A 65,335-nucleotide genomic window follows, 5' to 3' on the forward strand; every position below is an offset into this window, starting at 1 on the left:
GGCATGAAATAGTCGAGTTGAGAGTCGGGTTGGGAGGTTTTTCTCAAGAGCTCCCTATTCCTAAGTCTCACATGCTAGTGAGCTAGGCCACGCCCACTACTGAGACTTTTCAAAAACTTACTGCCACCAACGATCTACTATGTTGGGACAGACATCACCCATCCAGCCTGAGAAGGGGGATACCGAAGAGACAGTACTTTCGTTTTAGGAGGAACTGTTCTTCAACCTCCAGATTTCATCAACATGCTTGGGACCTCAAAAATAGGTTTTTGGATAGCCGATACCCACCGAATTTTCTCAATGAGGCTTTTAAGACATCAAGTGCTAGAGAGAGAACTACTCTGCTCACACCGAAAAATGATGCTGATTCAGAGTCCGAAATGAGAATAATTGGCACTTGATGATCAGGAGGGGGAAGTCAGAAAGATTATCAAAAAATATTGGAATGTACTGAAGACTGATCCAGACATTTGTGACCTGGTCCCCAATTTTCGATCTATAATGTACAGAAGGGACAGATCAATCTGAGACCAATTGGTACATAGCAACTATTCCCTGATAAAACAATTTCCCACATGGCTGGAGAATAGAGAGCATGACACTTTCAGATGTGGGAAATGCAAATTTTGTAAATATATTTGCAAATCAAAAAGTTTTTCTAGTACAACTATTGGAAAAACATACCAGTGTAGACACTTTGCAATCTGTAGAACAACGGGGACGGTGTACCTTTGCCAATGCACTTGCCCCAAGGACTATGTGGGGAAAACGAGGCAGGAGCTGCTTAGGAGGGTGGGAGAACATATAGGTGACATTTTGAATGTCATTGACACCCCAATCTCCAACCATGTGAGGGAGAATCATGGAGGTAATTTAGAAAGTATACATTTCTGGGTAATTCAGGTGATCAAACCAAACAATAGAAGTGGGGTTTGGGATTGAACAATTTTACAAAAAGAGGCCAGATCGATTTACTGTATGAAAAAACAGCAAATCAGATGGCCTAACTGACCAATTATAATTTGTCTGTTTCATTTGGGCTCCTCCTCTGCATCTTCTGCCTCCTCCACACAATGCATCTGTTTAACCTCTTAGCAGCTGTCATAATCTATGATGTATTTCAACTCACTGCATCTCTGAAGTAAACGTCTGTCAAATGGCCCATTGACGCTAAGAGGTTCCGGCTATAATTAAGTTGGACATTTACACGCTATACTATATATTCTCTAATGGCCTTATTATGAGTACATGTTTATTTCTTTATGACTATGGGTGAATATTTTGGTCCCCTTTTTTTCCCTCTCACCAAAAGTGGCCATTTATGATAACACATTAAGATAATTTTCCAGTATGGAATCAGTAATATGCCTTATAAATGTTAAGATAGATAACCAAACCAGGAGGATTGTCAGTCATCTTGTGTTTCTTCCATTTTCCAATAGTTGTGCCATCACTTGTTGCCTTCTCACCAAGCTGTTTGCCTATTATCCTGTAGCCCATCCCAGCCTTGTGCAGGTCTTCAATTTTTTCTTTGTTGCCCTTAGACAGCTCTTTGGTCTTGGCAATGGTGGGGAGGTTGGAGTGTGATTGAGTGTGTGGACAGGTATCTTTTATACAGGTTACAAGTTCAAACAGGAGTAATTAATACAGGTAATGAGTGCAGAGTAGGAGGGATTCTTAAAGGGAAGGTGCCGCAATTTTATATAATTTGCAAAAAAAGAGTAAGTAACAAAACATATTGTTAAAGCAAATGTTGTACAAACCAGGATTTATGGTTTGTTTGTAATAATGTTTTAATGTAGCCACTGGGCACTGGCATCTTGATTTGCAGATCTGTGGAGGACTCATACAGTCTGCAAATATGGCCGTCCCTGGACATAGGAGACTGCGGTCGGCTCCCAACCCCACCATGCAGCCTCATTAGCAGAGAACTGGGCACGCCCCTGTGGGCTGCACCATTCACTGCTGTAGGTGTGGCTGGGCGCCATTTTACTTAGCCCAGTGCTATCTGCTGAGCTCCACTTTCTGCACCGTGCTTCCTGCTCCAGCGCCACTGTCCTCCTGCTCTGTCTCCGCCTCCTCACTCACAGCCCCAGTGATCTCCGGTAATCTGACACCTTTGCTTTTATAGTGACATATACAGCCCATAGTCTAGTGTATGGGGGGGGCAGTTACACCAGTGTGAGCATATCTGTAATACTGTCTTCTGTGATACTGCCTGCTGAGCTGTGTATCTAATCCTCTCCTGTGATACTGCCTGCTGAGCTGTGTATCTAATCCTCTCCTGTGTGATACTGACTGCTGAGCCGTGTATCTAATCCTCTCCTGTGATACTGCCTGCTGAGCTGTGTATCTAATCCTCTCCTGTGATACTGCCGGCTGAGCTGTGTATCTAATCCTCTCCTGTGTGATACTGCCTGCTGAGCTGTGTATCTAATCCTATCCTGTGTGATACTGACTGCTGAGCCGTGTATCTAATCCTCTCCTGTGTGATACTGACTGCTGAGCTGTGTATCTAATCCTATCCTGTATGATACTGACTGCTGAGCCGTGTATCTAATCCTCTCCTGTGTGATACTGACTGCTGAGCCGTGTATCTAATCATATCCTGTGTGATAGTCTGCTGAGCCATGTATCTATTCCTATCCTGTGTGATACAGTCTGCTGAGCCGTGTATCTATTCCTATCCTGTGTGATACAGTCTGCTGAGCCGTGTATCTAATCCTCTCCTGTGTGATACTGACTGCTGAGCCATGTATCTAATCCTCTCCTGTGTGATACTGACTGCTGAGCCGTGTATCTAATCCTCTCCTGTGTGATACTGACTGTTGAACCGTGTATCTAATCCTCTCCTATGTGATACTGACTGCTGAACCGTGTATCTAATCCTCTCCTGTGTGATACTGTCTGCTGAGCCGTGTATCTAATCCTCTCCTGTGTGATACTGTCTGCTGAGGAGTGTATCTAATCCTCTCCTGTGTGATAGTCTGCTGAGCCGTGTATCTAATCCTCTCCTGTGTGATAGTCTGCTGAGCCGTGTATCTCATCCTCTCCTGTGTGATACTGACTGCTGAACTGTGTATCTCATCCTCTCCTGTGTGATACTGTCTGCTGAGCCGTGTATCTATTCCTATCCTGTGTGATACTGTCTGCTGAGCCGTGTATCTAATCCTCTCCTGTGTGATACTGACTGCTGAGCCATGTATCTAATCCTCTCCTGTGTGATACTGACTGCTGAGCAGTGTATCTAATCCTCTCCTGTGTGATACTGACATGTGAACCGTGTATCTAATCCTCTCCTATGTGATACTGACTGCTGAACCGTGTATCTAATCCTCTCCTGTGTGATACTGTCTGCTGAGCCGTGTATCTAATCCTCTCCTGTGTGATACTGTCTGCTGAGGAGTGTATCTAATCCTCTCCTGTGTGATAGTCTGCTGAGCCGTGTATCTAATCCTCTCCTGTGTGATAGTCTGCTGAGCCGTGTATCTCATCCTCTCCTGTGTGATACTGACTGCTGAACCGTGTATCTCATCCTCTCCTGTGTGATACTGTCTGCTGAGCCGTGTATCTATTCCTATCCTGTGTGATACAGTCTGCTGAGCCGTGTATCTAATCCTCTCCTGTGTGATACTGACTGCTGAGCCATGTATCTAATCCTCTCCTGTGTGATACTGACTGCTGAGCCGTGTATCTAATCCTCTCCTGTGTGATACTGACTGTTGAACCGTGTATCTAATCCTCTCCTATGTGATACTGACTGCTGAGCCGTGTATCTAATCCTCTCCTGTGTGATACTGTCTGCTGAGCCGTGTATCTAATCCTCTCCTGTGTGATACTGTCTGCTGAGGAGTGTATCTAATCCTCTCCTGTGTGATAGTCTGCTGAGCCGTGTATCTAATCCTCTCCTGTGTGATAGTCTGCTGAGCCGTGTATCTCATCCTCTCCTGTGTGATACTGACTGCTGAACCGTGTATCTCATCCTCTCCTGTGTGATACTGTCTGCTGAGCCGTGTATCTATTCCTATCCTGTGTGATACTGTCTGCTGAGCCGTGTATATAATCCTCTCCTGTGTGATACTGTCTGCTGAGCCGTGTATCTAATTCTCTGCCGTTTGATACTGCTCTTCTGAAATACTCTGTGCTGCTGTCACCCTGCTGGTTTTATGTGTGATCTACATGGTGGTATTGTGTGTGAAGTATATGGCGGTATTATTTGTGATCTGCTAAAAGGGGACCCATTCTAGGGTGGTTCTGGCTGAGCACCTGCACACGGGTCAGGGGTAATAGGTGCAGTCAGGGGAGGGCTGGGGAGGCAGCTGAAGAGAGGGGTCTCATTTTTATCATTACTGTATGGCTCCATTCCCCCCAGCCTTCTTCCCAGCGTCACCCCGGACTGCGCCTGTCGCCTCGCTTTCACACATCGCCAGGACAGAATCTGAGGAGGGGAATGGGGTCTTTGCATGCAAAGTCTGGATCAGAACAGGCCATCAATCAGCAGAAATGTTTCCTGGATTTCTGTGCTGCTGTCTCCCTGCTCCTCCCCCATATATCTCCCTCTGTGCCCCCCATAGACCAGCACACTGCTCTCCTGAAATACTCTGTGCTGCTGTCACCCTGCTCCCAGAATCCTTGCTGCCTGCCATCCTCGGTGACTGAAGACCCCATTCCTCTCCTCAGATCCTGTCCTGGCGATGTGTGAAAGCGAGGCGACAGGGGCCTGATGTATGGTAGAAGGAGCAGGGTGACAGCAGCACAGAGTATTTCAGGAGAGCAGTGTGCTGGTCTATGGGGGGGCACTCTGTTCGGTGCCAGGGATTGTACATAGAGCGCTGTGTTTTATACACATGGATGGACCGTCTGCTTGTCTGCTCCACAGAAATCCAGGAAACATTTCTGCTGATTGGCGGCCTGTTCTGATCCAGGCTTTGCATGCAAAGACAGTCAGTAACATTGCAGGCCCCATCAAAATGGCTGCTCACTGTGTTCCTAAATGTCATCCTCTCTTTTCCCTTAGCAAGCACCCAGTAGGGGAGGAGAGGAGTGACACCACCCCCATGTCAGCAGATTCCACCCATACAGTGTCCATTTTAGGGCATGATCATATATCAAAATCAAACATCATGGACACTGTACGCTCATAATTACTGCAGGGCAGTAATGCGAGCTAGTTGTACACTAGGTTTTTGTGCCAAACTTCAGTAGCTGCTCCCCCTAGTGTTAACAAGTGGAAATGCCAAACTTTTTAAAATTATTTTTCATATTTCACAAAATTAAAAACAAATGATAATATTTTTTAAGAAAATGTAAACATTAATTCTTTACATTTTTTCAATTGCTGGAAAAAAATTTTTGGGATGGCACCTTCCCTTTAAAGAAAAACTAACAGTTCTGTGAGAGGCAGAATTATTGCTGGTTGGTAGGTAATCAAATACTTATTTCATCCAATAAAATGCAATTTATTAATTTAAAAATCATACAATGTGATTTTCTGGTTTTTATTTTAAGATTCTGTCTCTCACAGTTGAAATGTACCTACAATAAAAATTACAGACCTCTCCATGCTTTGTAGGTGGGAAAACTTGCAAAGTCAACAGTGTATCAAATACTTATTTTCCCCTCTGTAGATATGTCATAATGCCCTGCAAATTATGAATAATAAGAGTAACAAGTGGGTCAGTGAATCTGTGGAAAGAAGACTAAAGGATCCAATCACAGGAAAATTCTCTTTGCACAGGTGACTGGTTGAATTACGGTTGCATTCTGTCACCTTGGATATGATGGTGAATTTCATCCAATATTCCTCATGTATTTGTCATTTCTTTCTTTTACAATTAGAGGTCGCATAACACAACTCTTTTCTCCCAGTGCACACAGTTTGGTTTCTGGGGTCCTGGGTTCGAATCCCACCAAGGACAACATCTGCAAGGGTACTCCAGTTTCCTCCCACATTCCAAAGACATACTGATAGGGAATTTAGAATGTGAGCCCCATCGGGGACAGTGATGGTAATGTGTGTAAACTGTAAAGCGCTGAGGAATATGTTAGCACTATATAAAAATAAAGATTATTATTATCTTTCAGCTGCATTGCGAATGTATAAATATATTAAGCTCTCTTTGTACTGACTCTACCAAGGCCAAAGAAACATATAAAAAAAAGATAAACACAACATAATACAAGGTAAAAAAAAATGTACGGTAATTCCTTTCAGGACAAGTTCTTACTAGTTTACAAGCTTTACATGTATAAACCCCTATAAATTGAGTGATTTTTAAGGTAACCTTTGCACAGTGTATTTTTCATTATCTGTTGCCATCATCTTTTTTTATTTATGTCCTTTGTAAAGTAATTGTTAAATAAAAATCTATACTTTTTAGACACTATTTTGTGTTTGGAGGATCCTTTTTTTTTCCTTATCGGTTCTTAGTCTTTCCCGGTCCTCCGTGTTACTATTTAGGGCAAAATTGGCTCTATCATTATGATTTAACCCCTTTACCCCCAAGAGAGATATGGCACACAAAAAACTTAATAAGTAACATTTCACATATGTTTACTTTACATCAGCACAATTTTGGAACCAAAATTTTTTTTTTGTTAGGAAGTTATAAGGGTTAAAAGTTGAACAGCGATTTCTCATTTTTACAACAACATTTTATTTTTAGGGACCACATCACATTTGAAGCCACTTTGAGGGGTCTATATGATATAAAATACCCCAAAGTGACACCATTCTAAAAACTACACTCCTCAAGGTGCTCAAAACCACATTCAAGAAGGTTATTAACCCTTCAGGCGCTTCACAGGAATTTTTTGAATGTTTAAAAAAAAATGAACACAACTTTTTTTCACAAAAAAATTACTTCAGGCCTAATATTTTTTATTTTACCAAGGGTAACAGGATACATTAGACTGCAAAAGTTATTGTGTTATAATGTTATTGTGATATTGTGATACCTGATATGTGGGGGGGAATCCACTGTTTTGGCGCATGGCAGAGCTCAAAAGGGAAGGAGCGCCATTTGACTTTTTCAATGCAAAATTGGCTGGAATTTAGATCAGACGCCATGTCATGTTTGGAGTGCCCCTGATGTGCCTAAACAGTGGAAACCCCCCACAAGTGATCCCCTTTTTGGAAACTAGACCCCCCCAAGGAACTTATCTAGATATGTGGTGAGAACTTTGAACCCCCAACTCACAGAAGTTTAAAACGTACAGCCATACAATTAAAAAATCATATTTTTTACACAAAAATGATCTTTTCACCCCCAATTTTTATTTTCCCAAAGGTAACAGGACCCCAAAAGTTATTGTGCAATTTGTCCTGATTACGCTGATACCCCATATGTGGGTGTAAACGACTATTTGGGAGCATGGCAGGGCTTGGAAGGGAAGCAGCACCATTTGACTTTTTTGGCTGGAATTGAGATCGGATGCCACGTCGCATTTGGAAAGCCCCTGATGTGCCAAAACAGTGGAAACCCCCCCACAAATGACACCATTTTGGAAACTAGACCCCCCAAGGAACTTATATAGATGTGTGGTGAGAAATGTGAACCAGCCAGGGCTTCACAGAAGTTTATAATGTACAGCCGTACAATTAAAAAATCATATTTTTTCCACAAAAATGATCTTTTCACCCCCAATTTTTATTTTCCCAAAAGTAACAGGACCCCAAAAGTTATCGTGCAATTTGTCCTGAGAACGCTGATACCCCATATGTGGGGGTAAACCACTATTTGGGCACATGTCAGAGCTCAGAAGGGAAGCAGCGCCATTTGACTTTTTTGGCTGGAATTGAGATCGGATGCCACGTCGCATTTGGAAAGCCCCTGATGTGCCTAAACAGTGGAAACCCCCAACAAATGACACCATTTTGGAAACTAGACCCCCCAAGGAAATTATCTAGATGTTTGGTGAGCACTTTGAACCCCCAAGTGCTTCACAGAAGTTTATAATGCCTGGGCATGAAAATAAAAAAATTTTTCCACAAACATGATCTTTTAGTCCCCAACTTTTTTATTTTGCCAAGGGTAAGAGGAGAAATTGGACCCCAAATGTTGTTGTCCATTTTGTCCTAAGTAGGCTGATACCCCATATGTGGTGGTAAAACACTGTTTGGGCGCATGGCAGAGCTTGGAAGGGAAGGAGCACCTTTTGTCTTTTTCAATGCAGAATTGGCTGGAATTGAGATCAGACGCCATGTTGCATTTGGAGAGCACCTGATGTGCCCAAACAGTGGAAACCCCCAATTCTAACTCCAACCCTAACCCCAACATACCCCTAACCCTAATCTCAGCCCTAACCCTAATCTCAGCCCTAACCCTAGCCCTAACTCTAACCCTAGCCCTAACCCTAACCCTAATGGGAAAATGGAAATAAATACATTTTTTTTATTTTATTATTTTTCCCTAACTAAGGGGATGGTAAAGGGGGGTTTGATTTACTATTTATGGCGGTTTTTATGTTTGGCGGCTGTCGCACGCTAAAAGACGCTTTTTATTGTAAAAATAGTTTTTGCATCGCCACATTTTGAGAGCTATAATTTTTCCATATTTTGACCCACTGAGTCATGTGAGGTCTTATTTTTTGCAGGATGAGTTGACTTTTTAATTGGTACCATTTTTGGGCATGTGACTTTCTTGATCGCTTTTTATTCCAATTTTTGGGACGCAGAATAAACAAAAACTAGCATTTCATTAATTTCTTTTGGGGAGTGCGTTTACACCGTTCCGCGTGTGGTAAAATTGATAAAGTGATTTTATTCTTCGGGTCAGTACGATTACACCGATACCTCATTTATGTAGTTTTGGCACTTTTTATGCAAGGAAAACAATCTTATATAAAAAAATAATTATTTTTGCATCACTTTATTCTGCGAGCTAAAACCTTTTTATTTATTCACTGATAATGCTGTATGGCAGCTCGTTTTTTGCGGGACAAGATGACATTTTCAGCATTACCATGGTTATTTATATCAGTCTTTTTGATTGCGCGTTATAGCACTTTTTGTTTGGCGGTATGATGATAAAGCATTGTTTTTTGCTTTGCTTTTTATTTTTAAGTGGTTCGCTAAAGGGGTTAACTAGTAGGACCGTTTTATAGGGCGGGTCGTTATGGACGCGGCGATACTAAATATGTGTACTTTTATTGTTTTTTTATATCCAAAAATTGAATTTATATCTTTTTTTTATTTATTTAGCGAATTTTTTTTTTTTTAACTTTATTACATTGTCCCAGGGGGGATATCACTGTCATCTGTCAGATCGCTGATCTGACACATTACACAGCGCTGTGTCAGATCAGCAATCTGACAGGCGCTGCAGCAGGCTTCCTCATGCCTGCTCTCTGCGGCCATATTGGATCTGGAGACCTGCAGGGAAGGAGGCCCCCAGAGCAGCGCAGTACATCTCGCTGTGCTGGGGGTCTCAGGGAAGCACGGAGGGAGCCCCCTCCCTGCTGATGCTTCTCTAAACCCCCGGTACACTGCGATCATGTTTGATCGCAGTGTGCCGAGGGTTAATGTGCCTGGAGCGGTTTATGACCACCCCTTACACATAGGGCCAGGTGTCAGCTGTGATAGTCAGCTGACACCCGGCCGCGATTAGCGGCGCTCCCCCTTGATCGCTATGACATACTATCCCATCCTTGGGAATTAAGTCCCAGGGCACATGGACAAGATAGTATGTCCAATGCCAGAAAGGGGTTAAAAAGAGAAAACACAGTAGTTTGACAATAAATGGCTTCACCCAACCACTAACCATGAGTGGAGAAAAAGTTTTGGTGTTATCATTCATATTCATTGAAAAAAAAAGCCAAGAAAGCAAAAATTCTGCTGGGGTATGTAAACTTTTGAGCACGACTGTAGTATGTACAATTTTATAGCTATTTGTTATGTAGATGACTTAAATGTGTTTTGATGATATTGTAATGTGGTATTGCATTAAGATAGGGACAGCATAAAGATAGGAAGTTAGGACTTGAGCGTGGCAATAAGATAAAGTGATAGATATAGATAGGAATGTGCAGATGCACTAGATAAGTATAGAAAAGCAATATTAATACAGATAGGAATGGCACCGCTTTGGTAGGGGCATGGGTAAATATAAGGGGAAGCAGTTGCTAGTTTTAGATAGAGTTACATATAGTGTTGATTATATCAGATAACAGGAGTTTGGAGCAGAAGTTCAGGGTCAGAAGGCTGAAGAGCATGTGAGATATGAACTGTGAGAGCAGCGTGAGAACTGCAGCGACAAATTTCGGTGGTCCATCCTGTAACGTCTGAGGTCTACAGCCTGAAATTAGGTATGGAGGACTTACTTTCTTCACCTAAGGGAAAGCTGGACCTGGCAATGCTAACGGAAATTGGGTCAAGATTCTGGGAAGCTGTGGAGCCGGGCGGAACATCCCAGGGGCAAGAAGTGCCAGCAAAGAGAGCTGTATCCGTGACTAAAACTGATCTTGATCTGCTGAGTAAAGCTGAACTGTTTACAAAGGACAAAGTGTCAGCTATTGATTGTGCGGCTGCGTGCATCCGGATCCGGAATCACGGGGCAAGCGGAGTCCTCTGGACAAAAGTGAGTGTTATCCAATTCACACACAGCACATGACAGACGGGACACTATTTACTTGTGGGATGCCAGGGTGTGAGAACACAACAGCCCCTCGCCCATGATTACCACCCTGTGCACCTTACATATTCACAGGGGATTGAAGACAGTAGGTCACCGGATTAATGTTAGTGCAAACTATCCATCAATATTTGAATGAATGAAATTAAATATTGTATCAGGAGACCCAAGAAGACCCCATCTGCTTACACAGAGACATAAAAAATTAAGATTTCCTTCTGGGAAAGCGTCTTGTGGAAAGATGAGACCAAGATAGGCGTTTTTGGAAATGCACATCATTTTACTGTTTATTGAAAACAAAATGAGGCCTACAAAGTAAAGAACACAGTTAGTGAGTGAGTATGCTCATTACTCGAGAATTCCAAGCATGCTCGGGTGTTCTCGGAATAGTTTGGGCGTGCTTGGAGATTTAGTATGTGTTGCTGCAGCTGCATAATTTGCGGCTGCTAGACAGCCTGAATACATGTGGGGATTTCCTAACAAACAGGCAATCCCCACATGTATTCAGGCTGTCTAGCAGCCGCAAATCATGCAGCTGCGGAGACACAAATTAAATCTTAGAGCACATCCAAATACTCGGAGATCATCTGAGCATGCTCGGAATTCTGGAGTAACGAGCATACTCGCTCATCACTAAACGCAGTACGTACAGTAAAAAATGGTGGAGGTTCAAAGATGTATTGGGTTCTTCTGCTGCTTCTGGCACTGGGTGTCTTGACTTTTTGCAAAGCATCATGAAATCTGAAGATTATTAATGGATTTTGGGGCAGCTAGGCTTGCTTCCTAGGTCATGGGTCTCCCAGTAGGACAATGATCCAAAGCATACTTCAAGAAGCACCCAAAAATGAATGGAAACAAAGATTTGGAGAATTCTAAAGTGGCCAGCATTGAGTCCAGATCTAAATCTCATTGAACACCTTGGAGAGATCTTAAAATTGCTGTTGGGCGAAGGCGCCTTCAAATATGAGAGATCTGGAGCAGTTTGCAAAAAAGAGAGTGGACCAAAATTTCAGTTGCGAGGTTCAAGAAGCTTGTTGGCGGATACAGGAAGTGATTGATTGCAGTTATTTATTCCAAAGGGTGAGAAACCAAGCGTGTGCGTTGGGTCTACGGACGTACACCTGGCTAATCCACTACATGGATAAGCTTTGCTCTGCATCAGTTTAATGGTCAGTTACATAAATCCTGACTCTGATGTTTGGCAATACTATGTGAACACTTTTTCTGTACTCTAGTGCCATCTAGTGGCCATTATGTATTATTGCCTAGCACTTCTTTTCTCTGTATCAGATTTTGTTCTATATGTATACGTTTTCTAATAACCATTGTGGATGGAGGTATTGTCAACTATCCATACATGATTTTGCTTGCACATATTACTGTCCATGCTGACGCCCTGCATGTTAGTGTCCTCACCGTTCATCTACTAATTTTTATGTAATGTAGTGTTACTGTTTGTCCTTTGGTATACTTTTTATCTTTTTGAGAAATAGAGTTTATTCATTTTAATAAAATCTACAATGATTGATCTTAGTGCTGCTCATTTATGGGGATTATCACTTCATTGTTATGTAGGATTAATTTATTTGGGAGTTGCCCCTTCACTGTTGGGATTATGGTACATTTATGGTTTTGGTGTTTTTCAATATAATTTACTAATATTACTGTGTATTTTTACAGCTCATTCAAATGAATGGATCATAGAGCATGTGAAAAAACATGGCTCACTAAACTCAATGAGGTCTTTGGTGAGGACCTGAGTGTGGTTTTAAATTGCAGAGATACTGAGGACTATGTTAATAAGATTAAAAAAATGTATTAAATAAGAAAACTCGATTATGGTGGGCTGTCTTTTGCAAGGATGTCTTTTTTAAGGATAACTATAGAAATATGTCAGAAATGAGCCAGAAGTGACCAGAAGGTACGACTAAGCTCTGTTAAAAATATACTAAATGTCTTTCTGTTAGCTCTACACTTAATCTTACCATGCTGAAATATGCTCTAATGGTTTTGCCTCCATTACTCCTGACTCTCTTTCGCTATCCACAGATCCCAGCACCCTCTAACCAAGTAATAATCTCTCCTGCTCTCTTGCCCCCCACCTGACCTCCTCCGCTGACATGCTTCTCAACATCAGATCTCTCCTAATAACACACAAAACAAAGCGCCCACTCTCCTCCTTCCACCTGCTCTGCCTCTCTCTGCTTCTCCTCACTGCTGGTGACATATCTCCCAACCCTGGACCCTCACAGCTCATAGCTCCCATTACTAACCCCTTCTATCATTCCCAAACCAACACAAACACCAGAAATCTTTCCCACGTCAAATCCGTGCCCTGGATCACTCTGGAATGCCCGCTCCATCTGCAATAAACTCCATGTGGTTCACGACCTCTTTACCTCCCGCAATTTTTCCTTCCTTGGCCTCACTGAAACATGGCTGACACCCTCCGACACCACCTCCCCTGCTGCACTATGCTATGGTGGCCTCCACTTCACCCACACTCCTGCCCTGGCAACACACCTGGTGGAGGAGTGGGCCTTCTCCTTTCTTCCAACTGCACCTTCAACCCAATCCCACCTCTTCCCTCCCTTGTCCTCCCCTCTTTTGAAGTCCACTCTGTCCACATCTACTCTCCCTACAACCTCCAAGTGGCTGTCATATACCGACCTCCAGGCCCAACCACTGCCTTCATTGACCAATTCTCTACCTGGCTCCTTCACTTTCTCTCTGCTGACATTCCCACCATCATCATGGGTGACTTCAACATCCCCATTGACACCCACCAGTCAGCAGCCTCAAAACTCCTGTAGCTCACTTCATCTTTTGGACTTACTCAGTGGTCCTCCTCAGCCACCCACACAGACGGACACACATTAGACCTGGTCTTCACCCGTCTCTGCACCCTATCTAACTTCAAAACCTCCCCTCTCCCTCTATCTGACCACCATCTACTCACTTTCTCCTCGCTGTCCTCCTCACCTAACACCCATGTCCAGCAACATGCGCACCCCCGCAGAAACCTTGCACATCTAGACTCTCACATACTCTCTGACTCTATCCTACCACTGTCCTCCATATCTTCACTCCACGACACAGACACTAGTTTCTACAATGCCACTCTTGCATCAGCCATCGACTTGGTCGCCCCTGTCATGCATAACAGAATGCGACAAATCAATAGACAACCCTGGCACAATAACACCACTAAAAAGTTTCGGCAAGCATCCAGAATTGCTGAACGGCGCTGGAAGAAAACGCATTCCCAAGACGACTTTACTGCACTCAAACAAGCAACACTTGCATTCAAATCAGCTCTCACCTCTGCTAAACAGACCTACTTTACATCCCTTGTATCTTCCTTATCCCACAACCCGAAACAGTTGTTCAATACTTTTAACTCCCTCCTCCGCCCACCACTGCCCCCTCCAACTTCCCTAATCTCTGCTGAGGACTTCACCATGCACTTCAAAAACAAGATAGACCAAACACGGCAAGTCTTTATTATTCAACCACCACAACCCCTTTGTATACCAGACCAATGCCCAAACTCCATAGCCACCTTATCCAACATCACTGAAGGGGAGCTTGCTCATCTTCTCTCCAAATCACACCTCACTACTTGTGCACTCGACCCCATCCCATCCCACCTCCTCCCCAACTTCGCCACCACTCTTATCCCATCCCTAACCCACCTCTTCAACCTATCACTTACTTCTGGTACCTTCCCTTCTGCTTTCAAACATGCCACAATCACGCCTATACTTAAAAAGCCAACTCTCGACTCAACAGCCATGTCCAGCTATCGCCCAATATCGCTGCTCCCATTCGCTTTGAAACTCCTGGAAAAGCATGTCCACGCTGACCTTTCCTCCCACCTCTCATCTAACTTGCTCTTTGACAATCTACAATCTGGTTTCCGTCCCCATCATTCCACTGAGACAGCCCTGACCAAAATTATCAACGACCTACTTACAGCCAAAGCTAATGGACAATACTCTATACTCCTCCTTCTAGACCTGTCCTCTGCTTTCGACACAGTTGACCACTGCCTCCTACTACAGATCCTCTCCTCCTTTGGCATAAAAGACCTTGGATCTCCTCATACCTTTCCAACCACACCTTCAGCATCTCCCACTTCCACACTACCTCCTCATCCCATCCTCTCTCTGTTGGAGTCCCCCAAAGGCTCTGTTCTAGGACCCCTACTCTTCTCAATCTATACACTTGGCCTCGTGCAACTCATAAAGTCCCATGGATTCCAGTACCACCTTTATGGCGGTGATACTCAGATCTACCTCTCTGGCCCAGACGTCAACTCTCTGCTGTCCAGAATCCCGAAGTGTCTATCAGCCATATCCTCCTTCTTCTCCTCTCGCTTCCTCAAACTGAATGTAAAGAAATCTGAACTGATCATCTTCCCCCATCTCACAGCTCTTCCTTACCCAACTTATCTATAACAATTGATGATATCACACTTTCGCCCGTACCAGAGGTCCGCTGCCTCGGAGTAACCCTTGACTCTGCCCTGTCCTTCAAACCGCACATCCAAGCTCTCTCCACCTCCTGTCGCCTCCAGCTCAAAAATATTTCCAGAATCCGTCCCTTCCTCAACCCTCATTCTACTAAAATGCTTGTACATGCCCTCATCATCTCCCACCTCGACTATTGCAACATCCTTTTCTGTGGCCTCCCTGCTAACACCCTCGCACCTCTCCAGTCTATCCTTAACTCTGCCGCCCGACTAATTCATCTCTCTCCTCGCTACTCCTCCGCTTCTCCCATCTGCAAATCTCTTCACTGGCTCCCATTCCCTCAGCGTATCCAATTTAAATTACTAATGCTGACCTACAAGGCCATCTTTAACCTGTCTCCCCCATATGTATCTGAACTAATCTCTCGATACCTTCCCTCACGTAATCTCCGGTTCTCTCAAGACCTCCTTCTCTCCTCCGCACTTATTCACTCCTTACCCAACCGCCTCCATGACTTCACCTGAATAGCCCCCATCCTCTGGAATTCTATGCCCCAACATGTCCAACTATCAACCACAATCGGATCCTTCAGACGGAGCCTGAAAACCCATCTCGTCAGGAAAGCTTACAGCCTGCAATGATCCGCGCTGCCTCCTCACCACTACTGGAACTACCGCCTCACCATCACTGGAACTGCTGCAACCCCCCAACCTACTGTCTCCTTCCCCACCATCCTGTAGCATGTAATCCCGAAAGGGCAGGATCCTCTCTCCCCTCTATATCAGTCTGTAATTGTTAGTTTGTTTACTGTAAGTGATATCTGTACTTTGTATGTTACCCCTTCTTATGTACAGCACCATGGAATCAATGGTGCTATAGAAATAAATAATAATAAAAACAGTGTAACAAGCCTTCTTTGGAATGTTATGTGGCAAAAGGATTAATTCCTAGAGGTCTTCGCAATCAGGTTTTTCCCTCCTTCACAATTGATGATATGTTCAAAAAGCAGGGGAGGATCTTTCATCTAGTTATTCAAAGGGTTATATGGAGCTTTTAATTAGAAATGATCGAACCTTTCAAGATTCAGTTGGGTTTGATTCGCCGAACGTTTAGACATTCGCCGAACAGTTCCACGAACGTACCCAAACCCCATTAGATTCAATGGGAGGTCAAACCAAACGTATAGACAACACCTTAAAAGGTGACAAAAAGCATCCCAAAACAGCTAAAATTAGGGGCAGACACCATGAAAAGTGGCATCATTTGACCCACAGTAGAAATAGATATCAGGGCCTGGTCTAACATTTACAGCTTGGAATTGACGTTTCAGTGAGGACCTGGTGGTCAAGGGAGTGGTGTAAGCCTTCTTAGCTGGAAGCCCTGATACCTCATGCAACACTTTCATTTTTTTTTTCAGTCACACTCAGAGGGCACAAACATCAGTATAATACATAATACAATTTCCACAGAGTAGAAACAGTATAACAGGCCTCTGACAGACCTTCTACTACAGGCAACCCACCATATGGAGACACTATTTGAAGTCTCCACATTTCAAAAAATTGTTCGGAACATCAGCAGCAGTAGCAACAGCAGTCACAAAATCCACCACAAAAGTGGAACAGACTTCAGTAATGCTAAATCAATGCATGACACTAAAAACTACACCATCGCCTAGACTGCAAAGTTTACGACTGAAGTGCAAAAGTCATTGGAGATCCATGACTTGTTCATCTTGATAAGAGTTAGGCAGTCTACACTTTCATGGGACAGCCGTCAGAACACCACTAGCAGCGCTGAAGACAAGTTCTGAAAGAACACTGGCTGCCGAGCATGACAAAAACCTCCGAGGCATGACAGGCGAGCTCAGGCCACTCATCCATTCTTGAAGACCAAAATGCAAAAGGGTCCAACTCCCCCCTGATGGCATTGATATTGAGCTCCAGATACTCTTGTACCATCCTCTCCAGTCTTTCACAATGTGTCAGATTTGTACTCTGTTCTGCTGGTGCACGGGCTGGTCTAAAAAATGTGTGAAATGACTCACAGAAATTGCTTATGCCACCAACACTGCTGCTCCTGCTAATATTTTTGCGATAAAGCCTTGACATTCCCGGGGCTGAACATCTACAGCAGGGATGCACACTGTGTGTCTTAGGGAAAACCAATTGTCTACAAGTGTGTTTCGATACTCCAGCATGCACTCGTCCCTTTCCAGGGTGGGAAGCATCTGACTAAATTGACTTTTGTACCATAGATCTAACTGAGTAGCAACCAAGTAGTCAACACTATTTCTAACCATAAGAATATGAGCATCAAGTTGAATATAGTGCAGCAAGAAGGCGCTCATGTGTCGGGAACTTCAATAAGGTTCAAGTCAATGGTGTGTTGGTGGCGGGGTAGCACTCAAAGTTGCTTCCGCCATTCTCTCCCGCCAACCATGAACAACACAAAGGGGCTCATTATCCTCTTCATCTCCTTACTGTTGTAAGTCCATTACCTCGTCCTCCTCCATTTGTTCCTCGGCTTCTACCTGTTCACTTACAGTTTGTTTGGTACCATGAGCCACACTTGGTCGCTGTAAGCCAACCTTCCATGGCATCCACCTGTGCAACAACAGTCTGGAAATTTGAGATATTGCTATCCCTTCCGCATCCTTCTGTGCTTCCTCCTCTTCCTTTGGGACTACCACCTCTTCACGCAGACTATTCAAAATGTTCTCCAGCATGTAGATGACTGGAATAGTGATGCTGATGATGGCATCTTCAGGGCTAACCATCTTAGTAGCCATTTCAAAACTGTGCAGAAGGGTGCAGAGGTCTTTCATCTGTGCCCACTCAGCAAGCGTGATTTGCACCATGTCTGTACCGCATTGGCCCAGGCTATGCAAAAGGATATACTGAACCAGGGCTCATCGCTGCTGCCACAGTCACTGCAACAAGTGCAGAGTTTAATTCCACCGTGTCACAACATCGCAAATAAAACGGTTAACCGGTAGCCCAAAAGACCTCTGTAGTGATGCAAGTCGATGACCTGTGGGGTGAGATTGGCGGAAGTGAACACACAGTGACTGTGCTTTCTGCAGCAGTGCATCCAGGCTGGGATAGTGGCATAGAAATTGCTGTACCACTAGGTTGAGGATATGAGCCATTCAAAGCTCATGTGCGAAGTTGCCATGGCATAGGGCTGCCACCAGGTTTGCATTATTATCGCATATGGCCTTCCCTGGCTCCAGGTTCAGCGGAGACAGCCATTGCTCTAACTCGGCCTGGATAGCTGTCCACAACTCTAGAGCTGTGTGACTGGGGTCTCCAAGGCATATTAATTTGAACACTGACTGATTGCGGTGAGCCATGACTGTGCAGTACAGTGGTGGGGGGGATTTTATTTGCACTATTGAAACACGTGTCTGATTAAGGGAGAGGTTGAGGGCATAGGTGGAGGCCCTAGAGGAGGTGGAAGAGCCAGAATCAGTGGAGGAACTGTTAGATCCAGAGGTGTGTCCCGTAAGCCTTGGGGATTCAAAGACTTGTGGAGAAGCCCCTTGACTGCCTGCATCCACAGCCACCAGAGTCACTCAGTGCCCAGTCAGTGAGATGTAATGTCCCTGCCCATGTTTGCTCTTCCAGGTGTCAGTGGTGAAATGCAGCCTATTTTTGATTTTTTCAGGGAGCAGGAGATGCTGTCTGCAACATGCTGGTGTAGCGCAGGCACAGCTTTCTTTACTTTCTTCTACCTGCAACCTAAGCTATGTGGTACACACATCATACAAATGTTGCATCTGATCCAGGAAGCACGTTAGGAACATTAAGGCAGCAAGGGACACTGAAGACATCTCAGGTCTCAAGACCATTCCCAGACATTTCAAACTGTAACTTGAAACTGCAAAATTGCAACCCTGATGACCTCAAAATACGGGCAATTGATAAAGCACATTGCGGCATCGGGGGTGGTGATTACAAAAGTGTTCTTCACAGCTGGAATGTCGCGGGATTGTTTCCCTGGGAACTAAGGCCCCATTCGATCTAAATGAAAAGCTCAGTTTCACCTCTTTCTTCTAAATGGTCCTCTTTTGTTGTTTCTTCTCTGGATTTTAATTGTGTGTTTTTCATCTATTTTTCTTTGAATAAAGTAGTGATTCATTCATCCATGACTGAGATCATCCCTGCTGGAGTTAGGTACACCTGTGGGGACGTGCACTACAGTACACACTGGTCCACACAGCCCCCGAGGAAGCCTACACAACTCATACCCCAGGGCTATGGACGTACACCGGGGTAAGCCAGATTAAGCTTGAACTGCATCATGTTAGGTGACCACTCACCATTTTAATATATTCATATCAATGGGTATGAATTTTGCCCCTGTTTACAATTTTGATGTTTTATCTAAAATTCATGACATTAGTACATTTGTAAGAGATAATACTGTCAAGAAACATTTTTGGGAGCATCAAACGCCATCAGCACAACAATTAAAGTCAAGACAGATAAAAAGAATTTAAAACCCTTGATATTCAAGAACAGGACAGCCTTTGTAGGTTTTTTTTCTTTTGCATTTAGTATTAAAAAGACTTGTGCTGGCCGAAACGCGCGTCGGAGAGGGTGCACTGCTACAGATCATCCCTGGCCATCTGATCAGACATACTAATGATGATTGCTCACTAAATACATATGCCTACTATATAATATTGGTTATGTTCATTAGGCCATTTGGCAATGTAATGGGTTAGTACTATGATTGGTTATATTATTGATGTGAATATTGTTCACTCCCTTTTTTGGTAGCATGTGTGCCTCTTTTTGTTTGTGTGTACATGTAGTTCTGCCTTCCCCTTCCTTCCTTCCCTTCTCCATGTATCTGTGATATTGTCAAGATCCATTTTTGGATCAATGACAGATCTGGATCCTCATATATAACCATTTGTCCTTTCAGGCCATCGGGGGTTAATATCAGTTTTTGCCCCCGGTGGCCGCTGGTGTTACTACAAGTTCAGTTAGTCTGCTGGTGGATTTTTGCCCCCGGTGGCCACTGGTGTAATTGCATGGCTGATGTATCTGTTGAGGCAGGAGGAAACCACTCCCACCTTCCTATATAAGCTCACCAAGTGGACCAGCTAACTGTTGGTGACATTATTCCTCTTTGGAGACCAACCAAGTTGGAGTCAGAAGCAGGCTGTGTTGCAGTGGAGCTCTAGCCATAACCTCCATCTGGTGCCTTACTCTGCTGCTCGGAGCTGTGGCTGTAGAGAAAGCTAAGTTTTGTTGTTTATTTAACCCTTAGGTGTCTGTTATATCTTTCCTTTTGTGTTATTGGTGCAGTACACTTGTTTCCCTCTCACCTCCTGGGTGTTAGGCTTCGGATTTCCGGCGCTGCACAGTGGGAATTCCGAGCCTTGCCTCCGACGGTCTCCCATTCCTCCCCAGCCGCAGAGGAGCTTGCTCAGCAAACTCGTCGGTCCCGGCGCTCTGTCCAGACCAGCTCCGTGGGCTTGCTTGCTGCTGCCACCCCTGGTTCAGCTTTGGCAATGCATGCTGCTCAGCAGCAAGATCCTCCAGGGACTAAGTCCTCATGTCGGGCCACTGAGCATGCCTGTGGAGTGATCTCCCATTGGAGATCAAAGATCATGTGCTCAGGTCCTGCTCGTGTTCGGATTGGCCCATCCGAGAAGCAAGGAGGATCACGGACGCCTGCGGCTATAAAAGGTTCGCATGGCCGCTCGGCCATGCGCTAAGATAGACTCAAATAGTTTGGTGTGTATGATGATGGATGCATGTATCTGGTGTCTGACTCATTATGAAACCCCTACCCTTTGATACGTCTGTTGTTAGGGTTTAGAGACTGAGTCAGCGCCTGCTAGTGGCTAGCCTATAGGCCACAGTGCATACCGGCCGTCTGCACACTTGCACACGCCATTTATTTGATCCCTGTTGGTATCGCAGTCGCGGTGCCGGGCGCTAGCGGTCTAGAGGGACTTCAGTCCTGCTGTCTAAGGGCTGAGTTCTGTGACGTTACGCTAGCGCTTACTCTGCCGAGCTCTGTGAGCGAAAACAGGCTACGGCATCTATTATTTGCGGTAGTGCGGCTCTAAGTCATAAGAGTTCGCCTCGGTACACCTTGGGTGAGGTTAACCCGTGTGTGCCGTTATTGCACCGCCATATCGCGTCCGCCATTACCAAGCAGCAGTTAACACCTCTGCACGGTGGACCTCGGGCTGCGAACGCACCTAAACACCATCTTATTATTTGGTGTGTTCCGCCAGCCCTTAACACTGGGGAGGGGGCTGGGGGTATAGCTCAGGGCTAAACAGGAGATAGGGACAGATCGGAGACTTGGGCCTCACTACCATTAAGTGTACCCCCAAGTTTAGGAAAGTCAGGGCACCCCCTTAGCCTTAGGGGCAGTTCAGGGGCCCAGGTTCCTTGTCCCCGGTTTTCCCACTACTGCCCCATGACAGATATACTTAATAAAAGTTTTTTCTAATTTTGTAAAATGTTTTGAGATTTTTTAATCGTAATTTTTATCACTGCTAACATTTAGTATTATTGTACAGTGGGTACGGAAAGTATTCAGATCCCTTTAAATTTTTTACTTTTTGTTTCATTGCATCCATTTGGTAAATTCAAAAAAGTTCATTTTTTTCATCATTAATGTACACTCTGCACCCCACCTTGACTGAACAAAACCAGAAATGCAGAAATTTTTGCAAATTTATTAAAAAAGAAAAATTGAGATATCACAAGGTCAAAAGTATTCAGACCCTTTGCTCCGACACTCATATTTAAGTCACATGCTGTCCATTTCCTTGTGATCTTCAAAATGGTTCTGCATATTCATTGGAGTCCAGCTGTGTTTAATTAAACTGATAGGACTTGATTTGTAAAGCCACACAGTTGTCTATATAAGACCTCACAGCTCACAGTGCATGTCAAACAAAGTGAGAATGATAAGGTCAAAGGAACTGGCCAAGTGGCCAAGGAGCTCAGAGACAGAATTGTGGCAAGGCACAGATCTGGCCAAGGTTACAAAAGAATTTCTGCAGTACTCAAGGTTCCTAAGAGCACAGTGGCCTCCATAATACTTAAATGGAATAAGCTTGGGACCACCAGAAGTCTTCCTAGACCTGGCCGTCCAGCCAAACTGAGCAATCGTGGGAGAAGAGCCTTGGTGAGAGAGGCAAAGAAGAACCCCAAGGTCACTGTGGCTGAGCTCCACGGATGCAGTAGGGAGATGGGAGAAAGTTCCACAAAGTCAACTATCACTGCAGCCCTCCACCAGTCGGGCCTTTATGGCAGAGTGGCCCAACGGAAGCCTCTCCTCAGTGAAGAAATATGAAAGCCTGCATAGAGTTTGCTAAAAAACACATGAAGGACTCCCAGACTATGAGAAAAAAGATTCTCTGGTCTGATGAGACAAAGATAGAACTTTTTGGTGATAATTCTAAGCGGTATGTGTGGAGAAAACCAGGCACTACTCATCACCTGCCCAATGCAATCCCAACAGTGTAAATTGGTGGTGGCAGCATCATGCTATAGGGGTGTTTTTCAGCTGCAGGGACAGGACGACTGGTTGCCATTGAAGGAAACATTAATGCTGCCAAGTATAGAGATATCCTGGATGAAAAGATCTTCCACAGTGCTCTGGACCTCAGACTTGGCTCCCAATAAGACAATGACCCTAAGCACATAGCTAAAATAACAAAGGAGTGGCTTCGGAGGCATAATATAGACTTTTTTTTGTCTATATTATGCAGTTTTTGCAGCTTGCACGTGTTCACACTAGGAAGTGCTGATGGTTTTTTTTTTTTGCTTATTTAAGTAAGTCTGGAGGCTGGCTGCCACCAGTCTGATCTTGCACCCCTTCCATTGGCCTTGCAGGTGCGGCAATCAACTCTAGCTGCCCATAAATTGTAGGCTTAGCCCAGTAGTGACATGTTTGTCCAAAATTGTAGGCTAGTGGCCCAGAAGTGGCTTATAGTGTAGAGCAGGGACCCACCAGAGGGAGGTCACCTTGCCGTGGTTGATGGGCATACATGAATTGGCCAATTTGTGCACTAAGAACCTTCATTTTTCATCTATTACTGTAAGTAGAAAAAAAATTTGCAAAAAATTATTTTAAACATTTTGAGAAGTTTAATCTAAATTGAATGTTTTTAATGTTTTTCTGTGTTTTCACATGGCCTAGATTCATGCACATGTGCTGCTGTGTTCTTTTTGTCTATATTATGCAGTTTTTGTAGCTTGCACGTGTTCACACTAGGAGGTACAGATTGGTTGTTTTTGCTTATTTAAGTAAGTCTGGAGGCTGGCTGCCTCCAGTCTGATCTTGCACCCCTCCTATTGGCCTTACAGGTGCCTCAATCAGCTCTACCTGCGTTAAATTGTAGGCTTAGCTCAGTAGTGACATGTTGGTCCAAAATTGTAGGCTGGTGGCCCAGAAGTGGCTTGTAGTGTAGAGCTGGGACCCATCAGAGGGAGGTCACCTTGCCGTTGTTGATGGACATACATGAATTGGCCAAGTTGTGCACTAAGAATCTTCATTTTTTCATGTATCACTGTAAGTAAAAAAAAATTTTGTAAAAAATTATTTGAAAAATTTTGAGAAGCTTAATCTAAATTGAATGTTTTTAATGTTTTTCTGTGTTTTCACATGGCCTTGATTCATGCACATGTGCTTCTGTGTTCTTTTTTGTCTATATTATACAGTTTTTGCAGCATGCACGTGTTCACACTAGGAGGTACTGATCTTTTTTCTTTTTGTTTACTTATATATACATTTTACAAAAGTCAATTTCCTCTTATATAATCCTACATACAGTATAATGAGCCCCATATACTGCTCCATGCAGAATAATGGACCCCATATATTTCTCCATACAGTATGAAAGACCTCATATATTACTCCATGCAGTATAATGAGCCCCATATATTGCTCCATACAGTATAATGAGCCGCAAATAATGTTCCATACAGTATAATGAGCTCCATATAATGCTTCATGCAAAATGGTCCCCATATAGTGCTCCATACAGATTGGGCCCCATATACAGTAGTGCTCCATACAGAATGGGCCCCATATTGTGTTCCATACAGACTGGGCCCCATATAATGCTCCAAAAAGAATGTGCCCCATATTGTCCCTCATGTACAATGTTCCTCATATTGTGCTCCATACAAAATGGGCCTCATATAGTTCTCCATACAGAATGGGTCCATATAATATTCCATACAGAATGGACCCCCTATTAATGCTCCATACATAATGTGCCTCATATTTGTGCTCCATACAGAATGGGCGCCATATACAGTAATTATCCATACAGAAATGGCTCCACATAATGCTCCATATATTTTAAAAAATAATCAAATAATTACCTCTCCCTCTTCCCTTGCTGCTTGCGGTCTCTTCAGTATCTTCTGACTCCCTGCACTGCTCAGCGCAGAGGGCACGCTATAGTGATGTTATCGGACCTTCTGCCCTGAGACGTCAGAGAGTCAAAAGACGCAGAAGAGATCAGACCTGCGGAGGAGCAGGGAGAAGTATGTGGCACCGGCCCCATCGCTGGCAGCGGCTCCACCGTCTTACGAGCCCCATAGTGTGTCAGTGGACTTTGGCATGTGCCGGGGTCCATGCCATGATGGCAAATGTTTTCCACCTATAAAACTACAAGATCCAACATGAATATATTAAAACTGTGCTATCTTATCTTTTAACCCATAACTTCATAATTATTTTAATTTCAGTATTTACAAAAAATAGCAGCGTTTCTATGAGTGCTGAATGCAATGACACCCCATCCCTAGCAAATTTAGGCATGGCATTGTTGGAGGAGATTTTCCTTTTTATATAGGATAATCCCTTTAAAAAAACATCATATATGATGTGAAAAAGCATGAGGTAAGATCCTAGATGGCAGATATGTGCAACTGAGGTGTTTTGTCTCGGTAATGTAAAATCTATGCCAGTAACAGGATTACTAACTAATAAATAAGAGAGTTAATTTGACTGGATTTGGGGTCTGGGACTTAGGAGAAACCAAAAGAGTCTGGTTGATAAAAGGTTGTTCCCATAATCCAGCCCAGGGCTTACAGGCCTAATAGTAGCTGAGGTAGCTTAGCGGTGTGGAGCTATGCTGGAGCTGAACTGGCGAACGTGTCTGGTTAACGTGTTTAAACTTCTTGAACTGATACTGTCTGGAATTCTGAGTTTGACGCTGCTACATTTACATTGGAGCACTGCGCCTGAAGACATTACTGTTTATACTATTCATTGGTACTGGAGAAATGCTAGTGTGATTTTGGAGCTGCTAAGCTTATGGCGGACAATAAACTTTATGCTACTTTGATATAAAAACCTTGTGCTGATTTGTATCCAAGCGACCACCATAGATCTGAAATTGGTGGAGAATGTGGGTAGAAACTTTGCCACCTTCTCAAAAACAGCACAGATGGAAATTGGTACACCAGAATAGGACAGATTTGTGAAGTTACCAGTTCTCCCTCGTGGCATCCTGCATGAGTTACCTACTGACTCTCACACTCACATCATTGTAAATCCCTATAGGATTCCTGATGTTGTCTCAGTGGAGGCGATACAGAGCTGGCCCGCCTCCTCACAAAAAAACATGTCAGAGCATTCTGGGAAATATAGGCTATAGAAATTTGCCCCAAATATTCCAATATTGGCAGCACCTCTAACTGATCTTCTAAAGGGCACAAAATCAGTTATGGTTAAGTAGTCTTCAGAGCCTTAGAGGGCATTTCAACAGCTTAATCAGACCATCTGTTGGCAACCAGTTTAGGTGTGAGTGTGTGTGGTGTGACGGTGTTCCACTGGTGGTACCGTTCAATATGTTTGTACCAGCAGCAGTTTCCATATTGAGACACCCATCACTTGGGTGTCCCAATATGGCGGTCGGTGAACTTCCTCCTCTTGGAATTCTGGGATAAGGTGACATCTGGACAGAATAGGAAATAAAAACATTACAAGGCAATTATATAAATAGATGGTAATGAGCCCTAGCTTTTGGGCAAAGGGGGGGTATGTAAGAAAGCAGGAGGTAAGATCATGGTTGGCAGATATGTGCCACTGAGGTGGTTGGCCTCACCATTGTAAAATCTGTACCAGCAACACTGGGTTACTGAGAGTTATAATTTAACTGAATTTTGGGTCTGGTATTTAGGAGCAACCAAAACAGTCTGGGTTAAAAAGGTTGTTCCTATAATCCAGCTCAAGTCTTACAGGCCTAATTACAGCAGCTGGGTTAGCTCAGCAGAGTGGAGCTGTGCTGGAACTGAGGCGTGTTTGCTTGATAAACGCATTTAATCCCTTAACTACCGCCAATACGCCTTTTAACGGCGGTAGTTAAGGGTAATTAAACCACAGCGTCGTTAACTAACGGCGCTGTGGAAAAAGTGTATAGCGCCCCCCAGAGTCGGATTTTCTCTGGGGTCTTGGCTGCCGGGGGTAGCCGAGACCCCAGAGAACATGATTCAGGTCAGTTTTTACCAACCCCGCTTTTGCAATCGCCGTTATTAACCGTATAATGGCAACTGCAAGAAAAAAAAGCGTGATTTTGCTTTCACTTTCTCTCTCCTCTAATGTGATCGCACATCAGAAGAGAGAGAAATAGGGTCCCCAATCCCCCCAGTACCTCCCGGTGGTTCCTCGGGCTCTCCTGCCTCCTCCAGTGGGCGCCACCATCTTGGTCCGGGAAGAAAATGGCAGGCGCATGCGCAGTGCACCCGCTGAATCTGCCGTCCGGCAGATTCCATTCATTCATCCAATGTACATTTTGATCACTGTGATAAACCCTATCACAGTGATCAAAATGAAAAAAATAGTAAATAACTCCCCCCTTTATCACCCCCTTAGTTAGGGAAATATAATGAAATAAAGAAAATATATTTATTTTCATTTTTCTATTAGGGTTAGAATTAGGGTTAGGGTTAGAATTAGGGTTAGAATTAGAGTTATGGTTAGAATTAGAGTTAGGGTTAGAACTAGGGTTAGGGTTGGAATTAGGGTTAGGGATTAGGATTAGCGTTAGGGTTGGGATTAGGGTTAGGGGTATGTTGGGGTTAGGGTTGGAGCTAGAATTGAGAGGTTTCCACTACTTAGGCACATCAGGTGGTCTCCAAACGCAAAATGGTGCCACCATTGATTCCAGCCAATTTTTCGTTCACAAAGTCAAATGGTGCTCCCTCCCTTCCGAGCCCAGGTGTGTGCCCAAACATTGGTTTACCCCAATATATGGGGCATCAGTGTACTCAGGACAAATTGCACACCAACTTTGGGGGTCTAATTTCTCCTGTTACCATTGGGATAATAAAAAAATTGGGGGATTAAAAAATCACTTTTGTGGAAAAAAAAGATTTTTTATTTTCACGGCTTTGCATTATAAACTTCTGTGAAGCACTTGGGGGTTCAAAGTGCTCACCACACATCTAGATAAGCTCCTTGGAGGATCTCAAAAATTGGTTATTTTTAGGGGTTTCTACTGTTTAGGCACATCAGGGGCTCTGCAAGTGCAAGATGACGCCCGCAGAACATTCCATCAAAGTCTGCATTCCAAAACAGCGCTCCTTCCCTTCCGAGCTCTCCCATGCACCCAAACAGTGGTTCCCCCCACATATAGGGTATCAGCGTACTCAGAGCAAATTGCACAACATCTTTTGTGGTCCAGTTTCTCCTGTTACCCTTGTGAAAATAAAAAATAGTGGGCTAAAAAATCATTTTTGAGGAAAAAAAAAGTTTTTTTATTTTCACGGCTTTGCATTATAAACTTCTGTGAAGCACTTGGTGGTTCAATGTGCTCACCACACATCTAGATAAGCTCCTTGGGGGGTCTAGTTTCCAAAATGGGTTCACTTTTCTGGGCTTTCTACTATTTAGGCACATCAGGGGCTCTGCAAATTCAACATGACGCCCACAGAACATTCCATCAAAGTCTGCATTCCAAAATGGCGCTCCTTCCCTTCTGAGCTCTCTCATGCACCTAAACAGTGGTTCTCCCCCACATATGGGGTATCAGCGGACTCAGCACAAATTGCACAACTTTGGGGGTCTAATTTCTCCTGTTACCCTTGTAAAAATAAAAATTTGGGGGCGAAAAGATCATTTTTGCTGAAAAAAAATGATTTTTTATTTTCACGGCTCTATGTTATAAACTTCTGTGAAGCACTTGGAGGTTCAAAATGCTCACCATACATCTAGATAAGTTCCTTAAGGGGTCTAGTTTCCAAAATGGTGTCACTTGTTGGAGGTTTCCACTGTTTAGGCACATCAGGGGCTCTCCAAACGCAACATGGCGTCCGATCTCAATTCCAGCCAATTCTGTGTTGAAAAAGTCAAACGGTGCTCCTTCCGTTGCGAGCTCTGCCGTGCGCCCAAAAAGTGGTTTACCCCCACATATGGGGCATCGGCATATTCAGGAGAAATTTCTCAACACATTTTGTGGTTCATTTTCTCTTTTAACACTTGTGAAAATAAAAAAAATTGGTTCTAAATTAAATTTTTTGCAAAAAAAAATTTAATGTAAATTTTTTCCTTCCACATTGCTTCAGTTCCTGTGAAGCACGTAAATGGTTAATAAACTTCTTGAATGTGGTTTTTAGCACCTTGAGGGGTGCAGTTTTTAGAATGGTGTCACTTTTGGGTATTTTCTGTCATGTACACCCCTCAAAATGACTTTAAATATGATGTGGCCCCTAAAAAAATGGTTTTGTAAATGTTGTTGTAAAAATGAGAAATCGCTGGTCAACTTTTAACCCTTATAACTCCCTAACAAAAAAAAATTTGTTTCCAAAATTGTGCTGATGTAAAGTAGACATGTGGGAAATGTTATTTATTAAGAAATTTGTGTGACATATCTCTCTGATTTAAGGGCATAAAAATTTAAAGTTTGAAAATTGCAAATTTTCAAAATTTTCGCCATATTTCCGTTTTTTTCATAAATAAACATAGAAGAAATTTTACCACTAACATGAGGTAAAATATGTCACAGAAAACAATCTCAGAATCAGCAGGATCCGTTAAAGCGCTTCAGAGTTATAACCTCATAAAGTGACAGTAGTCAGAATTGTACAAATTGGCCTGTTCATTAAGCTGCAAAATGGCTTTGTCACTAATGGGTTAAACTTCTTGAGTGATACTGACTGTAATTCAGAGATTGGTGATGCTGCATTTACTTTGACTCATTTATTCATTTGCATTAGAGGACAACATCTGCAAGGAGTTTGTATGTTCTCCCCATGTTTGCGTGGGTTTCCTCCGTGTACTCCAGTTTCCTCCCACATCCCAAAGACATACTGATAGGGAATTTAGATTGTGAGCCCCATCGGGGACAGTGCCAATAATCTCTGTAAAGCGCTGTGGAATTAATGGCGCTTTATAAATTAGTAAAATAAATAAAGCTGGTTTCATTTTGGAGCTGTAAATTTTATGATAGACAATGAACTTTATGATGTTTTAATATAAAAACCCTGTGCCGATACATATCCAAGCGGCTACCAGATAGCTAAAACCCTACAATGAATATGGAACTGCTATACTCATCATTTAGATTGTGAGCCCCATCGGGGACAGTGATGATAATGTGTGCAAACTGTAAAGCGCTGCGGAATATGTTAGCGCTATATAAAAATAAAAAATAAATAATAATAATTATATGGGTTCTCAATATATCTTACATACCAGATTATATGGTTTACATTTATAACAATGGGGCTACCTTGAAATTAATGTATACCCAACATCCTGATACTATTACATTTTTGCATCTGGAATTCAGAGGTTCTCATTTTCATCACGAGAGAAAAACATTGGTGGACTACTTTGTTACTAGAAAGTTAGATTAAAGGGAGCACTTCCAACCCTGGGCAGAATGTTAACAGACACAACACACATTCCTGGAATTATAAGGCCTTCACACTGCCTCGGAAACCCATCCACACTATTACACGTCTCCTGGACCTCTTGGTTGCTGATGTTACTAGACTTCCATCGCACATGTGAGGCTCCCAGATTTCATGGACAGTTACTTCCACCTTCATACTTTGCTGCTAATTTTCTATCTTCCATTCTCAGAGACGTATATCACAGTATAGAAAGTAAGGTGGTGGTTTATTTCAACACGTTTCGAAGTACATGATACATGTGGTTTTTCCTGAAGAAGTTATATACTTCGAAACACGTTGAAATAAACAACCACCTTACTTGCCCTACTGGGATATACGTCTCCATTCTGTCGGCAGCATGGAATTTGTCCATAAACTCCCTTTACAGTCTGGTCGCTTGCTGATGGCTGATTTTGTACATTATATGCGTTTTTAACAGATTGAACAGGTGAGTTTAATCTGAGTGCAAAACTTACTGTATTTCTTGGATAAGACCATATTTGAGCTGATCTCTCCTAAAGTTCCTTGGTTGTTTTCTATTCTTGGGACTTCAGTTCTTAACCCCTTTCCGACATTGGGCGTATATTTACGCCGATGTCGGACTCCCTACCATTGATGTGGGCTCCGGTGGTGAAAAAAACATCTTTCCCGGGACATGTCAGCTGTTTTGAACAGCTGACTTGTGCCCACAATAGTCGCGGGTGGAATCGCAATCCACCTACAGCTATTAACCAGTTAAATGCCGCTGTCAAACGCTGACAATGGTATTTAAATGGCGCTTCCGGCAATTGCGCCAGAAATGCGCACACCGATGACCCACGTCACGTAATCGTGGGTCACCAGTGTGTCAGCATGACAACCAGAGGTCTCCTGAAGACCTTTATGGTTGTCAATGCTGGATTGCTTTCAGCACCACCCAGTGGTCGGCGCCCATATCAAGTCAGCAATTCTACTACATAGAGGCAATCTGACCATCGCCTCTATGTAGCAGAGCCGATCAGGCTATGGCAGCTTCTAGTCTCCTATGGAGACTATTGAAGCCTGCCAAAAGTAACAAAAAGTGTTTAAAACTATAAAAAAATATAAAAGTTCAAATCACCCCCTTTCAAAATAAAACAAAATAAAATTAAACATACCATATATATTCGAGTATAAGCCGGCCCGAGTTTAAGTTGAGGCATCTAACTTTACCACAGAAAATTGGGTAAGCTTATTGACTCGAATATAAGCCGAGTATGCATTTTCCCCTTATCTCTGTCCTGCTATGCGTGGCTCCCCCATTTTGTCCTGGTATGTGTGGCTCCTCCGCCCTGTCCTGCTATGTGTGGCTCCCCCTGTTGTATGCATGGCTCACCCTGTTGCATGCATGGCTCACCGGTCCCACATGGCTCCCCTGGACCCATATGGCTCGGCTCCCCCGGTATCACACAGCTCACCCCCCGTCTCATCGTTGTATGCATGGCTCACATTCCTCCTGTCCTACTTACCCTCCTTGCGTCATCGCTGCATCTCCGTTGTCCCGGCGTGGCAGCTCTCCTGTACTGACCAGTCACATGGTACTGCTCATTAAGGTAAGGAATATGCTCTCCATGCCTATGGGAGTGGAGACGAGTGTATATTCATTACCTTAATGAGCGGTACCATGTGACCACTGAGCACAGGAAAAGCTGCCGGCGCCGAGACGGAGATGCAGCGACGGCATGAGGATGGTGAGTATGATGTCTTCTGTTAGCCGGCGGATGCAGCTGCAGCTGTCACTGTGCCACAGCCGCCGGCACCTGCCGCTGCTCCGCTGATCCCCCTCCCCCGCCGGCTTTCTGGACAATGACTTGTGTATAAGCTGAAGGGACCGTTTTCAACACAAACAAATGTGCTGAAATTCTTGGCTTATACACGAGTATATATGGTACACATATTTGGTATCGCCGCGTTCAAAATCGCCCGATCTATCAGTAAAAAAAATTTTTACCTGATTGCTGAACAGCGTAGTGAGAAAAAAGTCAAAACACCAGAATTACTTTTTTTGGTCACCACGACATTGCATTAAAATGCAATAATGGGCGATCAAAAGAATGTATCTGCACCAAAATGGTGTCATTAAAAACGTGGCTTTGCACATTTTGCACGCAAAAAATAAGCCATCACCCAACCCAAGATCACAAAAAATGGAGACGCTACAGGTATCGGAAAAATGGCGCAAATTTTTTTTTTTTTTTTAGCAAAGTTTGGAATTTTTTTTCACCACTTAGATAAAAAAGAATCTTGACATGTTTGGTGTCTATGAACCTGGAGAATCAAAACGGCAGGTCAGTTTTAGCATTTAGTGAACACAGCAAAAAAGCCTAACAAAAAACAAGTGTGGAATTGCACTTTTTTTGCAATTTGACTGCACTTGGATTTTTTTCCCATTTTCTAGTACAGAACATGGTAAGACCAATGGTGTCGTTCAAAACTATAACTCGTCCACAAAAAATAAGCCCTCACATGGCCACATTGATGGAAAAATAAAAAAGTTATGGCTCTGGGAAGGAGGGGAGCGAGAAACGAAAATGCAAAACCGAAAAAAGCTCCAGTGGGGTTAAGGGTTTAAAGAAGCCTTCCCATTAATTTTTTTTTTTTTACTTAATCTGTACATATATAAAGTTGTGTTTTGGGATAATATAATACACAATTTGCCACTAGAGATCCCTACAAAAGAGCCTAAAGTAAAACATAACTTTTAATTATTTTGCAAACGAAACACACATTCAAAATTACAAAACAAATGTGTGAAGGTGTACCACAAAAGTGATTTAGTGACAAAAGTGCGAGTGCATATAAGTCCAATTTGTATTATTGCACTATACTTATTGGCTCTAGCTGTAGAGGGAATTTCAGTATTACCATTCAAGGTGAAATTTGCCCAAAAGCATCCCTTCACTCCGAGCTTCACTCACTGCCCTCACCTCTGCTAAACAGGCCTACTTCACAACCCTCGTATCTTCCCTATCCTACAATCCCAAAGTTATTCAAAACTTTTATCTCCCTCCTCTGCCCACCACTGCCCCCTCCAACCTCCGTCATCTCTGCTAAGGACTTTGCCACACACATCAAAAATAAAATCCACCAAACAAGGCAAGTCTTCATTGTTCAACCACCACAAACCCTTTGTATACCAGACCAATGCCCAAACCCCATAACCTCCCTATCTAACTTCACTGAAGGGGAGCGTAATTGTGTCTCCTCTCCAAACCGCACCTCACAACCTGTGCACTCGACCCCATCCCATCCCACCTCCTCCCCAACCTCACCACCACTCTTATCCCATCCCTAACCCACCTCTTCAACCTATCACTAACTTCTGGTACCTTCCCTTCTGCTTTCAAACATGCCACAATCACGCCTATCCTTAAAAAGCCAACCCTCGACCCAACCGCTATGTCCAGCTATTGCCCAATATCGCTGCTCCCATTCGCTTCCAAACTCCTGGAGCAGCATGTCCACGCTGAACTTTCCTCCCACCTCTAATCTAACTTGCTCTTTGACAATTTTACAATCTGGTTTCTGCCCCACCACTGCTCGGAGACAGCCCTGACCAAAATTACTAACGACCGGCTTACAGCCAAAGCTAAAGAACAATACTCTATACTCCTCCTTCTAGACCTGTCCTCTGCTTTCGACACAGTTGACCACTGCCTCCTACTACAGATCCTCTCTTCCTTTGGCATCAAAGACCTCGCCCTATACTGGATCTCCTCATACCTTTACAACTGCACATTCAGCGTCTCCCACTCCCACACTACCTCCTCATCCCACCCTCTCTCTGTTGGAGTCCCCCAAGGCTCTGTTCTAGGACCCCTACTCTTCTCAATCTATACACTTGGCCTGGGGCAACTCGTAAAGTCCCATGGATTCCAGTACCACCTGATGACACTCAGATCTACCTCTCAGGCCCAGTTGTCACCTTTCTGCTGTCCAGAATCCAGGAGTGTCTGTCAGCCATATCCTCCTTCTTCTCCTCTTGCTTCCTCAAACTGAATGTGGACAAATCTGAACTCATCATCTTTCCCCCATCTCACAGATCTTCCTTACCTGACCTATCACAATTAACAACATCACTCTTTCCCCCGTACCAGAAGTCCGCTGCCTCGGAGTAACCCTTGACTCTGCCCTGTCCTTCAAACCGCACATCCAAGCTTTCTGCCTCCTGTCGTCTCCAGCTCAAAAATATTTCCAGAATCTGTCACTTATTTTTTCGACTATCAGCTGTCGGCGCCGCCATCAGGGGGTTATCTACAGTATTCTGTAATGCTGTAGATAAGCCCCAGATGTAACCTGAAAGAGAAGAAAAACGAGTTATATTATACTCACCCAGGGGCGGTTCGGGTCCGGTCTTGGTCCGATGGGTGTCGCGGTCCGGCGCCTCCCATCTTCTAAAGATGACGTCCTCTTCTTTGCTTCCCATCGCGGTTCCTGCGCAGGCGCCGGACCTCTCTGACCTTTCCCGGTGCCTGCTCACTGCAGTACTCTGCTCTGCCCTCAACAGGTATTGTGAGGAAAGAGGGAGACACAAGCGCAATATAGGGTCTTATCCCACAAATAAAGTAAGCGGTTTGACAAAAAACTGCTCACCTGGTAGTAGGAATTCAAAGCATGTATAGATAAGGGCTGCTGCAGATCCACAAGTCAGTCACCGACTATCTGAAACAGAACTCTGCAAAGGAATACGTGGATTTCGTCCGCGCTGCCCAAATGATGAAATTCCAGAAGGTTAATAAAGTTTGACAGTGGCTTATTCTGCGTGTTTCAAGGTTTTTTGCAACCTCTTCTTCAGGAAATACCACCTCCTGAAGAGGACGTCACCGCTAGAAGATGTGAGGCGCCGGACCGGACTGCGACACCCATCGGACCAAGACCAGACCGCCCCTGGGTGAGTATAATATAACGCAGTGTTTCAGAGTCTAACATACTTGGTTGAGATCATGCAGGCAGTGTCTGATACATGCTGCCCATGGTTGGATTCCACAACAATCGACAAGTTATCACCTGTCTTGTGGAGAGATAACTTATCGTCACGGTTCATCTCCATTAAGTCAGCCAAATTTCTTGGACAATGAAAGCTGTAATGCTTGCAGTAAATGTATAACTAACTGTACCTTAGCCATTTTAGTAGCCATGACCTGTCATTAATTTATATACAGTGGTGGTGGAAGTGTGCCTCAATTAAAGTCATTACATATTTTTTTTTAATAATCGATGTGTACACCAAATTACAAAGGGCCAAACAGCAGGAAAGATAAGAGCACTGCACTAAAGGTACTGTCACACTTAGCGATGTACCAGCGATCCCGACCAGTGATATGACGCGGTCAGGATCGCTGGTACATCGCTAAGTGGTCGCTAGTGAGCTGCCACACAGACAGATCTCACCAGCGACATCGCTGGGGACGGGGGTCGCTACTTACCTGTCACACTAGGCGATCCTGCGTCCTCCCGCCCGGCTCCACGCTCGTCACTCGTCTCTCCACAGGAAGCGCCGCAGGAAGCTGACGACGAGAAGCAGTCCTGGACGTTCTCGCGCGATCAGCGATAACCAGCGGGGGAGCGGGTCGTAGGTAAGTATCAGACACAAAGATATCGCTAGCAATATCGCTATAACGTCACAAGTTATAGCGATATTGCTAGCGATATCGCTTAGTGTGACAGTACCTTCAGTGTTAAGGTGAGTGAAAGGCCTCCTGCAGTATTTTCATATTTTACTTTGTATAAACGAAAGAAAAAAATTGGATTCTTATACAATTGGTTCCATGATTTCCAAATGGACGCCACATTAATGTTTTTAAAAGCAGACATGGATTCATATGACCACTTGAGTGGTGATGCACATTTTATGTTAAGTTTTTATATTTTTATTAACTACTTTTTATTAACTGTTTAAATGATACAAACAACATTTATTTATGTTACTTGCGTAGCACCATTAATTTCACGGCACTTTACAGACATTATCATCATTGTTCCAATTGGGACTCACAATCTAATTTCCCTATAAGTATTTCTTTGAAATGTGGGAGAACCTGGAAGAAACACACACAAGCCTAGGATGCCGTGCAAAAATAAAGTGTGAACAGGGCCTAAGAGAGACATTTTACTCATACATCATATAGAACTCTCTCCGGATTTATACATGCCTATAGATCAGAGCTGTTCACTATCAACATAACATAGGTATATTTTGTGATCTTAGGTTATGAAATAAATACATCAAATATTCTTCAATGAGTTATTACTAGTATGCGGCATCATTTCACAAAATCACCTAATAAAAGAATAGTGTAGACTGTGTTTTGTAGAGTTACAACTTAGGTTACACAAAACAATTTTCTCAATTCACAGATTGGGGTTGCTGATGTAAAATGGATCCAACCACAGCCAAAAAAAGAAAAATATATTAGAGTGGCAACAGACACAAGCCCAGAAGACAACACAATTGATGACATTTAACTAGTGAATAAAAGCTGCTCATCATGCAAGAACTGTTCTTTTTCGTGTCTATCAATTACTACAGCACTATCATCTACTTACTGATGCTTACAATATAATTGGACAGGCATACAAATTTCTTCTAAGTCTCTCCATTACACAAGTTGCTTGTGAATGAAGCTTCTCTACATTAAAATTTATAAAAAAACAGATTAAGAAGGCTTCTTTCACACTTCAGTCTTTTGACATCAGTTGAAATCCACCGTTTTTTTCTCATAGAGTTGCATTAGCAACGGATTGTGACGGATGGCTCTCCGTTGCATCAGTCATTTGACGGATCCTTCGGAATTTCAGTGTCATTCGTCTGGATACAACATAGTAACGTTTTTTGTCTGCGTTGAAAAGGCGGATAGTGACGGATCCGTCGCCGTCCGTTGTCTGCTATAATGGACGCCTATGGACGGCGGATCCGTCGCTGTCCGCCACATGACGGAATCCAGTGACGGATTCCGTTTTTTTTAAACTGAGCATGCCCGGAAGAATTTCCATTCATTTCATTTAACCCCAAAAGCCGTTCCGGCACAAAAAAATCTCTCTCTCTCTCAACTTTTGTTCCTTTAAATTTCATACACTGGCTGCTGCGACGGATCCGTCAAAAAACGGATCCGGTGCAGTTTTTTGCAAATCTGCAACGGATCCGCTTTTTCACATTTTGACGGATTGGAACTGACATCAAAAGACTAAAGTGTGAAAGAGGCCGAAACAGCATGAATCAGAGTCACCTAGAATCTTTCATGTTAATGGCTACTAGAAAGGACATACTGATGAAACTTGATGGAGATGGCATTATTGACAAAGTGGCTGAAAAAAGCAACCTATTGTCAAATGTATTGATGCCTTAAAGGGAACCTGTCAGCGGAGTTGTGCACAGTAACCTACACACAGTGTTGGGTCGGTGCCGTTATACTGAATAAAATGATACCTTGGTTGATGAAATCCGTCCTGTGGCTGTTTCTTAATCTTTCTTTTGAGTTTTGTGTAAATGATATGCTCATGCCCTAAGGTGGAGTTCATGTACGTGGTGCTGTGATTATTCATAATGCAGACGGCTGACTGGTCACTGATCCCTCACTGACCTGCCCCCTAGTTTGCATAATGAATACCACCATCACATACTGAATAAAATATCACGCTTCTGCAGGCAGGTGCCAGCCGTGGTACCTGCACTGCAGCAGAATCGCATGGTTACTGTGCATGTAATACCTTTCGCAGATATACTTGGGCTAGGAAGAAAAAAAATGTAATTTTGAAAATGGCGCCTGCACAGTAGCAGCTATCGAATTGTATAGAGATCCGAGTTGCTGTCGCGCAGGCAGTGCCATCTTGCTTGATAAGAAAAAAATGTCCTCCTCCAAGATGGTGCTGCCCCTGCAGTAGCAGCTCTCGGAAATTGCCAACATCTGCTATTGCAGAGGAGAGAGAAATGAATTGTAAATCTGACTTTTTTTTGTGATTGCCGTTATTCGTTGAATAACGGAGATCACGTGACAGGGGACCGTAAAAACCAGCCCTGATCATATTCTCCAGAGTCTCAGCTACCACCAGTAGCCTGGACTCCAGAGATTTTCCGACACTGAGGGAGCGCTATACCTTTATTTCTCAGCGCTGTTAAAAAGCAGCGCTGAGGAAGAAGTACCTTTAACTGCAGCTGCTAAAAGGCGTATCGGCAGTCATTAAGGGGTTAAACTTTATCCTTTAGAAAATTGGTAGCCAATGAAGGAATTTACAAAGTTGAGAGGTGGGTTAATAGGGCAGAGCTAAGAAGGGGTGCGAGAGCATTTGCTGGGGGGCCACAAAGGGATGTAGTCAAGGAGCAAGGTGATGACGGCACCACTAACATTTTAGTAGAGTCACGATTTAGGAAAGTACGGGGTCTAAAAATATTTTTGAGTAGGAGAAGGCAGGAGGTTGTAAGAGCTTGGATGAGCAATTTGAAGGACAGGGCAGAGTCAAAGACTACTCCGAGGCAGTGGACTTGCGGTAAAGAGGAAAGCATATCATTTATTGAGATAGATAGGGAAAGGGAGTTAGCTGAGATGGAGGAAGGACGACGAGTTTTTCCCACATTGAGCTTTAGGAAAAGCGATGAGGATAAAGATATGACTGCAGATATGACCTCTGGCATAGTGATAAGCGAGCACTAAAATAATCGGGTGCTCGTTGCTCGGGCTGAGCACATTGGAATACTCGGGTGCTCGAGCCGAGCAATGAACCCAATGTAAGTCTATGGAAAACCTGAGCATTTTTGCTGCGACCCCCCCCCATGGGTCCTTTTAGAGTCTAAAAACATCTGAAAATGATAGAAACAATGCTCAAATGACATGGGAACATCATGGGGATCACCCCTGGAAGCATTCCTGACTCCAAGGTCACAGCTGTGAACAATGTCAAGAGTGTTACGCCACTTTTACAGACGCACAATAAAACATACAAAAACAAAATGTATTTTCCTGGGAAATATGTTAAGAAACATCCTTTCCAGGGTAATGACTTGTGCATAAGGCAAAATAAAAAAAACAAAAATGCTCCTCCACCACTTGGGCTATGTTCACGCTTTTTTAACTTTAGCATTGCTTTCAACCAAGAGAAATGCATTCACTGGGAAACGTCATTTGAACATTTTACAACCTTATCTGGCCATGTGGTGTGTGACACATCCTGTTTCATTTATGAGAGACTCTGAAAGTTACAAAGTCTATTTTTATAGGGCCAGCAGTCAGCCCTCAGTATACAGTACTTAGAGAGCCATCAGCCGGCTATGCTTTGTTGTTCCCATTATTAAACAGTGGGTCTCTTATACTGTTATTGCGTATGCAATGAGTGGCAGGGCTGCCCAAAATTTGGACGCATCACAATAACCAATTGACCAGACGTCTTTGATGGCCACATGAAACCAAAGTTCCTATTATTCATTTCTTACTCCCATACTGTTTGCTTATGCATCGAATGCAAGGCCTGGCCTGCACCAAAGTTTCACACATCCCAATAACCCTTGGAACCAACGTACTGGATGGCAACATGAAACCAAAGTTCACATTATTAGTCATTTGATAATCCCATAATATTTGCCCATGAAGTGAATGCAAGGCCTCCTCCAAATTTGGACCCACCCCAATAACCCTTTGAACCGACGTCCTGGATGGCAACATGCAACCAAAGTTCCCATTATTCACTTGGTACTCCCATACTGTTTTCTTACGCATTGAATGCAAGGCCTTCCCTGCCCCAAAGTTACACAAACCCCAATAAGCCTTTGAACCAAGGTACTGGATGGCCACAGGAAAACCAAGTTCACATTATTCATTTGGTACTCCCATAATGTTTGCTTATGCATTGAATTCAAGCCTTGCCCTGCTCCAAAGTTACACGCACCCCAATAACTCTTTGAACCGACGTCTTAAATGGTCACATGAAAACAAAGTTCCCATTAGTAGTCATTTGGTACTTCCATAAATTTTGCCCATGAAGTGAATGCAAGGCCTGCACCAAATTTGCAGGCACCCCAATCCCCCTTGGAATAAATGTGGAGGATGACCTACGAAAAATGTTTTCCCAGTTTAAAGGAGTGGGTTTCCTATACTTGTAATGCCCATACACTAAGGGTCCCATTACACATAGCGAAGCTCCAGCGATCCCAACAACGATACAACCTGGTAAAGATCGCTGGTATGTCGCTACATCGTGGCTAGTAAGGTATCAAACAGGCAGATCTACTCAACGAAGATGCTACGATACAGCGATCCGTATAACGACCTTGGGGGTCGTTGGGACCTTGTCACACAGCAGCTATTCTGACAACTCACGCCTGCGTCCCTGAGTTCTGAGTCGCCAACGAGGTCGCTCGTCGTTGTTATGGGGTGTCAAACACAGCGATGCATGTTGGCCAGCGGGACACCAAAGAACAAAAAATGGCCTAGGACATTCGAGCACGATCAGTGATATCGCAGTGGAGGGCCGGTCGCCGCTGTGTCACACATAGCGAGATCGCTGGTGAGGTCGCTGTTGCGTCACAAAACTTGTGACGTTTTAGCGATTTCGCTATGTGTGAAGTACTCCTAAGTGTATGGGCTGACAAACATCTCCCCCTGGGGGTACACATCAACCTACTGTGTAAACATTTTTTTAGCTGCAGCTTTCGACACTGTTGACCACCATCTTCTACTCTCTAGGCATTAAGGACACTGCTCTCCTGGTTCTCTTCCTATCTTTCTGACCGCTCCTTCAGTGTTTTGTTCTCTGGCTCCACGTCATCTCCTCTTCCTGTCGGGGTACCTCAGGGCTCAGTCCTTAGCCCCCTTTTCTTCTCTACACAGCCCCAAGTGGACAGACCATCAGATTTGGCTTTCAGTACCATCTTTATGCTGATGACAGACAACTATATACGTCATTCCTCGACCTTACCCCCGCTGTACTAAAGAACGCCAGTGACTGTCTGTCCGCAGTCTCCAACATCATGTCCACTCTCCATCTGAAACTCAACCTCTCCAAAACTGAACTTCTGCTCCCGCCGTCTACTTAACTCCCTAAATCTGACAGTTCCCTCTCTGTGGGTGGCACCACAATAACACCCTGGCAGCAGGCGCGCTGTCTGGGTGTTATGTTTGACACCAATCTCTCCTTCACATCCCATATACAATCTCTTGCCACTTACCCCTAAAGAAGAACATCTCTAGAATCCGCCCTTTTCTCACCATGGAAACAACAAAAACCCTCACTGTAGCATTGATCCACTCCTGCCTGGATTACTGCAACGCTCTATTAATTGGCCACCCATTACTCGACTATCCCCTCTTCAGTCTATACTTAATGCAGTGGCCAGGATCATCCATCTGGCTAATCGGTACTCGGACGTGTCCGCTCTTCGCCAGTCCTTACATTGGCTGCCCATTCATTATAGGATCCAATTCAAAGTACTTGTTCTCACCCACAAAGCTCTCAACAGTACAGCACCCCCCTACATCTCCTCCCTCATTTCTATCGGCCTAACCGACCGCTGCGCTCTGCAAACGACTTTCGACTAACCTCTGCACTAATCCGTACCTCCCACTACCGACTCCAAGACTTCTCCTGCTCTGCGCAAATCCTCTGGAATGCTCTACCCCAAGAAATTAGGACTATCCACAATCTGCATAGTTTCAGGCGCTCCCTCAAAACACATTTGTTCAGAGCGGCCTATCATGTATCAAAGTCATTCTATGTGTAAGTGTGCATGTGTAGCCCACTCACTATCTCCATCCATCCCTCACTCCCTCAAGATGGCTGGACCATCATTGTAAATACACACCTGTACTTTGTATCTCTCCCACCTCATTGTAGATTGTAAGCTCTCACGAGCAGGGTCGTCTTATTTTGCTTTAATTATTGTTAATGTTGTTACTTATGTTTGGAACTGTTATACTGTAAAGCGCTGCAGAATATGTTGGCACTATATAAAGATTATTATTATTGTACGGGCATCATAAACACCCTTGAAAAAAATAACATGGCTGCTGCATCACGGAACTTGTTCACCCTGGTGACCTAGTGGTGGTGGATGATAAAGAGGTGGTTACCACCAATAGCAGGAAGCGCACGTACACCCATGTGTGGGTGTGAAGAGGTGCATGGGAATATACCTATCAAAAAAAGATACTGTATTTGAGGTTAGGTTTCGCTGTTATTCAGTGGTGTAGAGAAGTCTGGCCCAATCCAGTCCTTGTTCATTTTTATAAGAGTCATCTTTTCAGTTGACAGGCGGATGCGCTTATCTGTTATGATTCCTCCAGCAGCACTAAAAATCCTCTCTGACAGAACGCTAGCAGCAGGACCGGCCAGGACCTCCACGGCGTACAGAGCCAGTTCATGCCATGTGTCCAGCTCGGATACCCAATAATTAAAAGGCACAGAGGAATCCCGGAGGACGTTGGTACGGTCAGCAAGGTACTCCCTCAGCATCTTCCAAAACTTGGCACTCCTTGTGAGGGTACCCCGCACCTCAGGGACAGGGCGATGGGAAGGTCTGAGAAAACTCTCCTAGAACTTTGACAGTGTTCCCCTGCCTCTGCTGGATTGGAGTTGTGTCTCTCTCGCCTGTACTCCTTGATTGTCCAACAACCTCTGCCGCCAGCGTCTACAGATGGGAATTTTTTTAATAATTCAGCAACAAGGGCCTTCTGGTACTGTAGCATTTTAGTACACCTGTCTGCCTCCGGAAGAAGAGATTGAATGTTCTCCTTGTAGCATTAGTCTAGAAGTGTCACCAACCAGTAAGGACTGTCACTCAAAATTTTGAGAATACAAGGGTCATGGGAAAGGAAGCGTAACATAAACTCAGCCATGCATGCCAGACTGCTAACAGGCAAGACTTCCATGTCCTTGCCAAGAGGATGACTGACAATGCTCAGCCCCTCCTCACTGTCCTCAGGCCATCCACGCTGGACAGTATGACAGTCGTGCTTGTAGTACCATCTAAAGCACAAGAAAGTAGCTCCTGTCCTTCCTCCTCTTTGTCACCCAATCCATGTTTGGATGACATGAGGCTGGGCTGTGTGTAATCACCCTGTATGGTTCCTTGCTCCATCTCATTGTGCTCCGCCTGCAATGCCACCGCTTTGTGAGCAGAGAGCTTTTTAGAACACAGCGAACATGTTGACTTTAACTATGGCATCATCGCTGCTCACCATCTTGGTGCAGTCCTCACAGTTTTGGATGGTCCATATGTCTGACCCCCAAGTCCACTCCTGAGGTCTTATGTGTGGAGTCTGAACTGAATACCGTCGGCCTTGTTGATGCTGGTAATGAACAACTGCCCTCTAATGCTCACAAATCCTTTCCAAAATCTGCAGTGACACACCAAAGATGGCTGCGGCATTACAGTGCGTGGCAGACAATCCCTGCATGGTGATTGGGGCTCTAAAGCGCACCAAACATGCAAGCCGGGGCCTCAAACTCCCAGAAACGCTCGGCGCTCGCCAAGCAATGCAATATTCGGGCGAGTACCGAGTATGCTCACTCATCACTACTCAGGGATACTGCCTCGCAATACCCTAAATGTGGTAGATTAGTCTGCAGCTGTGACCTCCCTACTGTAGCCTGCAGATCTGACGCCCTCTAGCCCACCCTGCTATATTCTGATGGTGGTAGATTATAATCGCAGCTGTGACCTCCCTACTGTATCTTGCAGATCTGCCGCCCTCTAGCCCACCCTGCTATAGTCTGATGGTGGTAGATTAGTCTGCAGCTGTGACCTCCCTACTGTATCTTGCAGATCTGCCGCCCTCTAGCCCACCCTGCTATAGTCTGATGGTGGTAGATTACAGTCTGCAGCTGTGACCTCCCTACTGTATCCTGCAGATCTGCCGCCCTCTAGCCCACCCTGCTATAGTCTGATGGTGGTAGATTAGTCTGCAGCTGTGACCTCCCTACTGTAGCCTGCAGATCTGACGTCCTCCAGCCCACCCTGCTATAGTCTGATGGTGGTAGATTACAGTCTGCAGCTGTGACTTCCCTACTGTAGCCTGCAGATATGACGTCCTCTAGCCCACCCTGCTATAGTCTGATGGTGGTAGATTAGTCTGCAGCTGTGACTTCCCTACTGTATCCTGCAGATCTGCCGCCCTCTAGCCCACCCTGCTATAGTCTGATGGTGGTAGATTACAGTCTGCAGCTGTGACCTCCCTACTGTAGCCTGCAGATCTGACGTCCTCCAGCCCACCCTGCTATAGTCTGATGGTGGTAGATTACAGTCTGCAGCTGTGACTTCCCTACTGTAGCCTGCAGATATGACGTCCTCTAGCCCACCCTGCTATAGTCTGATGGTGGTAGATTAGTCTGCAGCTGTGACCTCCCTACTGTAGCCTGCAGATCTGACGTCCTCCAGCCCACCCTGCTATAGTCTGATGGTGGTAGATTACAGTCTGCAGCTGTGACTTCCCTACTGTATCCTGCAGATCTGCCGCCCTCTAGCCCACCCTGCTATAGTCTGATGGTGGTAGATTAGTCTGCAGCTGTGATCTCCCTACTGTAGCCTGCAGATCTGACGTCCTCCAGCCCACCCTGCTATAGTCTGATGGTGGTAGATTACAGTCTGCAGCTGTGACTTCCCTACTGTAGCCTGCAGATCTGCCGCCCTCTAGCCCACCCTGCTATAGTCTGATGGTGGTAGATTAGTCTGCAGCTGTGACTTCCCTACTGTATCCTGCAGATCTGCCGCCCTCTAGCCCACCCTGCTATTGTCTGATGGTGGTAGATTACAGTCTGCAGCTGTGACCTCCCTACTGTATGGAGAACAAAAGAAAAAATAAATTTTCCAAAAATTTACAAAAAACGAACAAATTGTTAGGCAACTCACCAAACCCTGACTAATGCACTGGCAGGATACAGCAAAGCCCCAGTGATAAAGGCTGGGGCAGCACAGGTGCATTCCACTGATAAAGACAGCCAGTTAACCCATCAGGGTCCGGCTGCCTAGTGGGAAATGCACACTAATAAGGCTTGCATAAGACATAAGTCACACTGATAAGTGTGATGCATAGTGTCTGAGCAGCCTATCAATGACGCCAAGATAGGCGGGCCGCTCAGCACTATATACATGCATCACACCAAATACCAAGCCAACATGAAGGGCTAAGCTGCATCCTGTAAAAATGATAAAAAGTGCAAAAAGATAAATGATAAAAAATATTGGGTATTGGTTACTATTTTGGCCAAAGCAGATAAGCTCACAACCCATCGTCAAGGGTCCCCAGATATTGTGAGTCCCTAACACTGAAACTAAATGGCGAACAAAAGAAAAAATGATCTCCTGTGTCCCTCCCTGCAGTGATAAGGACATCCCGGATTAAGCTTTGCAGGATTAGGCGCCATAAATCTGTATTTAGTTTATGTCCAGCAGCAATCCTCCTCACACAGCAGCGGGAAACGCCTGCGCACTAAACACTACAGTAAAGCTTGCGCGCACTTGGGTTGGGGGCGGGGCAGGAACAGCCCTCATGCTGGTCAGGCGGCGTCACCATCGCAGAGCATTCTGGGAGCATGTTCCGTGTTTTCCGGTGCTGGGTCCCGGTAGAATAACAATACGGAACGGCGTATTATAGGCTGAGCGGCTATTCCTGCACTTCTGCCGAGACGTCCTGGTCACAATACAGCAGGATGTTATCCATCGGGTCACACACTGCCCCTCCCACTACTCCCAAGTTGCCGCAGCAGAGGGAGGGGAGGATCACGTGACGAGCCAGCGTCTCATTGGGCGTGGTTGTCCTGCGCGTCTGTGGCAACCGGTGGTAGGTGGGGTGGGCTGTGGTCTCCAGCTGCCGGTGTGTGAGCGAGAGCGTGCGGGGCGGCCGGAATGGACGAGTTCCAGACAGCGGAGGAGGTGAGGCGGCAGTGCGGGCACAGCTCCTCCGGGACGGTGATGTCACGGTGCGGCCCTGACAGCCTGTGCATGTGGCGGCCATTGTGCTGTCAGCAGTGCAGAGGCCATGGTGCAGCCCCGCTCATGCATGGCCCCGCTGTGGTTTCCTTGTCACACAGCACCGTCATTCCCAGGTGACAGAGCAGGGCTCCCTCCGTGCTGAGACCGTCTCATTGTCAGGGGCACAGTAGGCAGTCGCCAGCCATGAATGGGGGCTTCAGGATCACCCTTAAAGGGATTTTCCATGTTCGGTCCGTATACCTGCGCCCAGATCCAGCGCTCAGGCTGTCGCTGCTTCCAGTGCCCCTTATTTTCTGCTCCGCGTTGCGTTCAGGTAATTGTCTGCAGCGCTGTCCACGGGATATCAGCGCTGCGGACAGTGGCAGGCGTGGTGGGTACTCAGCATTGAACCTGAAGATAAAAGTTCTCCATGCGTGTCAGGTTATATAAAACCCCCCAAAATTAAAGGGGGACTTGTTGCTCCTCGCATGGTGTGAGATGGGAGGATTCCCCAGCGCTGGCGTCAAGCGGTCATGTGACCTGCGTACTTCTGGCCACATTCCAACTAGACTGTATCTGCCCTCGCTCTGTACATTTGCATGGAGCGCCGCCAGGGACAGGCTAGTGTGTACATGGCTGCGTGTATGCAAATCGCTCCCACCTCCCCCAGTATCGGAGACTCTCACAGCATGCAGTGTGTGCGATGTGAGGACTTACCAGTCTGCAGTCATTGAGTTACTGCAGACTTGTAGTTTTAGACCAGACAACCCCTTTAAAGGGAACCTGTCACCAGTTTTTGAGCCTATGATCAAATGGCACCACCTTTAACTGCTCCTGTGCTGCATCCCACAAAGCTGCCTATCAGCTCTCAGCTCCTGCCGTGTGGTCTGCTCCCACTGTATATAATTATAGCACATGTGACTGCTGCAGCCAATCACTGCCCTCTGTCGCTTGTTTGCTTATATTGATTGGCTGCAGCAGTCACACGCACTGTGGTCATGATATACCGCAAACTGTCCGCAAAAATTGTCAGCGAGAGAGCGCTGGATCTGGGGATCGCCGGTGTATGTGTGGCGCCCCTGAGGCTCAGTCGCCACAGAGGTACTGTATCTTCTCCTAAGGTGTGGTGCCCCACCATCCAGGTAAGTTGGAGTCTCCTGACCACGCTCCAACGCTCGCACCCCACACAGAGTAGTTCAGCAAAACCACATTGCGGCTCCTTGCTTAGAGAGAAGCAGAGCACCTTTGGTGGTTCCCTGCTTGAAACACTAGACGTGCTGGGAGGTGGGTGGAGTTGAGAATACATATAAAAGAGTGGGACGGTTCCAGGTTTGAGGTTCAGTTGAGTTCAGAGGTTGAGTAGGAGAGAGGAAGCCACTCGGGAGGAGTGGGGATCCCTGGAAGAGGGATGGAGGAAGGAGGTGCTGCAGCAGATCTCAGTGATCTGAGCCAGCTGGCACGGGAAAGGAAAGAAGGAGAAGGACATTGAACTGAAGCCTGAGCTTCCATAGGAGGGAAAGACAAGTACGGAACGTAGGAGTAAAAGGGACCACAGAGGACGTGGGTTAGAGGAGGAACCCTGCGTAGAAGTTCTAAGTGCAAGGCCGGGGCCCGGTCCCCGAGGTTGTATGGACACTAATGGCTCTGCAGCAAACACCGGTGGAGTAGTGGGCTGTAAATGCACTACTCCCATCTAAGACTTGGGGGCACAACAGCAACATCGATGGTGAGCCGGGACTCAGGAGTAGAGAGTCCCCGAAGCAGGCTACAGCTGTCTGCCGTACAAGTAGAGCTCTTGGGAACATCTGTCAGGAGGAATTCCAGTGTAACTCAGTACTAGGAGATCTTCACACTTAAAGGCGCTATAGAGCAGACGTTCAGAAAAGGCACATAAGTTGGTGGAGTGTGGAAGGGAGCATTCCATCTTGACTGGGGGTTGACTGAGTCCCTGACCCGGAGGACATGGCACAGAAGCGGGCACTACAGACTGTGAGTAAAGCTTTGGAACTACATGCCCTGATGTCCTCCATTCCTTCCTGCGTCTGTCCGCCTGGCACTGCTACATCCCCTGTGCCAAACACTACACCATCTAAGTGTCTCCACATCTACACTGCCCTGGGACAACAGCCCTGCCTGTGGAGGGCTATAACACCATTGCTGCACCACACCATCTGTCACGGAGGATCTGTCTGCACCGTCGGCTTAACACCTCCCTTGCCGAACACCACAGGTGGCGTCACAAACTATTCATCTAACTACATTCCACCATTCAACATCTTCCTATTACTTGGGCGCCCAGGGCCATGGTCCGGGTCACCGCAGCTGTGACACGTCCCACTGATACCAGCCCGGTACAGAGTACCCCACAGCCCTGGGTGGGCGACCCATGGGTGGGCGACCCATAGGTGCGCTTGTTTTCTACAGTTCAGTTGCACCCTTACGGGGACGTACAAACTGCTTGCATGTAGGCCGTGGTGGAATTTGAGCCTAGGAAAAAATATGGCATCCCACACAAGATGCTCTGCCTGAGAGGTACATGCCGTGGATTTTACTGCAGTTCCACAGAGCTGCTTTACGCCACTGTCTAGTTGCTATCCCTGGCTGTATTTGTGTTACCATGGCAACCTTTGTGTGCAGTGTGCTTTGTTTACAGTTGCTATGGAGCTACAGTGAACCCTTGGTGCTATACATCTACAAGGTGTCATAAGATTAGCGGCCGTCACTGCTCTATCAGTAACAATTAGTATTTTAATTCTTGGTATTGGCTCATGTCTAACTCCAACAGTTTTTTTTTTTCTTCTCACCTGCACAGGATAAGGCAGCTTTTCCTCAGCCATGAGAAAGATGCATTGGTGAACATTAATTTGTATCTGTCCGTGGCTGTCATCATGTGTAGTAGCACAAAAAAGCACACCTTTAGTATTAACCCCTTAATAACCGCCAGTACGTCTTTTTACTGACCTGAGGTATAAGGGAATATCATCCCCATACAGGTGACAATCCAGCAGCTGTCGGCTGTCCACTATAGCTGACAACTTGCTGTATCACAAGCCATCAGCGTTGGCACCGTCCATATCTGTTTAACCCCATAGTTGCTGCTGTCAAAAGTGACTACATCGGAAAAATGGTTAAAAGATTGTGGGGGCTTGCACTTTAATCTAATTGACACACCGAGATTACATTTGTGTGGTCCTGAGGTTTGCCAGTTCATGGCCAAATAGCGGCCTTAATGTAGAGTCTCCCGGCTACAGCGGCCAGTTCAGAAGTCAGCGACATTTAGGTGGTAAACAAACATTTTTTCATTCCGGCTATACCACTTTGCATTAATTCCTGAAAATCACCTGAAGGGTTAATAAACTACCTGACAGCAGTTTTCAATATTTCAGGGGGTGCGGTTTTTTAAATGGTATCATGTTTGGGGTTTTCCAATATATAGCACCCCCAAAGTCACTTCATACCTGGATAGGTCCCTCAAAAAATAAATTTTGTAACTTTCCTTGAAAAAATGAAAAATTACTGCTACATTTTTAACCCCTTACTGCCATGTGACGTACTATCCCGTCCATGTGCCCTGGGACTTAATTCCCAGGTACGGGATAGTACGTCTAGTGCGTTTAGCGGCGCCCACGTGGTGAGGGCCGCTGATCGCGGCAGAGTGTCAGCTGATTATCACAGCTAACACCCGGGACAATGTGTCAGGGGCGGTCACGGACCGTCCCCGACACGTTAACCCCTTGCACACCGCGATCAAACACGATCACGGTGTACCGGGGGTTAAAGGGAAGCATCGGCAGGGAGGGGGCGCCCTCCGTGCTTCCCTGAACCCCGCACGGCAGCGCAATGTGCAGCACTGCCGCGGGGGCTCCATCCCTGCAGGTCCCCGGATCCAAGATTGCGACGGGGGCCTGCAGGGAGCTGGCTTCCTCAGTGCCTGCAAAACGCAGGCACGAGGAAGTCTTCAATGCCTGTGACAGATCGCTGATCTGTCACAGGACAGTGATGTCCCCCCTGGGACAACCTAATAAAGTTAAAAAAAAAAAAAAAAAAAAAAGTGTAAAAATAATTTAAAAAAAAAATTGCTAAATAAATTAAAAAAAAAAAAAATTCCCTAAAATTCATTTTTTGGAAATAAAAAAAAACAATAAAAGTACACATATTTGGTATCGCCGCATCCATAACGACCCACCCTATAAAACTGTCCCATTAGTTAACCCCTTTAGCAAACTACTTAACACATTTTTTGCTTCTTTTTTATTTATCATACCGCTGAACAAAAAGTGCAATAACGCACGATGAAAAAGACACATATAAATATCCATGGTACCGCTGAAAACGTCATCTTGTCCTGCAAAAAATGAGCTGCCATACAGCATCATCAGCGAAAAATTAAAAAAGTTATAGCTCGCAGAATAAAGCGATGCAAAAATAATTATTTTTTATATAAAATTGTTTTTATTGCATAAAAGCGCCAAAACATAAAAAATGACATAAATGAGGTATCGCTGTAACCGTACTGACCCGAAGAAATAAACCGCTTTATCAATTTTACCGCACGCGGAACGGTGTAAACGCCCCCCCCCCCAAAAGAAATTCATGAAACACTGGTTTTTGTTCATTCTGCGTCCCAAAAATCGGAATAAAAAGCGATCAAAAAATGTCACGTGCCCGAAAATGGTACCAATAAAAACGTCAACTCGTCCCGCAAAAAATAAGACCCCACATGACTCGGTGGGTCAAAATATGGAAAAATTATAGCTCTCAATATGTGGTGATGCAAAAACTATTTTTACAATAAAAAGCGTCTTTTAGCGTGCGACAGCCGCCAAACATAAAAACCGCCATAAATAGTAAATCAAACCCACCGGTGTCGCCCCCTTAGCTAGGGAAAAATAATACAATTTAAAAACTGTATTTATTTCCATTTTCTGGCTAGGGCTAAGGGTGTGTTGGGGTTAGGGTTGGAGTTAGAATTGGGGGGTTTCCACTGTTTGGGCACATCAGGGGCTCTCCAAACGCAACATGGCGTCTGATCTCAATTCAAGTCAAATGGTGCTCCTTCCCTTCCAAGCTCTGCCATGCGCCCAAACAGTGTTTTACCCCCACATATGGGGTATCAGCCTACTCAGGACAAATTGCAAAACTACTTTTTGGGTCCTATTTCTCCTGTTGCCCTTAGGAAAATAAAAAATTGGGGGCAAAAATATCATTTTTGTGGAAAAAATACGATTTTTTTATTTTCACGCCCGGGCATTATAAACTTCTGTGAAGCTCTTGGGGGTTCAAAGTGCTCACCACACATCTAGATAAGCTCCTTAGGGGGTCTAGTTTCCAAAATGGTGTCATTTGTGGGGGGTTTCCACTACTTAGGTACATCAGGGGCTCTCTAAAGGCAACATGACACCCGCAGACCATTCCATCAAAGTCTGCATTCCAAAACGTCACTACTTCCCTTCCGAGCCCCGACGTATGCCCATACAGTAGTTTTCTCCCACATGTGGGATATCGATGTACTCAGGACAAATTGGACAACAACTTTTGGGGTCCATTTTCTCCTGGTACCCTTGGGAAAATAAATTGGGTACTAAATTATCATGTTTGTGGAAAAAATACGATTTTTTTTTATTTTCACCCCCGGGCATTATAAACTTCTGTGAAGCACTGGGGGGTTCAAAGTGCTCACCACACATCTAAATAAGTTCCTTAGGGGTTCTAGTTTCCAAAATGGGGTCACTTGTGGGGGGATTCCACTGTTTAGGTACATCAGGGGTTTTCCAAACGCGACATGGTGTCCGATCTCAATTCCAGCCAAAAACGTCAAATGGCGCTGCTTCCCTTCTGAGCTCTGCCATGCGCCCAAGTAGTCGTTTACACCCACATATGGGGTATCAGCGTACTCAGGACAAATTGCACAATAACTTTTAGGGTCCTGTTACTCTTGGAAAAGTAAGAATTGAGGGTGAAAAGATCATTTTTGTGGAAAAAATGATTTTTTAATTGTACGGCTGCACGTTATAAACTTCTTTGAAGCCCTTGGGGGTTCAAAGTTCTCACCACACATCTAGATAAGTTCCTTGGGGGGGTCTAGTTTCCAAAATGGTGTCATTTGTGGGGGGTTTCCACTGTTTTGGTACATCAGGGGCTCTCCAAACGCGACATGGTGTCCGATCTCAATTCCAGCCAAAAAAGTCAAATGGCGCTGCTTCCCTTCCGAGCTCTGCCATGTGCCCAAATAGTCGTTTAAACCCACGTATGGGGTATCAGCGTACTCAAGACAAATTGCACAACAACTTTTAGGATCCTGTTACCCTTGGGAAAATAAAAATTGGGGGTGAAAAGATCATTTTGTGGAAAAAATATGATTTTTTTAATTGTACCGCTGTACGTTATAAACTTCTGTGAAACCTTTGTGGGTTCAAAGTTCTCACCACATATCTTGATAAGTTCCCTGGGGAGTCTAGTTTCCAAAATGGGGTCGCTTGTGGGGGGTTTCCACTGTTTAGGTACATCAGGGGCTTTCCAAACGTGACATGGCATCCGATCTGAATTCCAGCCAATTTTGCATCGAAAAAGTCAAACGGCGCTCCTTCCCTTCTGAGCTCTGTCATGCGCCGAAACAGTGGTTCCCCCACATATCAGGTATCAGCGTACTCAGGAAAAATTGCACAATAACTTTTTTAGTCCAATTTCTCCTGTGTTCCCTTGGTAAAATAAAAAAAAAAAATTGAACCTGAAATACGGTATTTTTTTGTGAAAAAAAGTTAAATGTTCATTTTTTTTTTTTTAAATATTCAAAAAATTCCTGTGAAGCACCTGAAGGGTTAATAAACTTCTTGAATGTTGTTTTGAGCACCTTGTGGGGTGCAGTTTTTAGAATGGTGTCACTTTTGGGTATTTTCTATCATATAGACCCCTCAAAGTGGCTTCAAATGTGATGTGGTTCGTAAAAATAAAATGGTGTTGCAAAAATGAGAAATCGCTGGTCAAATTTTAACCCTTATAACTTCCTAACAAAAAAAAATTTTGGTTCCAAAATTGTGCTGATGTAAAGTAAACATGTGGGAAATGTTATTTATTAAGTTTTTTGTGTGCCGTATCTCTGTGATTTAAGGGCATAAAAATTCAAAGTTGGAAAATTGCGACATTTTAAAAATTTTCACCAAATTTCCGTTTTTTTCACAAATAAGGGCAAGTTATTTGAAATTTTACCACTAACATGAAGTACAATATGTCACAAGAAAACAATGTCAGAATCACCGGGATCCATGGAAGCGTTTCAGAGTTATTACCTCATAAAGGGACAGTGGTCAGAATTGTAAAAATTGGTCCGGTCATGAACGTGCAAACCACCCTTGGGGGGGTTAAGGGGTTAAACCTCCTAAAAGCATAACAAAATAAATTAGCGTTTTAAAAATAGTGCTGATGTAAAGCAGGCATGAGGGAAATGTTATTTATTAATGTGTATGTGTGGTATGACGATCTGGATTAAATGGATAATCATTCAAAGTTTGAAAATTGCAAATTTTTTACATTTTTGTCAAATTTCTGATATTTTTTATAAATAAACACAAAACATATCAACCTAAATTTACCATTATCATAAATTATAATGTGCCATGAAAACACAATCTCAAAATCACTGGGATTTGTTGAAGCGTTCCAGAGTTATGACCACATAAAGTGACATTGGTTAGAATTTTAAAAATTTGCTCCATCACTAAGGGGTTAAATTAAGTGCACAGATACGCTATGTGGCTAATATACTAATATATATGATGTGTCAGCACAGTGCAACTAAAAAATATATGAAGTCCAACATTGCTGTAAGAGTTAATTATGTAAGGTACTTAGATAGCTTTTTTTTTTTTTAATATTAAAGCACGCAAAAGCCATCCAATCACATCAAGGTGTGCCATTTAATGTGGTCGGTCCCTAACCACTATATGTCCTACCTTTCCATGCGCCAAACCAGCCTCATCCGAATGGGGAGTGAAAAGGAAACCAGGTATAGCTCACAATTATAACCTTATGAGGCAAGGGCCACACGCGCCCGCCCCCCCCCCCCCATATATGTACTACAGAAAAGAAAACAGGGCTCACACACTTTTAGTATTAAATTAATGCACAGATTCACAAGTACACTGTGGCCAATTTACATACACTGTGACTAAACACACATGAGCTCCAATATTGCTATAAACGTTAAAAACCACGTCAAGGTGACCTTTTTAATATGGATGGTCCTACCTCTTCATGTGCCGAACAGTGCCTCATCTGAATGGGGAGTGAAAAGGTAACCAGGCAAAGGTCACAATTAAAACCATCCTTTAGGATGAGGCCCTGTTTGGCACATGAAGAGGTAGGGCATATAGTGGTTAGGGACCATCCATATTTGAAAAGTCATCTTGACATGGTTGGATGGCTTTTATGCTCTTTGATTAAAAAATTCTAACCAAGTACCTTATGTTATTAACATGTATAGCAATATTGATGTTCATGCATTCATTAGTCGCAGTATGCTGATGCATCGTGTATGTATATGTTCATATGTAGTAGCGATCAGATGACTGCAGTATCTAACGACTACATACTAAGTTATATAGGATGCGCCTCCTTGTAAAGCGGTATCTTGTTTTTCTGTAAGGTAATAAGTAATATTGACATAAAATAAATATTTCACTTGAATGAGGACTTTCTAAGCAGAGTCCATATCTGTACCCGTGGTTTTGTAATATGTAGTGGATAATCCTGACAGAGTTGCCATTGCTATGTGCCATCACATCTCATGTCACCATCTAGACCTACATCTATCTGTGCAATAGAATGAATGTCTTTTGAAGAGGTTTTCCAGGCTTGGGGATTCAAGTCTGCAGCCACTCTTTATGACTGTAGATTTGTGAATCCTCACAGCATGCACACACCAGTCATCAGGTCAGAGAATCCTGACAGCGAGTGGGTGGTTGTGACTGCCACATTCTGACTAGACTTGTCTGACATTGCTCAATTCACTTGTATTGAACGAGGCTGTGGACGTCTAATCTGGACATGACTGCATGTATGCAAATCGTATACTTGAGCCCATCCAGTGCTGCTGGCATCAGAGTATCCTGACTGCGTTCAAACTGCGGGCTGTGAGGATTCAGAATGTGACTGCAGACGTGAAAGCCAAGGCTCGACAACAATCTTTCATTTGTCTGACCACTATTCCTCCTGACGTCCCATACACACGTGCGTGTCGCCAAGCTGGCATGAGGTCTTAATGAGGACAAGAGAGTAAGCGGCTGCCGGACACCTCTGACTGCGGCTTACCTCCTGAGCACCGGATCAAGCATTCCAAGTCCACTTGCCCTTCTCTCCCCTAACATCATTTGTTGGTCCCTGGTCCAGCCAAGTTCTGCACATTTATCCTACTTTTTACTGTAATGTGTATGACCACCTAAAGAGTCTCCCCAGTTTACTAAGCACAAGCTCATGTCAATGTCATAGACGTTGGATAACAAACAAGTATGGTTTTGACCATGGGAGAAGGATGGATGCTCTTAGGAAAATAGATGAATGTAATGGGGATATGCATACTCCATATCAATTATTTTCTCTTTATTGGGTGGAGCCTTGGAAACGATGGTGGTTATTAACCTGGATTTGATGGGCCACTTGTACATGTTCTCATGTAAAGCTTCATTTTAATTGTTCTTTTCTTTGTTTTTCAGTCCTCATTTGTTGTAGATGAAGTCAGCAACATCATTAAAGAGGTCAGTTCACACCGTTGAGTAAGGCAGTGCATTGACTTGTATAAATGTTGAGAAGAGATACTTGTGTTCTGTTGCAGCTATGTATTTTATACTGTCTCGTAATACTAGAATCTTCTTTGTGTTTAGTCAATAGAAAGTGCCATTGGTGGGAATGCGTATCAACACAACAAAGTCAATCAGTGGACCACTAACGTTGTGGAGCAGACTCTGAGCCAACTTACAAAGCTGGGAAAGCCATTTAAATACATAGGTATGTTGCAAAATCCCTACAGCCAGATGCCTAAAATTGAGGTAGGGTCCAAGAACACCTTTGATAACTCAGTCCCACCCTAGCACCCAAAATTTTGCTTGGTGTATGAAACTTCTCACAGCATAGGGTACTGAACTTGACTTGTATCCATAGAAAATTTTGGGTCTGAAACATTTATAATGTGTTTTTATTTTTTTCCCCAGTTACCTGTGTGATTATGCAAAAGAATGGTGCAGGTCTTCATACAGCGAGTTCCTGCTTTTGGGATAATTCAACCGATGGTACGTGTAGTTGAACCCTTCTGCAGTTGCTTGTCCACCTTTTGTAGGGTTCTCAAGGGTACAGTTCATTACAGAAAATGATTAGGGACCTAGAGGTTAATGTTATGTTACACCTGCCCGTTTCAGCAGTCTGCTTTTGTTACTGTCTGCTGATCCTCAAGATGTCCTTTCCCTGCAGTGCTCGGCTTGTGTTCCCCAGTAGTATGTGCAGCATCTCCAGAAAGCTTACTCAGACACTGTGCAGGAACTTTACTTAGTCATCAGTTCCTAAAGATCTGCTCCAAACACCTCGAATATCTCCAGTAAGATCCAGTGCCTAAATGCACAAGGGGGTTTTCAGAATGAGCATAGCTGCCCCTTCAATCAGGTGATTGTCAGGGAACTGACTGAGAGTATGACCTCTACTGATCTTATGTATGAGGCCTATTCTCATGATAGGTTATCAAAATAAGAGCCCCAAAGCCCATTCTAAAGGGTTGTTTCCAAAGGGTTATTGTTTCATAGTAATTTTTTTTTTAGATATTTATGAGCACTTTTTTCATTTGTATACTTTTTGTCAGCGCTTACAAGTTCTTTGCTATTGAACTTGTAAGCACTGCTTTAAAGTTGGTTGGATCGCTGCCAGCTCCAGTGTGGTGCTTGATTTCCTAAACAACAAACTGAAAACAAAATAAATGTTAATAGACACTGAATTGCAAAAGTGATTTGTTTTTACAAACGCTATCCAACAGCACTCATCTAATCTCAAGTTATTAAATTGCTTTACTTAGATGACATGAAAATAAGCAAGTTTTCAATCAACTTGCTTTTTCTTTCTGCTGTGATTTTCCAGCAATGAGACCTTGTATCTTTGGTGTACAGCTGATTTCCATGGAGCGCTGCCTCTATTGCCTGTCCAGACCGTGGCGAGTGTGCTGATCAGTTACCTTCCAGGAAATCTGTTAATTCCGAACTCAGTCTCCAGCTACTGATTTATATACAGCAGTTAGCTACTCCTCTCCGTCCTTCTCAGCTCCTGACAAGCTGCTGTGATAACATTGTTTAACCCGTTAACAACTGCCAATACACAATAAAATGGTGGCCATTATGGCGCCTTATTCCTTCATTGCCATTTTAAAATGGCAATCAGGAAGAAGGTTATAGCACCACCCCAGCGTCAGAAAATTTCCGGGGTTTCAGCTACTGGTGATAGCTGAGACCTTGGAAAACATGCTCATTGCTGTTTTTTCCTGTCCTCGATCACATAAAAAAGTGTGCCAGCTATTAAAAAACATTTCTCTCTTCCTGATAAACATGTGAGAGGAGAGAGAGATGAGTAGAGATGAGCGAATTTGTTTGGATTTGCTTCCGAATACGATCGGAATTGACTATATTGTTTTTGCAATATTCGTCGAACACAGCCGAATGTCATTAGAATCAATGGGAGTAGAAATTACCGAATATGTTCGGAACCGATCATAAGACTTCCATTCGGCTTGAATATGTCAAAATCAGATTTGGGGGCAAAATCCGAACAAATTCGCTCATCTCTAGAGATAATTTTCCCAAGCCCCCCTCCACCCATCTTCCCCTAGTATCTCTGCCATCTCCTGGTCCCTCCAGCTCCATCCCCTCCGTATCCTCTTTCAGAAAAATAAAATTACGGCCGCAGTGCACACACCAAGATCTGCGGGGCGGCAGCAGCAGGGATTTTTCTTATTGGTTTATCTTGATCACTGTGATAGACCATTTCACAGCGATCAAAAGCCAATAATTAGTATGTCATCCCCCTGTCTTTGTCATTATTACATTGTTTTGTTTTTTTATTTTTATTACTTTCATTCTTTGCCGCTAGGGATGTGGTTGGCGGTCCCCCCCCCCCCAAAAAAAAAAAAAAAAAAGAATGATATACTAGTGTTGAGTGCAAGTGCAAGCTGCTGTCATATACTTTTTTTAAACCATTTAACGACTGACGATACTTGTTAAAACTGTGTCTGTTAAGGGGCCCTATTCCCTCACTTCTGTTTTAAAACTGCAAACAGGAATAAGGTGATAGGCGCCACCCATTGTCAGAAAATCTCAGGGGGTAGCTGAGACCCTGGAGACACGCTCGGGGCCAGTTTTTCCAGTCCCCAATCACGTGATCGCCCTTATTCAATGAATAATGGTGATCACACATGCACAGAAAAGTGGCAACTATTAAAAACATTCTCTTTTCTGACATGATATACATGTCAGAGAGGGAAATGAGATTAGAGTTGAGGTTGGGATTAGGGTTTTTTAGAAGTTAAAAAAAAAATGTGACATAGCATCTACTATCGATTCCAACCATTTTTGTGTTCAAAAGTCAAACTATGCTTCTTCCCTTCCGAGCCCTGCCATGCGCCCAAACAGTAGTTTTCCCACACATATGGGGTATTGGCGTACTCAGGAGAAATTGCACAACGCATTTTTTAGTCCATTTCCCCCTCTTCTTGTGAATGTAAAACATTTGGGGTTAAAGCAACATTTTTGTGAAAAAAGGTCAAATATTTTTTTTCCGTCCACATTCCATTAATTCCTTTGAAGCACCTGAAGGGCTAATAAACTTTTTGAATGTGATTGAGCACCTTTGAGGGGTGCAGTTTTTAGAATGGAGTCACTTTTGGTTATTTTCTGCAATATAGGCCCCCCCCCCCCCAAAGTCACTTCAAATGTGAGGTGGTCCCTAAAAAAAAAAAAAATTTTGTTGGATAATTAAGAAATCGCTGGTCAACTTTTAACTCTTATAACTTCCTAACAAAAAAAATGTTTCAAAAATTGCACTGATGTAAAGTTGACTTGTGGGAAATGTATGTATTAATTATTTTGTTTGGTAGAAGTATCTGATTTAAGGACATAAAAATGTAAACTGACACTTAAGTTTTTCAAAATTTTCATAAATATTCGCAAATCATATCGACCCAAATTTAGCACTAACATATGAAGTAGAATATGGCACAAAAAACCTTATCGGAATTAGAGGGATCCGTTGAAGCGTTCCAGAGTTATTACCTCATAAAGTGACACTGGTCAGAATTGTCAAAATTGGTTTGGTCACTAAGGGGTTAAACCACCATCCCAAACCATTGGCAGCTTTCAGAGCAGGTCTCTTAAACACTGCTCTCACTGTCCAGAACTGTGTGCTTGTTCAAATTCCGTTATCTCTGTCTGTAAATATGATAAACAGTGTATACTCCAGAATTAGCCACTGATAGCTGAATGTGTTACAGCAGAACTTATGCTGGACGTTATAGTTCTACTAATACTACAGTTCACCAGAGCTGTTGCTCGAGAAGGAGAGCCCACCCTGCCAGAAGCAAAGAAGTGAGAGTCTACATAGCTTTGATTTGCTTAAGAGACTACTTTACAATACCTCTTTAAGTTACATGCAAGGTGGCGAAGGAAAGTGATAATGTGCTGTAAAGATCAGGAGAATTTCTCTACCACAGCTTAGGCTACTTTCACACTTACGTTAGGAGGCGCAGCGCATGGCCGCCGTGCAGCTCCGCCCCCTCCTGTCAGCTCCTCCTATGGGCGCATGATGCTACATGCGACCTGCGTACCCTATATTTAGTGTTGGGTATGCAGGCCGTGCGCTGGTGTGCTTTTGCCGGCGCATGCGCCCTTTTGGTGCTTCGCCGACATGCGCCAAACGCAACGTGTTGCATTTTGGTGTGCTCGGCGCAGCGCCAAAAGGGTGCATGTGCCGGCAAAAGCATACCAGCACACGGCCTGCGTACCCAACGCTAAATATAGGGTACGCAGGTCGCATGCAGCGTCATGCGACCATAGGAGAAGCTGACCGGAGGGGGCGGAGCTGCACGGCGGCCATGCGCTGCGCCTCCTAACGTAAGTGTGAAACTAGCCTTACATAGCATTTATACATTATCAAGCACTTGGCAATCTCCTAGATGTCCTTGTGATCAGTGAACTGTTCTTGTACGTACGTTTGTGAGTGCATCATACAATATAGTTATTCTCCTTATTGTTTCTTTGCAGGAAGCTGTACTGTTCGATGGGAGAACAAGACTATGTACTGTATAGTCAGTGCCTTTGGACTTGCTATTTAACCATTTTCTTTTTTCGTTCCTGTCCTTTAAAAAGTTTTATCATTCTATATGTATTTTGCTTTGTACACACTTTAAAATGTATTGTTTGTTTTTTTTCATTTACATTAATTCACTAAGTATCTTATTTTGAGAACACTTTTGTTTCTATTCATGTATTAAAACTTTATGTAATTTAAGGTGCTACAACCTGAAAGTGCCACTATAAAGCTTTCTTCAAATCTTACCTCTGAGACACTCTCATATGTCATATTTTAGCTAGGGCAAAATAAATGATTGATTGAAACATTTTATGTATTTATAATGTAGGTTTTATTAATTGTGTGATGCGCTGACTATGCCGAATAGAGGATTTAATTATTTTTTTACAAAAAGGAACAATTTAGTAGAAGTACAAAGTAGCCTACAATGATACTGGTTGCTTTGTGGCCATTAAATCTATAGTACTACTTACTAGTGTAAAAACAATAATCAAAAAGCACGGTCTATACCTAGAGGCTGAGAGCATGTTAAGTATAAGGGTGTGTGCACACGTTGCAGATTCTGCTGTGGAATTTTCCGCACAGATTTTGCTAAATCCGCAGGTAAAATGATCTGCGTTTTACCTGCAGATTTAGTGCAGTTTTTGTGCGGATTTCCCCTGCAGTTTTACACCTGCGGATTTCTATAATGGAGCAGATGTAAAACTGCAGCAGAACTGCACAAAAGAAGTGACATGCTGCAGTTTTGGAACGGAAAAATCTGCAACATGTGCACAGCATTTTTTGTTTTACATAGCCTTAAATGGTACTGTACATCACTTGCAGATCTGCAGGGCCAAATCTGCTGCAGAAGAATCCGCACCGTGTGCACATACCCTTACTCTCCCAACATGTGAAGTATTACCAAAGTGGAGTACGCCTGACAAAAATCATAAATAACTGAAGAAAAATGGAGTTATGAGAATACCATTGAATAATAAAATACCATAATAAACTTTATAAAATTGACATACAAAGTCAAATTAGACATACTACAATACAAAATAAAGGGGAAGGAGGAGACATGCAGGTATACTAAGGGAAGGCTGTAAGTCCAATATCAGACTAGGGCAAGCAGAGAAGGTACATATTCACATTGGAATGTTAACATGGCTGCACAGATACTATCACTGTGAAAAATCTGACAAAGTTCCATGGTATATCTGTGCTATTGTCCAAATGTATATGGTTTTGCTTTGTCATTAGAAGTCCAGCCCATATACAGCCGGCGCGTTTCACATGCTCGCTTTATCAAAGGGGGGGAGGTTGTAATAGTACTACTAGTGTGTGAGGCTTTGTTCTAAAGAAAGGCTTTCATGCACCAGAAAAATAAAAAAAGCCTAGTTTTTGAATGAGCGTTTAGAAATCTTTCATCTTGCTGCTGATGTAAAACACTGTTTGTGAACATACCATAATGCATAGCATTACAGATGTCCCTGCTTTCATTTAATTTTAGAGGGGTGTGTTTAGAAAGGTGCGGTCTGTTTTGCTACTGGATAGGCAATCTGTGTGCGATTGTGAGACCCCCACAGGTTAACGAAGAAAAACGAAAATGTGCCTAAGCGTTGTGGTAGTTCACTCACGTGGCGGCACACAGAGAAAAAATGGGAGCACAGTCTCTTTAAATCCTTGTTGGTTTATTGCAAGGCAGCATAAAGCAACTCATGGGGAAAACAAACTCAGCCTTTCTAGCTAAAACAGGAACAAAACAACAAAAGAAAAACAAAATGTTGCAACACAGTCCGTATGTTGCAGGTGCACCCCGCTTTGGAGCAGCACAGGTTCAGTCTGTGCTTGACCAGCCACAAAGCCTCTGGAGACTCCTCTCTCCAGGCTAGCTGAACTCAGACTGCCTGTAGAGCTCAGATATTTCAACCCAAGCCTGTAACTTCCCCATCATGTGATTGATCACATGCAGTTCCTGGCAGGTTTGCCAGGGAAGATAAAGTGGACCTTCTCCTACCCGCTTTATGAGGGTCCACATTAAGCCAGCCCTTTTTATGCAACTTAACCTTCACAACACGTAGCGTGCTGGAGAAAAATGCTCTGGTTTCACATCAATGACGCCGTTAAACGCAGTGACACGTATCTCTCCTCTGTCACCTTACCAGTGACTCTGTCACAGCGCTAACAGGCATGTAATGGCGACCTACCTACCTGTTGTGCCCGGCGCCATTCTCTGGTGGCACAAAGTGGTCACTGACTGATCATGCCGGTGATTCACCAGAGCAGCACTTCCTGTATCCGTGCTGCTTTGCTGGCAGTATGCGTCATGCATATTGACAGCTGGCTCCTCCAGTTAGGCAGCGGGGATCCAGCTGTTGACATGACATCGAAGTCCCGCTCTTTGAGCAGAGCAGAAAAGAAGCTGCCGCTCTGTCTACGTGACGTCAGCGGAAGCCGCTGAATCAGTCAAGAGTTGTCTGTGACTGCTCTGTGCAAGAGGATAACAGCGCCAGGCACAAAAGGCACGTAAGTCGCATACTTGCTGGAGTATCCCCAGCTAATGTTTACTTTTTTACCACACAGAGCAGCACTTTCTTACATGCGGATTTGCCAAATAGTCCATTAACCCCCTTCCCGACCTTTGAGCCACATAGGCGTCATGAAAGTCTGTGCCAATCCGACCCATGATGCCTATGTGGCGTCATGAATTGATAGCCCCCCTGCGGGTCGGGTGACCGGGGTCACTGAAAAGTCACCCGACCTGCACACACAGGACCCTTTGTGCTTCACCCCAGGGGGGTGGCTTAGCCATCCCCCCCCCCCCCGTGGCTACGATCGCTCTGACTGGCTGTTTCACTTTTAACAGCCAATCAGAGCGATTTGTAATATTTCACCAATGAAATTTGATGAAATATTACAATCCAGCCATGGCCGATGCTACAATAGCATTAGCCATGGCTGGAGACCGAGATGTGACCCCCCCCCCCCCCCCCACCGACTGACGGCGGCTATCTGCCGCCACTGTTAACTTCTCCCCTCCCTCCTCCCTCTGCTCCCCCCACCTTCTGATTCCCCTCAACCCCCCCCGATACCTCCCATGTCCCTCTTGGATCCTTCATGGGCGCCGTCATCTTGGAAAATGGCGGGTGCATGCGCACTGAGCCTGTCGAATCTGCCGGCTGCAGATTCATTCATTTTGATCACTGTGATAAACTCAGTGATCAAAATAAAAAACAAAACTAAATACCCCCCCCCCCCCTTATCACCCCCATAGGTAGGGACAAATAATAAAGAAAATATTCTTATTTTTCCGTTAGGGTTGGAATTAGGGTTAAGGTTAGGGGTGGGTTGGGATTAGGGTTAGGCTTGTGATTAGCGTTAGAGTTGGGGATTAGGGTTAGGGGTGTGTTGAAGCTAGAATTGAGGAGTTTCCACTGTTTAGGCACATCACGGAGTCTCCAAACGTGACATGGTGCCACCATTTATTCCAGCCAATTTTGTTTTCAAAAAGTCAAACAGTTCTCCATCCATTCCGAGCCCCGACATGTGTCCAAACAGTGGTTTACCCCCACATATGGGGTATCAGCGTACTCAGGAAAAATTGCACAACAACTTTGGGGCTCTAATTTCTCCTGTTACCCTTGGGAAAATAAAAAAATTGGGGGCTAAAAAAAATATTTTTGTGGAAGAAAAACGATTTTTTATTTTCACAGCTCTGCGTTATAAACTTCTGTGAAGCACTTGGTGGTTCAAAGTGCTCACCACACATGTAGATAAGTTCCTTGGGTGGTCTAGTTTTCAAAATGTGGTCATTTGTGGGAGGTTTCCACTGTTTAGGCACATCAGGGGCTCTGCAAACGTAACATGATGCCCGCAGACCATTCCATCAAGTCGGCATTTCAAAACGTCACTACTTCGAAGCCTTTCAAGTCCCGACTTTTGGGGTCCAATTTCTCCTGTTACCCTTGTGAAAATAAAAAATTGCGGGCTAAAAAATCTTTTTGAGGGAAAAAATTTTTTGCAGCTCTGCGTTATAAACTTCTGTGAAGCACCTGGGGGATCAAAGTGCTCACTATGCATCTAGATAAGTTCCTTAGGGGGTCTAGTTTTCAAAATGGGGTCATTTGTGAGGGAGCTCCAAAGTTTAGGCACACGGGCTCTCCAAACACGACATAGTGTCCGCTAGCGATTGGAGCTAATTTTCCATTCAAAAAGTCAAATGGCGCTCCTTCCCTTCTGAGCCCTACCATGCGCCCAAACAGTGGTTGCCTCCCACATATCGGGTACCAACGTACTCAGAACAAACTGGACAACAACTTTTGGGGTCCAATTTTTCCTGTTACCCTTGAGAAAATAAAAAATAGCAGGCTAAATAATCATTTTTGGGGAAAAAAATGATTTTTTTTCATGGCTCTGCGTTTATAAACTTCTGTGAAGTACTTGGGGGTTCAAAGTGCTCACTACATGTCTAGGTAAGCTCCTTTGGGGATCTAGTTTCCAAAATGGGGTCACTTGTGGGGGGTTTCTACTGTTTAGGCACATCAGGGGCTCTGCAAACGCAATATTACTCCCGCAGAATATTCCATCAAAGTCTGCATTCCAAAATGGCACTCCTTCCCTTCTGATCTCTCCCATGCGCCCAAACAGTTTCCCCCCCCCACATATGGGGTATCGGTGTACTCAGGACAAATTGCACAACAACTTTTGTGGTCCAGTTTATCCTGTTACCCTTGTGAAAATAAATAGCGGGCTAAAAAATAATTTTTGAGGAAAAAATGATTTTTTATTTTCACTGCTCTGCTTTACTGTTCTGTGAAGCACTTGGGGGTTCAAAGTGCTCACCACACATCTAGATAAGTTCCTTGGGGGGTGTCTAGTTTCCAAAATGGGGTCACTTGTGGGGGAGCTCCAATGTTTAGGCACACAGGGGCTCTCCAAACGTGACATGGTATCCGCTAACGATTGGAGCTAATTTTCCATTCAAAAAATCAAATGGCGTTCCTTCCCTTCCGGGCCCTGCCGTGCGCCCAAATAGTGGTTTATGACCACATGTGAGGTATTGGTGTACTCAGGAGAAATTGCCCAACAAATTTTAGTATCCGATTA

At 44.2% G+C, this 65,335-nt stretch overlaps 1 protein-coding gene across 2 annotated transcripts; it reads left to right on the top strand.

Annotated features, from left to right (window-relative positions):
* The first annotated feature begins 23,098 nt into the window (after positions 1–23,098).
* DYNLT1 (dynein light chain Tctex-type 1) lies at positions 23,099–60,553 on the top strand. Of its 2 annotated transcripts, none has more exons than XM_073575691.1 (5): positions 23,099–23,188; positions 55,624–55,665; positions 55,792–55,915; positions 56,119–56,196; positions 60,196–60,553. In XM_073575691.1, exons 1-5 carry the CDS (start codon positions 23,129–23,131, stop codon positions 60,264–60,266), a joined length of 375 nt encoding a protein of 124 aa, XP_073431792.1. In that variant the 5' UTR covers positions 23,099–23,128; the 3' UTR covers positions 60,267–60,553. The 2 variants fall into 2 exon arrangements, with proteins under 2 accessions (XP_073431792.1, XP_073431793.1); XM_073575692.1 differs by lacking the exon at positions 23,099–23,188 and adding an exon at positions 45,631–45,877.
* Positions 60,554–65,335: the final 4,782 nt, after the last annotated feature.

The sequence above is a fragment of the Dendrobates tinctorius genome, unplaced genomic scaffold, assembly GCF_039654945.1.
Source record: "Dendrobates tinctorius isolate UK_male_01 unplaced genomic scaffold, ASM3965494v1 ptg000046l, whole genome shotgun sequence".
Taxonomy (NCBI): Eukaryota; Metazoa; Chordata; class Amphibia; order Anura; family Dendrobatidae; genus Dendrobates; species Dendrobates tinctorius.

Bases quoted from the DNA above. Each gene is read 5' to 3' on its own strand.
- DYNLT1 (XM_073575691.1), top strand. From the start codon at position 23,129: ATGGGCATACATGAATTGGCCAATTTGTGCACTAAGAACCTTCATTTT. The intron at 55,666-55,791 runs GTCAGTTCACAC...CTTTGTGTTTAG, and splicing joins TCAGCAACATCATTAAAGAG to TCAATAGAAAGTGCCATTGG. The intron at 55,916-56,118 runs GTATGTTGCAAA...TTTTTTCCCCAG, and splicing joins AAAGCCATTTAAATACATAG to TTACCTGTGTGATTATGCAA.